We start from the raw sequence: 72089 nt of genomic DNA, 5'->3' as shown, positions 1-72089 counted from the left end.
TTGTGCGGGTTACATTTGACTGTATGATTTTAGTGCATTTTTAATTTAAACATTTTTAAGTTATACAGCCAAGAGCAGTTTGTGGTTTTCTTGTTTACTTTTTTTGGTTGTTTGATTAATATAAAAAAACACTTCAGCAACATCATTTGAGTCTGTTGTTGGGGTATCATTGATTTTAAGATGTACCTGTGTTTGGTCGCTTTACATGTCAATCAGAGAGACCCATCCTATCTAAAGCCTAATACAGTATATATACAATGGAAGAATCCAAACTTCCTTCTTCTGAATGAACAAAGCCTGCATTTATGCTACTTGAGGCATCGTTTAAATTGAGTTCAGTGATGAAAATAAATAATGTCCAAACCACAAACAAGATTAAGCCAATCCTAAATGTTCTTTGATGAGTTTTTCTAGGTAAAGAATTTCAGGAATGTGTGCTAACAGGAAAAATATCACCAAACTAGTACCTTGGCAGAACAAAAACATCAGTGTATTACTTCATAATTCATAGGCAAACTAAAAAAGTATTTTCGCCCAGTGAGTATAAATTAGCTATATGTGGATGATTCCTGGTCAGAATACTGTAAGCTCCAAAGAGGACTGGACTGTATGCCAGTAGTAAAAAGTCTGGCTTTGTCAGACTAGGATGAAAAGACTAAAGGTAAAAGAAGAGATCGATCAACAAACAGATAGAATGGAAAATCACACACTTTCTAGAAACCCAAGCAAGAGGAGCATAAAGCAGTGTTCAGCTATGAGATTCTGGCTTTTGTGCAGAGGTAAGTTCATTGATTCAGCAACAGAGAAAATCTCATCCTATATCATAGCTTGCCAAAAGAGCAGACATCTCTAAGATTGAAGAGCCCCTCACATGAATAACTGTCTCCGTTTACACGGAGGAGGTGTCTGGTGTACTGTATCATGAATGCTAAATGTCTTAAGTGGCAATGACAAACAATGGTTTCACCACATTAGTCCAGATACGTTTAAAAAGGCGTTTTCGTTTTCGAAATGCTCTCTGACTACACTGCCGTTTTCAAGCGCTTTCCAAAAGTTGCTTGTCCACACTAAAATATATGAAAATGCTTAAATCCTCTTACTGCACTTGCAAAAAACGCTGTTCCATGTACGGGCTGAAACATTATTGTCCTCGTGTTTAGTCGCCAGACAACAATTCCAAGTAAATGTTGTGTCGCCTATGAAGGAATGCATTGTGAAGGATGAACAAAGTAATATGTATTATTTAATAATGCTCTCAAAGTGAATAACAGGCACAATAACACAGCTACAATGTGGGCTGCCTTCTTGATTGTTTTGGGTTGAATGGATCACATGACCACAGCCCGAAGACACCATTTTCAAATTGATCCACTTGGGAGAGCATTTTCGAAAAGCTCTGTTATTGCTGTCATGAACGCCGTCTCGGTGTGGACGGAAGGCCAAAACGTAGAGAGAAAGATGCGTTTTCAAGCAAAAACCTATTTGTGTGGACGTGGCCTTAGATTGTGTTAGAAAGGATGGATTGGCAAACAAACAATCTGATTATATAGTAAGAACTACACAGAATGTCAGTCATCATTTTTGAACATTTTATAAATATTGCATTTGACAAACATTTTAACCTGCTCAACTGGCCTTGCATAAACTCACTGTAGCTTGATTATAAATGTGCACGTAAATGTACTGACTGAATCAACCAATGCTGAGACTTTGGGGTGGGGCTATTTGTTTGACCAGTGGAAGAAGTGGGAGTGCTTGCCATTTTGTTTGATGCTGTAGATATTCAGCTTCAAATTGATCTGAGGGCACTTCATTCTGATTGGTAGATCATTATTAGAAGCTTTATAAAATTTGCTTAAATATCTAACAAACACAAAAGGAGCCAGGAATGAACTTCATGCTAGTTTCAGTTTGTTGATTGAAAAAAAGCTTCTGCTGATCCTGTGCATCGAAGTGCCAAAAACTAGCTGACATTGCTGTCTATATGGTATCTTCATATTTTAATACAGTCCTTAGGCTAAAAGAATAATTTCAATCTTTTATGATTACAATACTTTTCCTAGCTTTTTCAGTTCTCTCTCTCTCTCTCTGTGTCTCTCTCAGACTCTGGACTAGCACAGTTCCTTGGGGCTTGTGTTTGTCTGGCATTAAACCAGCCATGCTGAGACTGACCGACAGCTTTTAGATTAGAAAATGAAAGACAGTGAACAAAGCAGATTCCGTTGCCAGGGAACTGCATTAATCATTGCCAGACCAGAATGATTCAAAGGTTTGCTGACCACTTGTTGTTTAGCAGGGTAGTTGTATTTTCTATGGACATAGATGCTGAATGTTTAGTGTTTCAGGCTCTGTTTTAGGATTACAGCTAATAATAACTTCAGTAGCACTCTTTGTTCTGTAATAAATTTACAAAACACCTGGAAATTTATTTTGTATGTCAGGTATGCTCAGCGCTGCACCTGGAGATCTTTTTTGTTTCAAACTAAAACACACCTGAACCAGCTAAAGGTCTTCGGGTTCACATATAAAATACAGGCAGGTGTTTTAGAGAAGGGTTTAGAGGGTTTATTTATATTCTGCATCTATTCTGCAATACATCTTATTATAGTATGTGAATCAGCATTATTTTGTCCCAAATCTTGCTCCATTGAAAATAGTTGTATATGTCAGAGGTGCATGGATGGCATACTAATTTTGGTAAAAAAAAAATAAAAAAATAAAAATAATAATTATTACATAATTTCCACCCAGTAAATATACCAAAACGTCCTTAAAACAAGGTACATTTCACTGGGAACCAAAATTGCAATAGACATTAAGTCTTTTGATTTATGACGTTGAAGAATTCCCGGTTAAAAGGTTGAGTTCTTCCCAGATTCAAATCATGTTGCTGCAATACTTCTGCATGTATAATACTACAATGGTTAACAAAGGAAATCAACAAACTCTGATGAATGAAAGATTAAATGGCTCTTTTGGCAACTGGTCTGCGTATGATCCTTGAAAGAAGGCCATTTCTTTGATTAGAGGAGTTCTGTGCCAATATCTATGGATGGGTTTAGAATCTTAGCTATGACAGACAGGATGATGTTTTTTTTTTTTTTAATTATTAGATTATGAGTTCATATTGAAATCTCTGACTTTGGCATCTTGGCACATCTGAGCAAAGTTTGAGACATTCTGGAAATCTAAAGGAGACACATGCAAGATTACTGGGTCCTTTTTCACAGGGGAAAACTCTGAGAACGAATCATTTTATGAACTAGATCAAAAATCTGGATGTTTTCAATACACGGCATTGAAAACATCCAACTTAAAGGGATAGTTCACCTAAAAATGAAAATTCTCTCAATATTTACTCACCCTCATGCCATTCCTGATGTGTATAACTTTCTTTCTTCTGCAGAACACAAACAAAGATTTTTAGAAGAATATGTCAGCTCTGTAGGTCCTTACAATGCAAGTGAATGGTGGCCAGAACCTTCAAGCTCCAAAAATCACATAAAGGCAGAACAAAGTAATTCATATGACTCAGAAGTGGTATGATAGGTGTGGGTGAGAAACAGATAAATATTTAAGTCCTTTTTTACCATAATTTCTTCCAATTGCCCAGTAGGTGGCAATATATGCACAAAGAATGTGAATCGCCAAAAGCAAACGAATGTGAAAGTGGAGATTTATAGTAAAAGAAGGACTTAAATATTGATCTGTTTCTCACCCACACCTGTCATATCTCTTCTGAAGAAACATATTAAACCAATGAGTCATATGGATTACTTTCATGCTGCCGTTACGTGATTTTTTAAACTTCAAAGTCTGGCCACCATTCACTTGCATTGTAAGGACAACAGAGATTCTTCTAAGAAATCTTTGTTTGTGTTCATCAGAAGAAGTCATACACACCTGGGATGGCATGAGGGTGTGTAAATAATGAGAGAATTTACATTTTTGGGTGAACTATCCCTTTAAAAGCATGAATCGTTCACGAATCGGACATTGTTAATTCTCTCATGAACTTTCATAAACATGCAAAGGAAAACTAGGGTGGATATCAGGTTTTTCAGTAAATAACTACTTACATTTTAGTCTGTTCCTTACACATAGCAATTGTGTGGCTTTAGAATACATTTTAGCTTCATTTTGGAGCTTGACAGCCTCAGTCCACATTTTCAGTATATGGAAAACAGTAACCAAGTCATTTTTCAAAAATTCAGATTTTGTGTTCAATGAAAGGAATTAATTCATATGGTTTTGGAAATACATATGGGTGAGTAAATAATTACAAAATCTTAATTTTTTATTGATTAACCCTTTAATCCAATTACTGTGTCAGTGAAACTATTGATATATCCTGTTTAAAGGAATATTCCTGGTTCAATAGAAGTAAAGCTCAAAATCGACAACATATTTATTACCACAAACATTTATTTTTACTCATCACTCCTTTTCTTTTAAGAAAGCAAAAATCATGGTTACAGTGTGGCACTTACAATGGAAGTGAATGTGGCCAATTTTCGGGCCAATTCATAAATGTTAAAATACACACTGTTTTAAATGTATAGCCACAAGACGTAAACAATATGTGTGTTAACATAATTTTAGTGGGAATACATTTTTTGCTAACCTTTTTCTGTGTAAAGTTATATCAAATTTTACATCTTTGTTGCCATGACGACAACACCATAAACCCTGTAATCCACCTAGAACAGTAGTCTGCAATGCAAACATTACAATTTAAGCAAATTTACAGCTCAAATAATATAGTTATAATACAGTTAAATAAACTAGATTTAACAGAAGAATTACATTTATAAAATTATAAGCTTCACATTTCTGCATTTAAACCATCCAAAAATGTATCCCAATCACTTCCATTGTGCCTCACTGTATCCTCGATTTTGGCCTCTTCTTTTTTTAAGAAAAGAAGGGATGAGTCAATATTTTTTTTTTCTGGTAATCAACTTTATGCAACAACTGCTATCGATTGAGCTTAACTTGTATTAAAACGGGAATATTCCTTTAAGATCTCGTTTGAGATTTTTCTTTCGTATGGGTAATCGGTATTTTAAGCTCACATTGCTCAATATATATTGAAGTTTCTTAAGTAATATTGAAGACTGTGAAGCCCATCACATAAGCAAGGACAGCACTACCCCGCAGTCTTACAGGAGTACAGAACATTTCTTTCTGGCTTTAAGAATGGCTCAGACAACAACCTCCTGATACCCATTAGCCCAGTGTCCAGTAGCATTCCATCATTCTTCGAGTATATCGATCTTACCGTCTCTCCTGTGGCCTCATCTGTGTACCTCATCACCGTACACGCATGTCTGAGAATGACTGCTGCCGTCACTGGTCCTCATGGTACAGCATATAGACAATGTATTTCACCTGTGATTCACGACCACTTGGCTTTTCTATATGTTAAGTGACCGCTGAGGGGAAAACATCTATTCTTTTCCATTATAACCCTGGAAAACACTCACCTGAAAGTGGACAGTAATGTCTAACCTTGAATTTGCTCTTGAAAGTATGTGATGTTCTTGAAATGCTCAAAAAGAACAATTCTGTCATCATTTACTCACTGTCATGTCTTTCGAAACCCTTTTTACTTTATGTCCATGGAACACCAGAGGAGTTATTTATAGAAGAACAGAAGAATGTCCAATGCTGTTATTTTTCATACAATTTAAGTAAAACGTGACCACGGCTGTCTAGCAAAATGTTCTCTTTCTCTTCGCAAAAGTACATCTCTTGAAGTACTTATATTTTAGTCTGTTTCTCACAAAAAGCTATCATATGGTTTCAGAAGACTTGGAATATAGTGCATAATCAAATGGACTTCATTTATGATGGCTTAACTATGATTTTTGTCCTTTTTGGGGCATGTCAAACTCCATTCACATTTATTGTATGAAATTAACGTAAATGCGTAATATTATACAATAACCTTAAACATTTGTCCATCCATCTGCTACTGCTTCGTCTATTTTATCGTTTCTAAAAATAACAAATTTCAAGCAGACTTTGTGGATGAAACAGCACTTGTGACACCTACTTGGGATTCTACCTGCTGTTATACTTCAGGTGTGATGTTTATTGTATGCAAATAGCCTCAAAATGCTGACTGGGAATTTTGAAACTATTTGCCCAATCTTACAGAGTGTATTGGCCTGTCTAATCATATTATGGCCCAAAGCAGATTAACTCAGCTATAACTGTAATGAAATCTGTACATTGAACATAGCAAACAGAAAATACTGGTTGCCAATACACCTTTATTGAGACTGGTGAAATACAGGAGACATACTTATTTCAGCTTCGACTGTAATGAAGCTATGAAACTGGAAATTAATCTCTGCTGCTATTTTCATACAGCAGCTAAAACTGCTAAGCAATTCTGTATATACACTGGAAAAAATGACTAGTATGATTTTGCAAGTTTTTGCACAGTCTTTCTTCTGCAATACTCTTCTGAAGATTTCTAGAAAAATATCCAGGCTCAGCAGGTCCTTAGAATGGGAGTGGATAGTAAATTCGGCCATTCGTCAACGCCTGACTGGAAGCGATCATTTATAGTTAAAAGGTGCTTAAATATAATTCTTTTTTGCACACAAAGTGTTCGATTCACTTTAGAAGACATTAATGTCACTGCTGGAGATAGGATGGATTACTTTGTTGCTGACTATCTGTGCTTTTAAGACCCACAAATATCTAATCACCATCCACTCCCATTCTAAGGACCTGCTGAGCCTGGATCTTTCAAAAGTGTTTTTCAGAAGAAATCATACACATCTCAGACAGCATGGGGGTGAGTAAATTATCTGAGAAAGGGTGAACTATCCCTTTCATTAAATTGTACTTGTTTTATTTACCAGTAAAATTTCCTCATATTAGCAAAGTTTTTCTACTTAAGGATTAATATATAGAAGCTTTTATTTTTTTTACTTACATATTATACATACATGTTTGCATATATACAGTGAAATGTATTTGTTTTCACATAGAGTGCAGGGTCAGCCACAATACAGCACCCCTGGAGCAGATAGGGTCAAAGGCCCAACAGTGGCATCTTGGTGGTGCTGGGGCTTGAACCCCCAACCTTCTGGTCAGTAACCCAGAGCCTCAACCACTGAGCCACCATTTCCTTTGCAAGGGAAGTGGTGGCTTATTGTTTAATGGCCCGGTCAAAAATTACCACCACCAATCTATGATATTCTGGTCTCTAGATATGGCACAGATCCCTCTCTCAATGTAGGTCAATGGGATCGTTTCACTCAATTATTATCATACAACTATTTTTTTATAGCAATATTTTTTCACACTACGCTTATAACGTGTTCCTGTCAAAACTGACAGATTAACTTGTTTTTTGTTTTTGTTGTTTTTTTAACTGTAGTTTACAGTAAAATTCCATGACTTTGTTCACACAGGGCATCTGAACAAACACATTTTTTTTTGATAATTTTCACAACATTTTATTGTTTTATTTCACCTTGTTACACCTGTGGTGTTCCCAGTCTAAAGTGACTGGCCATTGGAAATGAATGGATTAGACTACAAAAAATATTAATACAGAAATATTAAGTGTTCAGGAGCATCCCAATCCTTTAGATGAGCACATTCTGTATGTGGATGTGTGTTTGCACACACAAAGTGCTCAGACATACGTGCGCACACACACACACACCCAACATGTGTTAAGTGCCCTTTTGTGCATCATCTTTCATGAACACCAATTGAGTAATATTTCAAGATCTACTTATCGGTTTATTACTTATTACTGTTTGGGCTCGTTTGAATCTGTAAGTTACCATATGTCATTGTCTATGTTATCTGTATGTTTAAGGATGTAATAAGGAAAAACGTGACAAAAAGACACTCCTGTTTATTATATTTATGTGTGTCAGTGGACATAATACTCACTGCAGTTTGGCCTCTGAGTGAAACAAATTTGCTCATTGCATTTTACTAATCGAGAACAACGAAATATTACACATGGCTATCTCATCTTTTTTCATGTTTCACCAACTCTGATTATAATTGTTGGTATAACAAATTTGCTAATTATGAGAACAAAACAGTTCTAATTTCTCAGTAAATTAAAAAGCATTATTTAAGAATAGCTAGGATCAGATATATGCATTGAACAGTTCAGATTCTAAGCTTTAAAATTACACCTATATTGTTTAGATCACACAACTTCTATTTTAGTAATTATGAAAAGTGTAAATAAATAAATAATAATAAAAAAAATCAAAAAATGTCTCCGTTTGTTTGAGCATCCTACCCACTCATACATAGCAACATTGACTATGACAAATGAAAGATGGGGGATTGGGGATCCCTGTTTCATTATTTGGACAGAGGAAGTCCTTTCAGGGCACCAGACAAAGAGTAAAGATCCCCATCTCCTATAATGACACCACTAGGAGTCCTGATTAAACTGCTCTAGTTTCCACTGTTCCTCAGAGAGCTACACTTGATAAATCGTCTCGGCCCCCTCCCCACACTAGAGAGACAGAGAGTGGGTGAAAGGAGAAAATAGGACATCAGTCAGAAATAAATAATGTTTCATTGAAGTGCACTGCAGAAATGGCCTGGTGGAATGACTTAATGGCTTGTAATTAACAGTCTCCTTTCTGCCTGCCCTAACTCATTTCCTGTAATGTATTTTCAATTTTTCATAACAAGCGGTCAGGATGTTAATGATAAATTCCATATTGTTCGTTGTCTTCGTCTGCGTATTAGTCTTCAGGAGAGTTTCATAAGTGCACTTAGAAGTCTTTAAAGAGCAGTTGAAAAGCAGGTCACCGTCATTTTGTTTCACCCACTCAGTGAATTTTCACCATAGGTTACGGATTACACACTCTTGCGGCTTTAAAGTATGCTACATCTGGTCAGCTGAATGTTTGCTGAGTTGAAACCTTTACAGAATGTACCTCGGAGGTGCTTTTCATTCATTTTTCATTTGACCATCAGTTCTATAACATTCCATGCTGGCTATAAACGTTAAAGGGTCATATCATGCATTTTTTATCACATCGTTTTTTTCCCAGAGGTACACTTATAGTTAGTCAAGGTTTCTTGCACAGTCGTAATTTAGCTTTTTATGACCGTTTTCCATCCCCTCTCTTATTTTTTAAATAAAATGGGCCATTTTTTCCAGCTACACATTTAAAGGGCCATCCCGGATGTTTATGACTTTCTTTCTTCTCTGTAGTACTATACAATGCAAGTGAATGGTGACCAGAAATTTGAAGGTGGAAAAAGCATATACAGGCAGCATAAAAGTAATATATATATATATATATATATATATATATATATATATATATATATATATATATATATATATATATATATATATAAATTCTCCTCCCTGCCCAGTAGGTGGCCATATGCACAAAGAATGCAAATCGCCAAAAACAAAAATAGAAGAAGAATATAAAAGTCACTTGCATTGTATGTTTTTGGAGATCATGATGTCAATGGCTAGATGTACAGTGATAAATGAGGCAGTGAAAAATCTTTTTATACATAAGGTAATGTGATGGGATTAAGATTTGAACAGTGGCTACAGATCAAATTTCAAACAGGTTAAAAGAGTTTTAAACGAGTCTCTGGAGGAGCTTGGCGCTTTGATTGTAGAGACATTGATTTTTTTTCTTTTCAAACCACATGTAGCTCAACTCAAAACACAGAAATACAGTCACTATACTACAGTTTTCATTTATATTTTATAGAAATAGACTATTGGTGATTGCCAAGGTCTCGTCTGTGGTGAAAAACGCTGTGATGGTAACATAGTACAATGATTGCATCCGATGGTTTTTATTTTCCATAATACTGAATAATTACCATATTAATATACTATGGAATTTACATGGTACTCAAAGACCTTTAAAGAATATCATGGTATTACCATGGAACCATGTCCAAATTACCATCGTAATACCATTTTGGTACCATATTTTACTGTATAAGCAATGGTTGCAAAGGAATGACTATTTTACATTAATGTTTGTACATTGGACTAGTGGTGGTGTAGTGGGCTAAAGCACATAACTGGTAACCAGAAGGTTGCTGGTTTAATCCTCACAGCCACCACCATTGTGTCCTTGAGCAAGGCACTTAACTCCAGGTTGCTTCGGGGGGATTGTCCATGTAATAAGTGCTCTGTAAGACGCTTTTGATAAAAGCATCTGCCAAATGCATAAATGTAAATGTTAAAACTGCTGTATGACTCAAACCAAACTCAACTTTTAGTTTTATCAACCATATTATTTAATTAGTTTTACCATCTTAATTTGTGGAAGCTGCAGACAAGCTTAAAAATGCCAGACATGCATCACAGTTGAAGTACACAATGTTTCCTGTGACTAAATGCAATTATGTAGACTTATATTATCTTATGCGGCTGCATATTCATGACACGGGCATATAATTCCTCTTTTAGTTGCATTACAATTTTTCAGCGATCTAATAAACATCAGGACATTTCATTGCATGTCAGAGGGCTCGCAGGTAAGCTGTTTAATGTGCCAGGCTTTTGCAATAGCGCTATTCATCTCAATGAGTTTGTCTGCATGCTGAAGTTGAAAAATAGCTGCCACTATGTTTCAAATGTACGTGTTTCCAGCATTAAGTGGCGGGATACATTTGGAGCTGTTAGTGAAATCATGACATCGTTCATTTGGAGCAAAGTCTTCGTTTTACTCAGTTTTGACTGATGAACTCACTATCTGGCGCATCCTGTGAGTGTTGCGTTTACCTGGTATGACATTTAGCAAGAAAACACATTCCCCTGCACAAAGATTCAGCTATTTACTTTTAATATCACAGCCTTAAAGGGACAGCTCACCCAAAAATTAAAAATCTGTCATTATTTTTTCACCTTTATCTTGTTACAAAAAAAATACAATTAAAATAAAAGTATCATAATAACGGTCCATACGACATGTGCATTATACTCCAAGTCTTCTGAAGCTTTGCGTGATGAGCAGACAGAAATGTAAGTTGTTATTCACTGAATATCTGAACATCTGTCCTTAATGAATCATTATGTATTAATTATGCATATATTATTAATTATTATGCATTAAGTATTATTTTGAGTTGGATCTTTTCATTGAATTGATTGATCCAAATCACAAAACTGTCACAAAAATGAACCATTCTAGAATCAAACTGATTCAATTCTTGAGTTCAGTTCACTGACTCAATTACCTCGTTACAGCGGTTTACTACTCAATAGATGGGAAGATTATCAGTTTATTATACTCCAAGACTTCTGAGGAATAGAAAGAAACTTAAGTTGTTATTCACTGAATATCTGGACATCTGCCCTTAACAAATCATCATGAACAAAGCATTCTTTTGAGTCGGATCTTTTTAGTGAATCATTTGATCAAAATTACAAAACATTTGACAAAACTGTCACAAAAATGAACCGTTCTAGAATTCAGTTCTTGAGTTCAATTCACTGACTCAATGACCTCGTCACAGTGGTTTACTACTCACTAGTTGGGAAGATTATCAGTGAATAACAACTAAAATGTCAGTCTGCTCCTGATGAGTCATATGGACTATTTTGATTATACTTTTATGGTCCCTTTTAATTTTATAGTTTAACAGTCCCAGTCCCCATTCTCTTTCATTATATAGAAAATAGTGGCCAGGATATTCTTCATAAATGTACCTTTTTGTGTTCCACAGAAGACAGATAGTCATATGGTTTTGGAATGACGTGGGAGTGAGTGAATAATGACAGAATTTTGGGTGAACTATCCCTTTAAACATATAAGGAGCCCTTCTGTGACACAGCTTTTTGGGTTTCAGGCAAAGAAAAGAAGAAAAAAAACAGAAAAGCTATTTAGTTCACTCGTTTTGCCCCATCCTTTCTACGAGAGTGCATTTGAGAGCTTGCACCATAAATCACAAGGCCAGAGGGTTTCAAATCCAACCTAATGCAGTTTTGTTTTTTGTCCGAATATTCAGCAAACTCTGAATCCATGTGCGCACAACATGCATCAAGGCTAAATTGTGTGTGGCAAAACTCAGGTCAAATGCAAACTGTGGCAAAGCAAATATATAAATAAACTGAATGTATTTGAAAAAAAAACAATAGATGAAAGAGCGGAACAGAATCTCCTGAAGCCAGACTCACGTTTCTCAGCACAAAAGCCTGTCAGGTAAAAAGGCCACTCATGATGTCAGGCAACTGTGGAGGCCAGAAATCTCCAAGTGAGTGGACCTTGGTGGCATAGTGGTTGGCTATGCCTGCTTGGACATGTGTTCAATGTTGCACTGTAGTTTCCTGATGGAACCTAACTTTGTTTCATTCAGTGATCTGAAATGTTATATTTATGTGGCCTCGCCTTGTGCTATCTCTCAGGTCACAGTTGTCACCCTCCTGTCCAACACAGCAGACTGGCCTTCTATCAGCCAGGCAACAGCCCTGACAGCTGATAAGCCCACAATTAAATAATCATGGCTAGAAAGGAAGGCAAAATGCACTTCTGTATCTCTACCAAAAGGAACTGCATGTTCTGTATGGGTATGTGATTTGTATAAATTGAGAGATTCCAGAAGACTTCACTCAAATGGATTTTTGATGTTTAGTAAATGCTTTCTTGTGGTTTGAATGTCATATATCCTCATACACTGTAAAAAGATAGAAATGGTTCACTCAACTTAGCTTAAGCTAGTTGTCTTTTTGCTTTGACTCAGTCAAGTTACATTAACAAAAAAAGATCAATTTTTTTCAACTTTCACTAGATGATCATTGACAAAACTTTTTATTTTTAGTCAACTAGATTTAACAGGTTTTGTTCATATAACTTTAATATTGTGACAAACAAGGCTATCCAGGATGCATTGCACAATCTAAAGTTTTAATGTTAAAACAGCAGATCTTCATGATCACCAGCAAAGTCTAGACATCCTGTAGTTTGAACAGGAGGCAGAGAGTTTTCAATACAAAGCTCAGTAATGGTGACACTCAAAAAACACCATTAAATAAAATATAAGCTATTTACATCACCACACAACTGTTAACTAACAGTAATAACAAAAACAGCACAAATAAACACCACATATTGCAAAAAAATAAGTCGATAACCTCATTATTTATTGAGTTGAAATGGCAAATATGATTGTTAATCTAACTTAAGTACAAGTTAATATAATCAAAACTCAGGGTCTGGGTAGCAAGTTTGAATCCAAGAGTGACTCCAGCCAGGCTTCCTAAGCAACCAACTGGCCCGCTTGCTAGGGTGGGTAGAGTCACGTTGGGTTAACCTCCTCGTGTTCCTTTTAATGTGGTTTTTGCTCTCTGTGGGGCACGTGGTGAGTTGTGCTTGGATGCCGCGGAGAATAGCGTGATGCCTCCACATGCACTATGTCTCCGCGGTAACGCACTGAACAAGCCACGTTATAAAATGACGGTCTTAGGAGCGGAGGCAATTGAGATTCGTCCTCCGCCACCCAGATTGAGTCACTACGCCACCATGAGGACTTGGAGCACAGTGGGAATTGGGCATTCGGAGGAGAAAATGGGGAGAAAATACAAATAATAATAATAATAATAATAAAATTGTTAAAATAAAATAAAAAAATTATATATATAAATATATATATATAAAATCAAAACTTAAGTTGGCATGAAATTTAAGTTGTTAACTCAAAAAAGCTAGTTGATACAACTAAACCCTAAAATCTATTTTTAAAGTGTACAATACATGATGATTTTGATTTCTAATTGCCTCATACATACACTCACCTAAAGGATTATTAGGAACACCATACTAATACTGTGTTTGACCCCCTTTCGCCTTCAGAACTGCCTTAATTCTATGTGGCGTTGATTCAACAAGGTGCTGAAAGCATTCTTTCGAAATGTTGGCCCATATTGATAGGATAGCATCTTGCAGTTGATGGAGATTTGTGGGATGCACATCCAGGGCACTGAAGCTCCTGTTCCACCACATCCCAAAGATGCTCTATTGGGTTGAGATCTGGTGACTGTGGGGGCCATTTTAGTACAGTGAACTCATTGTCATGTTCAAGAAACCAATTTGAAATGATTCGAGCTTTGTGACATTGTGCATTATCCTGCTGGAAGTAGCCATCAGAGGATGGGTACATGGTGGCCATAAAGGGATGGACATGGTCAGAAACAATGCTCAGGTAGGCCGTGGTATTTAAACGATGCCCAATTGGCACTAAGGGGCCTAAAGTGTGCCAAGAAAACATCCCCCACACCATTACACCACCACCACCAGCCTGCACAGTGGTAACAAGGCATGATGGATCCATGTTCTCATTCTGTTTACGCCAAATTCTGACTCTACCATCTGAATGTCTCAACAGAAATCGAGACTCATCAGACCAGGCAACATTTTTCCAGTCTTCAACTGTCCAATTTTGGTGAGCTCTTGCAAATTGTAGCCTCTTTTTCCTATTTGTAGTGGAGATGAGTGGTACCCGGTGGGGTCTTCTGCTGTTGTAGCCCATCCGCCTCAAGGTTGTGCGTGTTGTGGCTTCACAAATGCTTTGCTGCATACCTCGGTTGTAACGAGTGGTTATTTCAGGCAAAGTTGCTCTTCTATCAGCTTGAATCAGTCGGCCCATTCTCCTCTGACCTCTAGCATCAACAAGGCATTTTCAGCCCACAGGACTGCCGCATACTGGATGTTTTTCCTTTTCACACCATTCTTTGTAAACGCCTAGAAATGGTTGTGTGTGAAAATCCCAGTAACTGAGCAGATTGTGAAATACTCAGACTGGCCCGTCTGGCACCAACAACCATACCACGCTCAAAATTGCTTAAATCACCTTTCTTTCCCATTCTGACAATCAGTTTGGAGTTCAGGAGATTGTCTTGACCAGGACCACACCCCTAAATGCATTGAAGCAACTGCCATGTGACTGGTTGATTAGATAATTGCATTAATGAGAAATTGAACAGGTGTTCCTAATAATCCTTTAGGTGAGTGTATATGCATACAGTATGCGGCGCAATATATTGGCACTTAATCCACTTTAAAGTGTATGAATGTCGTTGCATTAGATAACAACATTTTAACAGTGTAGTTTCTAACATTTAAAACCCCCCAAAAAAGCTTATTGTTGTGAAATGCTTGAAAAGTGTGCTTGCCCCATCTTCCTTTAAAGGGGTAGTTCACCCAAAATTGAAAATTCTCTCATCATTTACTCACCATCATGCCATCCAGATGTTTATAACTTTCTTCACAGAACATAAATTAAGATTTTTAGAAGAATTTCTCAGCTCTGTGGGTCCATATAATGCAAAAATCTTTGAAGCTCCAATGGCACATAAAGGCAGCATAAAAGTAATCCATAAGACTCCAGTGGTTAAATCCATGCCTTCTAAACTGATATGATTAGTGTGGCTGAGAAACAGGTTCATATTTTAAGTATTGATGACTTAATATTGATCTGTTTCTCACCCACATCTATCATATTACTTCTGAAAATTTGGATTTAACCACTGGAGTCTTATGGATTACATTTGTGCTGCCTTTATGTGATTTTTGCAGCTTAAAAATGTTGGTACCCATTCGCTTGCATTGTGAGGACATATAGAGCTGTAAGATACTTGTTTGTGTACAGCAACAAAAAAAAACAAACAAAAAAAGGTACGCTGGGTCACTGAGGAAGCGTGCCTGAATACTAACCTACACCTGATCATTCAGTAATACACAACAGGTATAATTAATCAATTTTCTCACTCAAATTACATTACAGCCATAGCAAACAGATAAGGCTGACCTAATTTCAACAAAGCCAGATCCCACGAGAGCTGCAGTTGTAAGACTATTGTTCGCTCGTGCTAAACCAGACAATGTGAGAGTCTGCTCCACAAAAAAGCAGTTTTCTCTTTGAAACTCTGTTTGTGCAAAACTATGGCTGAATGTGTCATATGATAGACCTTAAAAGGCCTCTCTGACGCGTTTCAGCTGTAGATCTCACAACTGAGATGTCTCTTTATGTAATCCATAAAGACTGTACCCTCACGTTTATAACCACTGGATGAAGGACACTCCCTTAAAGCTGAAGGACATCTCCCTAGTTGTGACATTTGAGAGTCCCTTTATTGGGACATTCGCTACTGATGCCGTGCTGATAAGGCCTCAGCAGACCTATCGGGTGTAGTTTAATCTGTCCAGATTTCAGCCACTCCTCAATAACGTTCACACCTTCCTGAAAGAATAAACTAAATACAACCATGCAAGATGTAAACGTCAACACAGAGGGAGTGGACAGACTTTACACTGGTAATAAAACTAGTGTATAATTCATTAGATATCCATGTCTGTGGAAAATAGATATGGCGTGTTGACACACTCATAAGCATTTTAGGATTTATTTTCTTGCCACTGTCGCTTTTGGCTTGCTCACTGCTGTCTCTGCAAAGCTGGTTTGAAAAAATGCGTATTAGGTTAAATCAAAATCAATGTGTATGTGCAATTTCTAAACCGCAAAAAGATGCTATAGTTTTGTGATGTTTAATTTGCCATTTTGATTGGTGCTCATATTTTGCATATTAAAGAGATCTCACCAATCAGAATGCAGCGTGCAAAATGTACCAATTATAGAACAGAAAAGACATTGAGAAGATGAATAAAGAATAAGAAATAACCAATGCTGTCCTCTATCATTCATGCAAACACAATGCCCTCTGTTTTACTGTTTTGAACATTGAAAAGCATTTTTGAATGTAAAATGTGTCTAATAGGTTTTCCTAAAAATGTATGTACACATATGTGGACAGCAGGACTAAGTTGTGAAGTTTTAAATAATACCAAGCTATAGAAAGGTTGTTAATAAAAGTTGTTTATTATGTTTCCAGGAGTGTTAGTTATTCATGTTTTTGAGATGTTACAGACATTACAGCTGATTTTATGTAAAGCTGCTTTGAACAAGGTGCAGAATCAGGAAAAGCACAAATAAAAAACTATACAAATAAAAATTATTTGACTTAATTTGAATTTTACGTTACAATGTTTTGTTTTTTCTACTTTGGCAACAAAATGTCAGTGTTCTCAAACAAACAAGTGCTAACCAGTGCTGAAGCATTTCACCAATCAGAAATTAGCATAATTAATTCTGATACAAGTAATGGGCAGCATCGTCCGATCAATGCCAACCATATTAAAATAAAATCATACATTATAAATTCTGAATCTAAGTACTGTTACCATTGTCCCATGTCTGCCAAATATGTTGAGTGGTTCAAACATCATCTGCAGCTTGTGATTGAATGCACTTGGCTTCATAGGAAAGCTATATGATGCTCTCTTGCTCCCTATTTAGTGAATTACTTAACCTCCAGTATGCTGTCTATCTGCACTGGTCTCAGAACAGTTTGAAATGCACCTTATTTTCATCCTAACTAACCCCACATACAGTGAAACCACGATAAGCGGCATTTGTATTCTCACTGTGAAACTGAACATTTCGAATTTCGAATGAATACCTTGTGATATTGTACACATTAGTTTACGTTGTGTTTAGCACTATGGCGCTTCGCGTAAATCACTCAAATTTCACAAATGGCATAACGGATGAAACTACAGAATCTAATCTTATGACTCAAACAGGTTTTAAAGTAAAAACTTAATTAGGTTTCTTACCAGATGTAGTTTTGTTGACATTTCTCCCAAAGACAAATTCCGCTGTGATCAGCGCCATGTTGCTTTGTCACATGACTCCGTATGTCGAAAGTTGAACCCTTTATTGAGTCTCCTGAACTGAGATCAGTCAATTTCAATTAATTTAATTGATGCATTGCGTGTAGCGAAGACAAAATACAATGTCCATGCATGCATATGCGGTTTCGCACAAGTACATATCATTGTAATAGAGCATACGAGATCGCTTTAATAATTCTTTTTGTGATTTTTGGAGCCCACGTCCATATGCACTGGAATATTCATTAAAATTATAAAACTGTAATTTGATGGAAGAAAGAAAGAAAGTCATATTGGTTTGGAACAACATAAGGGTCAGTAAATTATGAACTTTTAATTGAACATGCTTTTAACATGTCTCCTCTCGCAGCACTTAAAGAAAAGTATGAAGTCTGTTTCGATTACAATCAGCATGTGACACATTAATGATCTCTTTTTAATACTGAACAGATTATTCTCACAAGTAACTTCATGTTAAACAGTTGGTAATTTGTTGCTATGGAGAATATTCCTTCAGCTTTCCGTTGGTCTGATTTTACAGAAAAGTAGCAATATGGCACATTTAAGTATGTAAAAATATCATCTTTACATACAGAAGGTCTACCAGTCCTTGGGGGACAGATGCGCTCTTTCAAAACTGCAGTGTGAACATTAGTGCATATATAATTAAATCTGGAAAACATCAAAGTAAGATCCTAACATTATTAATAGAAGAAAGTATCAACAATATTCATATACAAGTTGGCAGGTTTCCAGGCTGTTTCAAGTTCAATTAGGGGAGTGTTGGAATAACACTTTGGTCTAATACTTGAGGCACCTTCCATAAAAGCCAAATATAGTTCTATCGATCCATTGCCGGAACCTGGAGACGGAGGTATAGACGCCTGGATACTGGGCATCAGCACAGCCGTTGCCCCAGGAGACGATACCGTAGACGCGACCCTCACATACCAGCGGTCCTCCAGAATCCCCCTAAAGAAAAATATAAGGACAGTAATGCAAAGATTTCGGGCAGGGTGGTCAGATGGTTTGGGAGAGCATTGACAAAGGCCATGTAGATAAAGCCACTGTATTTAACAGGACACAACTAGTTATGTGAATCATAAGGAATTTAGCGGTTCTGGTTTCATAATGGTTCCACTAACAGTTCCATTAAAGATACTTTTAGTACATTTAAAGTGATATAAAGTATATACAAATAAGAAATACATATTAGGTTAAATTAACTGACTCCAGCAGTCTGTTACCAAATAATGGGATGATTTCTTACTTCAATAGAACATATTCTTGCAAAAGGTGTGTACACTGATGTATTAAGGTACATTTTTAAGATATTGTTAATTCATAGATTTTTTTTATGATGTACCACTAACTACAACAAAACTCATAATGTGTATCTTTAACTATATATACAGTATCAACAACCATTTATTATTTACTTTGAATTAAGTCTCACAAAAAGGAGTGCTGGCCATATTTATCGGCCAATTATTGACCAAATTAAAACCATCAGCATATTGTTATAAGCATGAAAATGCTGATATGAAAAACCGATGGATGATTTATAATTAATTATATACTCTGTGAATTTAAATGCTCAATCCAGAATTAATAATAACCACAATATGTTAAGGGGTTGGCACATAAAGCATGAAACATTAATAAACCAGTAAATCAGTGATATAAGTTAGTGCCATGTTACTGTGTTCCACTGGTTGTTTTTGCCCTAGATTTCATCATAGGTTTAGATTTATAAATCATTGGTGTGGCAGAGCGGAGGCGGGGCCGGGTCGTGATGCTACGCACCCGGTCCCTTATTAGGCTAATCAAGCCTCTGAGGTTTAAAGGTCGACTGCAGGGTGTCGTGCGGGAGAGACAGATCGTTTACGGACATGTCCGTCATGTGTGTGTTTATGTTGTCTTTTAAGTTTACCATTAAACTATTATTTATATCGTCAAGCCGGTTCTCGCTTCCTCCTTTCCATTGAATACCTTTACAATAGGTTTCCTAGAACATCAGCAAAGCAGAGGTCGGGAAAACTCAGTCCACAGGAAGTAACAATTTTCTCACCTTACATGCATCTTTTCCTCCTGCGCTGTATCCAGCACAGATCATATTCTCAGTGATGGTGCCGTTAAAAGACTCAGTGCTGTTACACACGGCAGTGGACACTATTGGTAGCTTGACAGTCTGTAGAGTTTGAGGGATTCCCCCAGTTGGAGTGGTGAAGCCCCAGCCAGACACCCGGCAGACACGGCCCATGGACACCACTGAGTCCTGACGGGGCAATGAAGCCAAAGACACGTAGCTGTTCAGATAGACTTGAGTCTGCAGCTACAGGGGATAAAAAAGAGAAATATCAATACGGAGATATTACATCATGTTAGAATTAATCAAACATGAAAATTAATTATAGTCCCATAAAACAGTAGTTCTCCGCAAGTTTCAGAGTCCAGATTTTACAGTGGCGACCCAAAATAGTACCAACATTGAAAAAAGTCCTTACAATCAAACGTTAAAATGTATTATTATTATTATTATTATTTATTTTTTTATTGTATTTGTTAAGCTCACAAACATAGGAAAGTTAAAAGAAATTCCCTAAAATGAAACATTCAAATAAATTATTATATATTTATTTAATTAAGCTCACAAATAATAATATGAAAACTGTTTTAATATATTTATTACTATACATTAAATTTCAAAACAAAATAATTTACATTTGCTATCGTATTTACAGTATAGACCTTATTTACAGCAGCACCGTCTTTGACTTTTGATGGGAATGATAATGAGGCTGTGAGGGATAGACTTATCATCCCTTCAGTGGGTTGAACAGTTGTTTAAAGTGTTTTTGGATCATTCTGCTAATGAAACATTGAAAACTGATGTTAATTATGCTAGCCTCAGTCACCATTTACTTTCATTACATCTTGCTTCCATACTATGAAAAGTAAATGGTGATTAAGACTACTCCTTTTGTCATACGGGTTTGGAGCAACATAAGTGTAAGGAAATGATGACAGAATTTTCATATTTTGGTGAACAACTGAATCACTTCACTGAAAGTTAAGCATTATATAATATAACAGTATTTGTTAATGTTATTAATGAACGTTTATGTATACTGTTAATATTCTTTCTTAATTAATCAGTCAAACTGTTTTAAATCAATCTAAACGATTAGATTAGCATTAAAAAAATTCCTCATTGAGTTGTGCAGTGTTGAGAGGTATTACCGAGAAGCACTTCAGTCCCTGCATGTAATATGACTTGACGTCGGAGTCATTGTGTTCATTTGTTATGCATGACGAGAGTCGATGACTCATGTCTAATGCCCGCTTCAGTGAATCGCTCAATATAACACAGTAACATTGATTCCTGCCTCACCTTAATGAGCATGATGTCTGCGTTGTTGGTGGCTTTGTTGTACTGTGGATGAGGAATTAAGAGCAGAGGTCTGCAGAACTGTTCCGTGCCCTCGTATACACCCACAGAGTAATCTCCAGCCACAATTCTCATGTTTGCCGCCCTAAAGACAACACAAAACTTTGGATTTACAGCTAAATGAATCTTGAAGTTCAAGTCAACTCAGAACATCTAAAATACTTTATATAAATTTCGTGAGATGTAATATGCAAATCTAATATTTACAGTATAACATATCTTTAGCCACTTTTCAGGAGACTGAATATGCCAACCAATAACAGACCACAGTGCTGATTTTTAACCTTGTGTGACTCCGCGAACACATGCGCGGTCTTTGTGTTTTGGCTTTGCTATACTGTATGCAATTCATAATTTAAATTAATTTAAACTGACTGATCTCAGTTCAGGATACTCTGTCCTGTCAGTAAAGGGTTAAACTTTTGATGCATGTGACAAAACAACATGGTGCCGATCACAGCAGAGTTTGTCTTTAAGAGAAACGCCAACAAAACTACATCTGTTAAGAAACCGAATTACAGTTTTGCATTGAAACTGTTTGAGACAAACGATTCAGAGTCTCTAGTTTCATCCGACATATTTGAGCGAATTATCACAAAACGCCATTCTGCTAAGCAAAATGTACACTGATGTTTACTTCATGCATCAGTGCATTATTCCCATAGAAATCCTATATTCAGCTGTGCATGATCAAAAATCTTACTTATCAGATGTTTTACATGGAGTTAGGATGAAAATAAGGTGCATTTTGAACTGTTCTGAGACCAGTACAGACAGACAGCACACTGGAGGTTAAGTCATTCACTAAATAGGGAGCAAGGGAGCATCCTATAGCTTTCTTATGCAGCTAAGTGCATTCACTCCTAAATTCTATCAAAGGTTCAGTTTCAGGCTGCAGAGGATGTTTTGAACACTCAGCATGGGTGGCAGACATGGGACAATGGTAATCAGTACTTAGATTCAGAATTTATAATGTATGATTTTATTTTTACATGGTTGGCAGTGATTGGATGAAGCTGGCTATTACTTTGAATCAGAATTTCAAAAAAATATTTTCTGATATAATGTCTGTTACGTCACGAAAACATGAATTACCAACACATCTGGAAACATAATAAACAATTTGATAGCTTTGTATTATTTAAAATTTCACAACTTTGTCCCGATGTCCATATAATTTATGTGCACATACTGTATATTTTTGGGGAAACTATTTGCTCTAGAAAGGTTTTTGAATTAATTTATTTGTTTGCATGTTTATTAGGTGCTACTAATTAAAAATCAAAAAGCTAAAAGGAAAATGCACATAGCTGTCAAGCTCAGGTCTCAAGTCTCAGGCTGATTTTTTGTAAATATTGCTGCACATTGAAAAATGTACAAGCAGACAAAGGTTATTACAGTAGTATATATCTGTGATCTATCTGGATAAAAATGATATATATTTTCGATTGATACTTTAGGCTCTGGCCATGTGCATTATCCAGTAATTGTCATCTTACCCTATATTGCAGTGTGCTGCGGTCAGCACCCAGTATTTGTTAATTAAAGTCCCGCCACAGAAGTGCTGTCCTGCAGCGCTCTGTATCGACACAATATACTTGATGGAGTAAGGCGCAGGGATATATCCACCTACGACACGGCCCTGTATCAGTTCCTGACCTGTAAAAAAAAACAAAAAACAATAGAAACATTGCGTAACAGAGATTGTATTTATTGACAGAGGCTTGGTGTCACATATACTCTAATTAATATATGTCGAAGTAGTTTTTGTTGTTGTTGAAAATCAATTTCTGCATAGACATCTACCTTATTGTCTTGGGTAAAAAATAAAAGCTAATGAACATTTTCACTATTATTGCCCAGGAAAAAACACACAGTTCATTTAAAACAGGTTGACCTTTTGTGACAACTTGACACTATAGCAAGGCATGTTGTCTGACTATATGGGGAAACCTGCCATTAACCATGGTAATATAGACTTTTCAGCAAAATATAAACAGTAAACAATTATGAAACAGCAAAGTTTACATATATCAAACCATTGGTTTGGGCAACAATTATTGTAGTTAATCAATTGTATAATATTTTGTGTGACAACTTGCCCCGAATGTTTCATGCTTTATGTTATTTATTTATATTACAACATAATATGGTTGACTTTTGCCTGAATGCATGCCAGTGTTCACTTGTTAAGCTAAAAATGTTTCATTGAGGAATTTAACAAAACAAAATTATAAATTATTTAACAATTTTTTGAACTAAAGGTGTTTAAAAAACAATATAAAAAGCACCTCTGCTAAAGAAAACTAATATTTATGCAATTGCACCTTTGACATAAAACCTTATAGTTAACAAGATAAAGCCATTGTGACAACTAGCCCCGTCTCCCCTATTTGTCAAAATGTTCTTTTCCCATCAGAATTGTTTTGAAACGTGTCACATTTGAAACACACGTGCACGTGAATGACACTAAATCTAAACTTTTGTGTCTTTAAAACACAAGAGAGTGCAGCATAACATGACATTTCTTATGTTAGCTAAATGTATCTCACAATGAGTCAATACTGAACATTGCATAGTCAACAATATGTGTTTATTCTGAGATTTTCCCATCTAAATGTGTCCGTGGAAGACTATATTTCCTACAATGTGCGTCATGAATAGAATCTGAAAGAAACCTTCAAAAGAAGTTAGTGGCTGGAAAGGCATCTAGGGTATATCTGTTTCCCTTGGGCGTATTGATCTCCTTGTAACAATTAGGCAGTTGTACGTGCTGTGGGTAAAGTTATTCTCTATAATATTAGTGTCCATTGACCGTGAAATTAATATGCACTGGGTTGAACCTATTTTGTAGCATTGATTGAATGACCTTAGACTACATGAGATTTAGGAGAAGTGTGAACTTTATCAGATTGCTTTATGAACTTCTCAACGTGAGGAAATCGGAGACAAAACGTTGACTTCCCCACACATGTAGTATGTGTCCATTATTCACTGTACTGTATTGTAAGATAACGTCCATCAGTAAACAATGCTGAATTTCAACGTTTAGAGATTACATAACTGACTGTTGGCGGAAACGTCAAAAGTCAGTATTAAAAATGAAGGTTCTTCAATGGTTTATTGCAGCATCTTTTGTTCTTCTGGTCTTTTACAAGATTTTTACTTCAGATCAGTGTATTGGTTTATTTACAGTGTATTGGTTTAACCCTTTAATGCATACCTAATCCCAGCCCCTTTACCTTTTTAGAGTTGTGCCCAGGGCTGAACTGGTATTCTGGCATACCAGGCATTTTCCCGGTGGGTCGAAGCACTTTGGGACCGATCAGGGGCGGGCTGGCCATCAGGAATATGCCTGGCCGTGAAATTTGCAGAATGGGCCGCGATAAGCTAAAATGAGCCGCAGCGTTATTTAAGCCCACACCTCTTTAGTATTCCTCAACCTTTATAATAGTGTAACAAAAAAGGCAAAATTGCAAAAAAATATGTTTGCTATCACAGGATATATATTTCTTGTATTATATTCATACAAATGACTACTATATCACATACATTTTCTGTGCAACAATGGTGCATTATCAGTATTCCATATGCGTGTAAATATACATATTTTGCATGCTATTTCTTACTCAACGTGGCGCTGATGTTTCAGTGATTGATTTAATTACATTTGACATTGCTATTAGATGAAGAAACAACGTGGAAGTAAATTATAGCAAGTTTAACACATGAACAATATGATATGGTTTTTGTCATATGGGTGTACTACTGAAATTATGTAAGTTGTGAATCTATTTAGACTCAAAAATGTGTGAAAAAATACATGTGTAGCTTAGGTCTCGCTTATACTGTATGTTGTTTATGTGTACCTTATGTGGAGATTGTGTGTTGCTCAATATGTATTTAACAGCCAGTGTGGAAGTAATGAATCCTGTTCTATATTTGTTGCATCATCTCTTTGATATGTGAAAAATTAAACATCAAGATGAATACAAATATATTCTAAACTATTATTTTCTAAAAAAAATTGAAAACGTGATACTATCTGGGCATTTTGTAGATCCATCTGTGATAGATATATGTGCTGGGTCTCTAAAGACCCAAGTATGTAATCATGTTTGGTGAAACACCCATGCATTTAAGGGTTAATAAATCATTTGAATGAATAATTATTTGACTTTTGATTGCAGACTTTAGTGTCTTGGAAAACCTGAGCACAGTTATAGACAACGTTGAGATCTCTTCTGCAACTCCAGAGGAGTTACATTTGAGGTTAATGGGGTCTTTTTGTTTTTAGAAATCAGCAACAGTTTCTATTTGCTCTTAATTTAATATCATAGCTGTCTAGAAGAAACAATGGATATATATATATATATTTTATTATATATATATAATAAAATCTAATTTGTGATTTTTCTTTTCTATAGGTTGACATTGAGCATTAAGAGTCTAAAACGGACTCAAATATGCCGTCAGATATTTATATCATTAGATCAGCCTAAAAGAATTTGCCCTTGCATCTGTTCATTTTGACCATCTTATTTTGTGTAATCTTATTTTAAATTAACAAATTTAAGCATGCATTTTCACTGAATTGCAAAATAAGTTATTTAAAAATTACATGAAGAATTTTTTGAAGAAAAACCACACCAAAAAAATCACCTTAACTTTGCTAAATGTCTAAGACTCCTCTACACAAATAACTCAATACTGCTGTACCTTGTAAATGCACCAAGGATATTTTTTCAGATTGAAGTTTATATCTTTACTTACAGCTCACCACGAGGAGCTCCAGAAGAACACACAGCAGAAGATCAAGCAAATGCATCATGAGAGAGACAGACACACACACACACAGATCCACAGATGCCAGATGAGACTGAGATGAACTTTGCTTCAGGTACTCTGATTCCTCACCTGGAGAAGGATCACTTCAGCATTCTCAGGTTTCCAAGATCCTATTTCCGTCTCAATTGTCACAATGTCATCTGAAAACAAGAACAATATATCATTGAAACAAGACTTGCTTAACCCCACCTTTGACCTTTAGTTTCAGACATGATTTAGGATTAGTACAATTGTCTATAATAACTATATATAAAAACACTATTAGCAAACACACATGATCTCTCTTTATTATTACTATTTTCCACTTTGTAGAATAATAGTAAAGTCATCAAAGCTCTAATATAACACTTATATAATAAGTATGCGACTTATAGACCAAAACTGTTACACAAATCAAATGCGCCGTTCATTTTAGCTTCTTCAAAGTAGCCACCCTTTGTCTAGATCACAGCTCTGCACACTCCGGATATTCTCTCAGCTTTTTAAACTGTATTGAAGAAGTTCACATGTATGCTGGACACCTGCTGGCTGCTTTTCCAACACTATTCGGCCCAACTCATCAGTTTAAGAAAGTTCAATAAAATCGTGTGTGTTCCGACTATCGCAAACTTCATCTTCAACTATCCCGATATCGATTCTTAAAATCCCAAGATCGATATTTTACAGTTTTGGTTGGGTTGATTATTATATCTGTTAAAAGAATAGCAATCAACTGCATTGTTTGGGCCCTGATTTAAATTTTTTAATTATTATTTTCATAATTTATAATTCATAAGAGTTTTACAAGAATTTACAGCATTATCTGAGGGAGAATTGCTATCATATGTGAGCTTTTGTAAGATTACAACTAAAATATGCCCAAATGAATCACAGTCGACTCAAATTGTATCAAAATCGAAATTAATTGAGAGCTTGTGAATTGGAATTTAATCAAATCGGGAAATCCACATCGATACCCAGCAATAATACTTTATGATTTAAATGTCTTTACATGTTGAGGTCCCCTTGGATGTTTGCTGAGGCCCCCTAGTGGAAGAGTGTCTGTCTGCATCCTGCAAGACTACTACAAGACACGCCCCCCTAAAAGGCACACCCACTACAAGTTATGGCCCCCCGCATTGTAAGTGCCTTACCATAACCTGGATTTTTGCCTTTTTTTCAATTTTCTACCCTTTTTTCGCTCCAATTTGCCCAATTCCCTATGCATTCTAAGTCCTTGTGGTGGTGTAGTGACTTGCCTCGACTCCTGTCAGAGATGCTAAAAACAGCTAAATGTGGTTAAAGACTTCTAGCAATTATTTACATGGAAAACAATAGAAAAACAGTATGGGGCAGAAGCATGGGCAGACTGGGAAGATACATTTTCCCTGGATTTTACATAGAAACCAGCCCAAAAGTTGTTGGGTGGTGGGGAGTGGGGTTGTGCAGCCCTCTTCAGCCAATCACGGCCTGCTCGGTACAATGCTGCATCAGTTTCGCCCGTTCGGCACTGGTCGTTGTTGTTTTGAATTGTGTTCCCCGTCTGAAACTGTTTCACCCTAGCCCCGATAGGGTATGGGGTTATTGTTAGGGTATGTATGGAAGTGTAGGTTAGGGTTAGTGTAGGTAGGGTACGGTAGGGTTAGGCTTAGATTTGTGCATGGGGGAACACATTCTGACAGTGGAGAAGTTACTGTCAGATACTGTTCCCCATACAGATCTGCTAGGGGGAAAAAGATCCCAACTGAGAAACAGAGTTTGACACAACACCGGCCCACCGGCCCACCGGAACTTTTCCACCGGGAAAAGTTCCGGTTCTCTCTTCCACCCCTGGGCAGTAGTGTATTCTAGGGCATACGCAGACATACGCCGTATGCCCACCTATCTTTCTTAGGATTTTGCAAATGCCCACCTGAAATAATTTATGATGCGTATGGCCACCAGAACAAAGAGTAGTCTTTTGATCTGGATCTTTTACAATCTACTAATGTAATGCCACAGCGCTTTTGAGTGAATTGTGTATATATTAAAGTGTACCGAGATTCTCTCTAAATGCTCATGGAGCAGTGGGAGTGCAACTGATGGCACTAGCAAGAGAGACAGTACAAATAATCTGATCCACTAATCAGACAATCATTTCAGACATGATTGGATATTTGCTAACCAATCATAATTTCCGTTTTAGTAAGGGGAAGGACATTTCCAGCGTCTGATGCACAACACATTTCCATTGTAAATGTATTTCCCTGCTAAAGGTAAATATATATATATATATATATATATATATATATATATATATACATTTAAATGTAAATTATCTTTGTGAACATTTTTGAAAATACTGCATGTTGTTCTCAAAGTTGCCTCTAAAGGTAGCCTTTTCAAATGCAATTCCGAACTCAGCCTTTGTTTCAGTTAAATGTAGGCAAAAATCCACTTCATCAAGAGCTCCGTTTATTTCCTGTGTTCAGTATCCGATGCTGTTTAACTGTGTGAGAAACCGCTCCAAATGATTCAGTGAGAGAGTGTTTTGAACAAATCTGACAGAACCGTGAATGATTCAGACTGTTCTGCAAGCCTATTTGGCCAATTCACTGAAAAGAACTTAGTTAAAAGAATGATTCATTCATGAATCGTGCATTGCTAGCTCATATCACACGGCCAACCGAAAAACGGGACACATGTAATTATAGCTGAAATATTCTGAGAGAAAATGTTTGTCAGAGTCAGGTCAGTCAGAGTGCTCATGGTACACAAAGTGCATAGCTGCAGGCACCACTGGATCTGTGAATTGTGGTTTGCCCCACTTCAGTTGTGGTTATCATTAAAAATTGAAGGTGTGGTATAATGGCTTTATCCTGCTGTTCTCTTGATCTTTCTAACCAAAGTTTGCTAATGATCTCCTTTGAAACTGACACAACAAATTCTGTGTATCTCTTTTTTTCTCCTATGTTCTCTCTCGCCTCGGTCTCTTTTCTCCATGGCTGGTCTCCCGAGTGCAGACCAAATAAAAAAATTCTGCTTGACTTGCTCTTTTTTCCCATGGTGTGATCACAACAGAGCAATTAGCCCCTTCCACAGTATCCTCTTCATCACTGTGATATGATGTCCCGTTGTATGGGATCTACTGCTCAGAACCCTTTGGAGAACCTTTTGAAGTTTAATAAAGGGTCAAGGGACAACTAATCCTTATTTTCACATTCATTCATACAGTATGTAGTCTCCCAAATAGAACGTTTCATTCTTAAAGTTGTCATAGTAGTTAGGGAAACAGTGATGTCACAGTGCTAGGATGTGTCACATTCTGCAATGCTCTTTGATAACCAGGTTAGTGCTGTTGCTAAAGAAAGCTTCTTCCACCTAAGGTCCATTTCTAAATTAAAACCGTTTATTTCACGGAAAGATCTGGAAACCTTTAGTCATGCCTTTGTTACTTCTTGGCTAGATTACTGTAATTCCTTGTATGTGGGCCTGCCTCAGTCCTCCCTTGCATGTCTGCAGATGGTTCAAAATGCAGCGGCAATATTTTTAACTGTTTCAAGAAAAAGAGACCACATCACCCCTGTGCAGGCAACTTTGCACTGGTTTCCACTTAGTTTTTGCTTTTGCTTTTTGTTTTAAAGGCCTTGCATGGCATTTCCCCACAATATATTTGTGATCTTCTTCATCCACATTCAGCTCTGAGATCTCTCAGGTCATATAACCAATTATTTCTCTCCATTCCACGTTCCCCAAGGCTAATTTGTACTCTTTAGCATTTGAGATTGCCTGAGATGTTAACACATTTGTTTCTTTTAGTACTTATTTGTGTTATTATTATTGTTGCTATTATTCTAGCATTATGTTAGAATTGTACATGTTGTTTGAGTTTTTATTAACGTACAGCACTCAACATCAGTTGTTTATAAAAATGCTTTATAAATAAATTTATGTAACTAATTAACTAACAAGTAAGCTCTGGTTAGCTTTATTCTAACACTGTAAAATAAGTTTCCATTTGTTAACATTAGTTCATGCAATAGGTATCACAAACTAATAATATATCTTTACAGCATTTATTAATCTTGTTTATTTTAGTTTATAAAATACAATTGTTCATTGTTAGTTCATAGTGCATTAACTAATGTTAATGTTAACAACTTATATATTATATATTATATTTGATCTATACATACAGTATATTCAGTATATATTTGAACTGAATTGCAGTTTATTGAATTGCAAGTTAACTTAATTGTCAAAACAGTTTCATCACTGATTCCCTCTTCTGATTCCTCACATTTTCCTAGATCAACCATATCAGACACTTTGAAGGACAGGCTTGTTATGGATTCTGTTATTGGACACTGGGAGACACACCTCAGAGACAGCCTAAATTTCCCTCCACATTTAGTGACACTAGGACAATGGCCCCGATGCCTATAATGGCAAATGTTTCACAAGAGATTCTAAAAGCAGTTCTGTGAGTGGTCAACCATTGTTCTTACAGAGGCTGTACCAACACCTGCAGTTAGAGTGGGAGTGAGTCATGAGATATGAAAGACAATAACAAGTATATTTTTCAAGCAAAACTTTTCAAATCCATTATCAATGCGATAAACAATCCCTGTGTTTACTCTGCTATAGGACACCTGTGTGAACGCAGGGGTAACTTACTTCAAACATCCACTAAAAATCACCTTTACACCAATTTATGAAAAGTGATTGCAAAAATGGTCAAGTACATTTTGAGAAAAGCTGTAATATAATTTGAGACCGGGGTTGGCTGGCTGTTACGATGAGCAGGACAGCAGACGAGGGGTGAGGATCTAAATGCAGGGTTAGCTTTATCGGACAACTAAAACAGACAAAACCAAAACAAAGGAAATACCCTCAATGGGGAAACACAACAAAAACACGGAAAACATACAAAGGTAAACTGGCAGGGTAAACATAAATGAACACGGAAACAAGCATCCAAATACATCGACAATCGACAGGGGAATGAAGAAACAGCAGGGTTTAAATACACAGGAGACATGATGATGACAAAACGAGACACAGGTGAGAACACTGATGCAATGATGGCAGTGATGAGATCAGGGAATTGTGGGAAGTGTAGTTTTTAGACAGACAAGTGAAACACGGGGCAGACAACAAGGAAAACATGACATGGAATGTGATCAGTGACGAGTGACACAGAAAACACAGGGCAGACAACAAGAGAATCGTGACATAACCCACCCTCAAAGGAGCAGCTTCCAGACGCTCCTCAGAAACAAAAAGAAAAAGGGAATACTCAAAAAAAAAAAATCGTCCAAGGAGTGAGGGGGGGAAGCAAACAGACAGACCAAGGGACCACAAGGGCAAACAGACAGACCAAGGGAGAACAAGGGCAAACAGACAGACCAAGGGAGTACAAGGGGCAAACAGACAGACCAAGGGAGCACAGGGGGCAAACAGACACACCAAAGGGGCACAAGACAGGCAGTCCAAGGGGACACAGAGAGCAGACAGGCAGTCCAAGGGGGTACAGGGGGCAGACAGGCAGTCCAAGGAGGCACGGGGGCAGACAGGCTGTACAAGGGGGTACAGGGGGCAGACAGGCAGTCCAAGGAGGCACAGGGGGCAGACAGGCAGTCCAAGGAGGCACAGGGGGACTGGATCAGGTGGTCTGGGAGCTGGCCACAGAGCAAAGACAGTTTCAGGAAGCCTGGGAGGAAGCCTCAGGACCACAGCCATGGGGGACTCCTGGGAGCGCTGGCTCTTGGACGGTCATGGCTACTGGCGCTGGCTCTGGGACGGTCGAGGCTACAGGCGCTGGCTCACTGACGTCGGAGGCTACAGGCGCTGGCTCACTGACGTCGGAGGCTACAGGCGCTGGCTCACTGACGTCGGAGGCTACAGGCGCTGGCTCACTGACGTCGGAGGCTACAGGCGCTGGCTCACTGACATCGGAGGCTACAGGCATTGGCTGGTTGGCCGTGGTTGGCGGAGTCTGGAGAGCAGAGGCCTTTCTTCTCCTCCTCCGGGCGGATGAAGTTGGCAGCGCTGGTTCGTTGACCACGTCAGGCGTGGGGGTTGGCTCACTCACCGTGGCTGGCGAGGAAAGCCCAGAGGAGGGAGCCGGGATCAGGAGAGGTGGCTCCCCGGCAGGGAACTCCTCCACGATGAGTCCCACATACTCCCGCCAGGTGCAGTCTCCGGTCTCCGGCAGTTCCCACCACAGGTGTTTGGGTACACCGAACCGGTACGCCACCTTCAAGGTATGGACATCCCAGCCGGTGCAACTGGCCACGCTGGCAAAGAAGTGGGAGAATTCCCGGACAGACAAGTCCGCCTGTGACAGCTCCATGATGAACCCTGCTAGATCCATTGATGGTCGATTGTTCTGTTACGATGAGCAGGACAGCAGACGAGGGGCAAGGATCTAAATGCAGGGTTAGCTTTATTGGACAACTAAAATAGACAAAACCAAAACAAAGGAAATACCCTCAATGGGGAAACACAACAAAAACACGGAAAACATACAAAGGTAAACTGGCAGGGTAAACATAAACGAACACGGAAACAAGCATCCAAATACATCGACAATCGACAGGGGGATGAAGAAACAGCAGGGTTTAAATACACAGGAGACATGATGATGACAAAACGAGACACAGGTGAGAACAATGATGCAATGATGACAGTGATGAGATCAGGGAATTGTGGGAAGTGTAGTTTTTAGACAGACAAGTGAAACACGGGGCAGACAACAAGGAAAACGTGACATGGAATGTGATCAGTGACGAGTGACACAGAAAACACGGGGCAGACAACAAGAGAATCGTGACACTGGCACATTTTTATTCTTTGCTGAATATCTCTGGTGGAACTCCTCACCAGTGCTCTTTTGTTTTCTCTCTGCAGCCTGCTGTTTATGCTGAGGAGATCACAAAGGTAGCATTCGTTATCACTCTGCTGACTGGACGTGCTCGAGAGTGGGGAGCTGCAATGTGGGAAGCAAAGGCTCCATGCTGTGCCTACTTTGAAGCTTTCAAGCAGGAAATGATCAGGGTGTTTGATCACTCTGTGCATGGCCGGGAGGCATATCCTCAGTTACCATCTCTGTGCCAGGGTGAATGGTCAGTGGCAGACTTTTCTGTGGAATTCCGCACTCTGGCAGCCACCAGCGAATGGAACGCAGCTGCCTTATCTTCTATCTTACTGCATGGGCTCACAGAGGAGGTTAAAGATGAACTTTACTTCCATGACCTCTCTCCCAGTTCGACGACTTAGTAGCCCTCACTATTCGAGTGGATAACTGCCTTGCTCTTCGTCATCAAACTTGTGGTTCTTCTGCCCATTGGATGTGGAGGGAGATAACCGCTATGTCTTCTGTTCAGCCACCTTCTGATTCTTCACCTGATATTGAGCCTATGCAGGTGGGCAGAATCTGTCTCGCCCAAGTAGAGACAGCACTGGATCCCCAAGGGGTTATGCCTTTACTGCAGCGAGCCAGGACGTTTTGCTACCACCGGTTCTTTAAAAGACATGGCTTGCCCATAGTCCGGGGATACTGATGAGTGCAACCCCTCTTACCCTTGCCCCTGGAGCCAGCACTCTCCTCTCTGCTGTCTTGTGGTCATCAGTGCTTCGTCCTCATTGACTCTGGGACAGAGGGTATTTTCATCTATGCCTCTCTGGCTGACAAGTGGGGGCTTGAAGTTAAAAGGCTCTCCACTCTCCTGACTGCCAGAGCCCTCATGGCCAATCCATCGCAGAGGTTTCAGAAGTTACGTCTCCGGTGAGCCTTCTCATCTTGGGAAAACACCAGGAAGAGTTGGTGCACCAGGATCTGTTGAACTCTACCTATACTCAGGTGGTACTTGGCCACCCCTGGCTGTCCCTGCATAACCCTCTGCTGAATTGGAAACACTCTTAGGGGGCTTCTGGTTGGAAGGCGGCGGTACCTTTTCTGGTCTGGACCAACCACAGGAACCTGGAGTATATTCAGGGCTTGTTCCCACTGCAGCCTCAGATTTCTGTTCTTGGTTGACAGAATTGGAACCCAACATGGTCTTCTGCTTTTGTAGCCCATCCGCCTCGAGGTGTTGTCCATCCGCCTCAACGTGTTGTGCATTTTGAGATGTTATTCTGCTCACTACAACAGAACATAGTGGTTATCTGAGTTACCGTAGCCTTTCTGTCAGTTCGAAGCAGTCTGGCAATTCTCTGTTGACATCTCTCATCAACAAGGCAATTCTGTCTGCAGAACTGCCGCTCACTGTATGTTTTTATTTTTACATCATTCTAGAATAAACTCTACAGACGTTTGTGCATGGAAATCCCAGGAGATCAGCAGTTACAGAAATACTCAAAATTCAGTGTCAACTGTCCAATATCTCAGTGATGCTGATGAAGGTTGTTGCTGAATTCGAGGATCTTTCTGTAATACGTTGATTGATTATGGTGATGGAAAGTGGAGTTGGTCACAACAGTGACAGATGTTGAGAAACAGATCGATTATATGGAGTCTTCGGAAAGGGAATTTTCTGCTAATCCACCCGTGTCCAAAACAGACTTGGAATGAATTTTGGAAAAACTGGAATATTTCAAAAATATGAGCCAAAGGAATAACATACGGATTGTTGGAATTCCTGAGCATGAAGAAGGCAGAGATATGGTGAAATTCCTTGACGAGCTCATCCCGAGTCTGCTTGACATAACATGGCCATAAACTGAAAATTGAGCGGGCTCACATAATCCCGGCTCGCAGATCTGCTGAGGGAGACAGGCCCTGATCAATCCTGGCCAAATTTAGGAGATCATCCGATAAAGATTGCGTGTTGTGCCAGGCGAGGAGCAAAGGAAAGCTTTTTTGGAAGAATCATAATATTTTCTTGTTCCCATACTTTGCGTATTCAAGAAGAGGGAAAGGCGATCGGTTGTAAGGAATGTAAGAAACTCTTGCATCAACTCTTGCATCGCTTTTGCATTGATGTTTCCAGACAGACTGAGAATAGAAATGAAGGACGGCAGCAAAGTATTTACATGTCCCAAACAGGCTCTCTCCTTCATAAATACATTGGAACAAGTAAGCTATTTGATGTTTCTTATATTAGTGGACTGACTTGCTGTTCAGTAACTCGATTGTGTGAGGAAGCTGGGCACCATTTTTGTTTCTTTTTCTGTTGGCTCCACCTAGTGGCTGGAGTTTGTTTTGTGGCATGACACTTCTCCTTCAAGCAACTTTTGCATTAACGGAAGATAATTTTTACATTGAAGTTCCTGGCCAGATTGAGAATGGACACTATGGTGTCATACTGTGTATTATCTCAATCGCTTTGGCTCAATTCTTTAATGCTAATTGTTTTTTTTTTTTAAACCATAAGTTCAAATCTCCAAACAATTATTTTCTTGTTCACAGCAGATTTGAATTTATTATTCATTTAAGCAAATTGCATGTGTTTTGGCACATGTGTGCAAAAGAGTAAGTTCAATCATCAACAATTTGCACAATAACTAAAGGCACACAGCTTGCTGGTCAAAACTAATGAGTTGATTCCCAGTGAAATTGTAACTCTACACAACTTCTAAACATTATATCATCGTGTGAGCCATCACATACAAAATGATCCATACATGTATATTCCATAAATATATATTATATGGAATGTTTGTGATATCTGCTAAATCTTTGGCCAGACTAACAGGAGTGATAGGATGTCCACCAAGAAGATGGGAACTTGTAGTGTTACGGACTGTGAGGAGGTACAATTTAGTGTTTTTTACAGAACTGCCTCAGGTTTTTCATTGTTGCTGTTTTTTTTGTTTTTTGTTTTTTGCATGGATGTCATTTTGTGGCAATTTTCTGTTCACTATATATGACTTTACGTGTAAGAAATGTTCTTAGATTTTGATCTGCTAGTTTACACATAGCTGTTGTATTGTTGACACATGAGATAAGTCTCAGTGTAATATGACTCAAAGGTCTTTAGCACAAAATAATGTGTAGTTTTTTATATTTTCATGCTCTGTTTTGAAAACAATGAGTAAAAGTATATTGACATTGCATACAATCGGTGTGTTAAAAACAGATGCAAACAATTTCCAAGTAAAATTGTGAAAAATATAGATTCAGATTCAAAGGATAGTATAACACCAAGGAAGAAAAAGGGTTTACGGTTGTTCTCTTATGAGATGCATTGGCTCGCCACTCATTAATCCTACTTCACACTGTCTCTGTATTATATGCTTTCCCTTTTCAACAGAAGAAAGACTTTTATCCACTTTTCAAATATCAGCCATTGCAAACTGAACCCACTGTCAGACTAAACCTCTTTATTAACACTTCACTATAGTAAAGTCATTTGTTGTCTTTAAAAGGTTTATCGTCCGTGTAACTTAAACCCTTCTAAACACTTTAAAGTGACAATACCAGCTGTGCTTGTATTTAACGCTGTCCTTGTGTTGACGGGCAGGGTGTTGTTCAGAGATGTCCAACAATAAGTGATAATAAAGGGAACTTTTGCATCAGATATACATGACACTAAGGGACCTTTGCTTTGTTAAGTACTAGGTCAGCTTCTGTTATACTATTGGATAACCCTACCATTTGTTGACTCACAGACAACAGCAGGTCCATCAAAGTAATGGACATGGATATTGTTTCATTATAAAAGCTCTTAGGAACGTTCTAAAATCAGCATTTTGAGGCTTGGGAGGTGAGGAATTATCACTGGTAAGTTTTTTTCTTCTTATTACTTTTCCATTTAAAAGAGGCCTATTAGAACATAATGTAAGAGAATAAAAATAATACAATATGCATTATATTCCATACAGTCAACAAAATTAATGACAGCTTGTTGTGATCATATATTTGCGCTGCACACTTGAACTGGTGTCAGGTTGATATTATTCAGATTTGACAGATGTAAGCAGCCATAAAGACTTCACACTTTCATTATTCATATTGTCAGTGATCAGAGACTTTTTATGTGTTAGATTATTTGCTTATACACTTGACATGCTCATTCTCTTGGTACAGGCACTGAAATAATGGCCCGGTTATTGTGGGAAACCGTTTTTCTCTTTCTGACTGTAACTATCAGGGGTAAGCACTTAGTTCTAGGTAATACTACCATGGAAATAATGGGTAAAGTCCTGCGCACCTTTGCAGCTTGCAAATGTTTATTAAACAGCAAAGCTTCTGTCAAGGCCATTAAATTTCTGACACAAATATATTTTTCTGGCATTCAAAAATTTTATAAATATTACAATATATTTAAAATATGTTATATCACATCATATTGTATTACATTATAATACGGTACCCTCTGCATGCCACTGTATTACACACAAATTAAAATATATAGACCTGTTGAGTTTCCACATAAGATATATTTAGCAACAGGTTAACATTTGTAAAACTGTACATTTATTACTGTGTATGTCACACAGTTATTCTTGAAATCATAATCAAGTTAAACCCATCTTACCAAAAATGGAATGGTATATGGGACACTAATGCAACACATTTTCTTGCTGGATTTTATCAGCCTGCTTTACCAAAACTCATTTTAACATCAAACGAATGAATAGTCATCTAAAATGATGGATTAAGGCTATACAAATATACGTATATAGAGTATATATAATATGTACTCTTTATTTAAATGTCAGTTGTTCTTTTTATTGATTAGACACATTCCCACAAAGGATCATTGGGGGTCAAGAGGTCGTGCCCTACTCCATTAAGTACCAGGTATCTCTTCAGTATGACAGGAAGCATTTCTGTGGAGGAACTCTCATTCAACCACAATGGGTGGTGTCTGCTGCCCACTGCTGGCGACCGTAAGTACCGACTCCTTTCATCGCCATAGATCAAGCTTTAAAACGAAACTGAATTTGAATAAGGTTTTTTACTTTGAAAATATTTTTTTGATTTGGTTATGCACTGTTCAACAGGGCCAGTGTGATTCAGGCAGTGTTGAGTGAGCATAGCCTTGCTGTAGAAGAGAAATTCGAGCAAGTATTAAACGTGTCCAGAATCTACACGCATTATGCATACAACCCAAGGACTTTTAACAATGACATTATGCTAATTAAGGTAAGGTATATGGACAAATCTCACGTCTTCGTGACAGACCCATACAGGCCGAAAGCATTCGCGTTCTTGCGTTTACAAAAGCTAGATAGCCCGACTGTCCTGTTCTGTACGCATTTTCAGCGCATGTGCCTGCCGTCTAAAAAAATCACAAAGCAGTCGTACTGTAGTGCGCATGCGTCGAACGCATTCCTATTCGCTCCTGGTCTAGGGAGTATACTTTGAAAGTCAACACAGTCGACCGAGCGCTATTTGATATGTATTGTGCAAAAAACAAAGTATACCTGGGCCATAAAGGTCAAAGTATTCGTGTTCGGTTCGTTCGTGGTCAAAAGAGAATAATTTGAAAGGAGAGCACTTGATTGTGTGCAAAATGATTTGCCAGGCACCAAAAAAATTCTTAGTGAATTGACTGAAATCTTAGAAAGCTTTTAGAAAAGTGTAGACAAATCTGAATATATTTGTTATTAACTTTGAGTAAATTCCTTTTAGGTTCAGCATTTAAGAAACATTAAATTCCTCTATTCATTATTTGCTACTCGAAATGTAGCTACTAGACAAAATATACACCAATATTCTTAGTGGTGAAATGTGTAATTGTGTGCGGTCACATATACCTGTGCACTGCGAAACGGGCAAAATACAGTCATCTCAATGGTAAACTGCGCTATCTTTAATTTTGGACAAAGAGGGTGAAGAATTCTGTCTGACCAATGGAAGATAGGCAGCGGGGAAGTATGTGTTTTGGAAACCTCTTTGGTAACAGACACTACTAGAGCTTGTTAAGGCAATGTGTTATACTTACCAGTGTAAGTATAGGAGACTTGAGTCTGGGCTCTTTTGACCTGGGCTGGTAAGCAACCACCTAGCAACCACTCAAAATACTCTAGCAACAGCATAGCAATGCCCTGGCTTCCACCCGCAACACCATAGCATTGTAGCGATGGGTTTCGCATTAGAAAGCACATTTTAGAAAAAGCTGATTGTAAATGTTATTTCTACAGTTCTGTGTGGTGTCGCTAGTAGTATATAAATTATTCACCACACATTCCTTATTTTCCCCAGCTGAATGTTCCAGTCCAGCTTAACGGATATGTTCAGCCGGCACCCCTTCCAAATGCAGACACTTCTACCCTCGCAGGAGGAACCAGCTGCACCGTGAGCGGATGGGGAGTGACACGAATATACAGCTCCTATCTGTCACCAGTTTTGCGTGCCGTGGATGTGGACATCATCCCCAACTGCCAGTACTTCTACAACTATAGAGTCAATGACAACATGATCTGTGCTGGCTCTCGCTTCGGAGGAAAAGACTCCTGCCAGGTAATCAGTGGCCAAACAAAGGCTTGTTAAAGTTGAAGTGTGTAATTTCTGCAACTTGAGTTTTACCAAACGGAATCACAAACATATAGAAGCCATGCGTTACAGTTGTTCTTCTGCCTTATTTTCTCGAGATCATGATTAGAAAACAAGCCATAACTGGGAATGAGGGCGTAGTCAACCGTCAACAATGGAGGGAGATGTTAGATGTACTTCGATATGGCACAGCTTTTCAGGGCGTTATGTTTGGAACTTAAGTGTTTTAGTTAAAATACTAGGTTTGATATCAATTTTAACTTCTTGTTTTTTATTAAATGCAAACGTGTTACAGACAGTTAAAGAAAGGGAAAACAATTGCAAAGTTTTTACAGCTTTAGAGATAACAGGAATCTCTAGATAAGACTTTTTATGTAAATGCAAAAGGGTAAAGCAAAAAAAAGCTTAGAACTCAAAAGATTTTCATTGATATGTTATATGAAAAACTTATCTTATGCAATATATAGTGAGCTCAATATCCTATAAGACTGTACAACAGAAGTTTCCTTCTTTGATTTTTGCAATTACATTTGTATGGAGCCCCTTAAAGGACATGGAGGTAACAGGAGGGAAACCATGGTTTTACTATATTTATACTGTAGTAAACATGCGGTTACTATTATTTTACTACAAATACTTTCGTTAAACTTCAGTAAATCTACTGTAGTTAAACTATGGTTAATTTTCATTAAGCAGTTGAACAGAAGTATTTGTGGTAAAACAATAGTAACCACTAAATTATGATTTGAATTACCATAGTTTTGGTTTTCTTGTATTATTATTATGGCTTCACAGTGAATATCATGGTTAAAATATTTTTTACTGTAGTAAAACCATGGTTAATTTTTTGCGAGGGAACCCAAAATAATTGTGAGGGAATGCAAAACATTTTGTGAGGGAATGCAAACTATTGTTGAAAAAATCACTTCCTGTCATCTAAATGTTTTCCATGTGTTTGTTGACGGGAGTGGTGCAGAAATGACACGCTTCAGCATTAAAGGAACATTCTGGGTTCAATAACAGTTAAGCTCAATCGACAGCATTTGTGGCATAATGTTGATTATTACAAAAAATGTATTTAGTTCTTTAAAAAAATAAAAATAATAATAATTGGGGTTACAGTGAGGCACTTACAATGGAAGTGAATGGGGCCAATTTTTGGAGGGTTTAAAGGCAGAAATTTGAAGCTTATAATTTTATAAAAGCACTAGCAGTAATTCTTCTGTTTAAACATGTATTTTTTGAGCTGTAAAGATCTTGAAATCATAATTTTTTACAGTCGTTTTAGGGTTTTTTGACAATACACTTCACAGCAGTGAAGTTGTAAAATTGGCTAACTTTACACAGAAAAGGTTAGTTAGCATTTTATCACACTAAAATCATGTTAACACACATATTGTACATGTCTTTTTGCTGTACTTTTGAAATAGTAAGTATTTTATTATCATTGATTAAAGTAATCATAGCTGACTGTGAATACTACATTTCTGGCATCTGAAACTGAAAACTATTGATTTTATATGATGATGCATCCAAGCCACTAGGTGTCAGTGTACGTCATAGATGACACAAATACAAAAGTTAATAAGTGCACCTTTCATTTTTGTGGTAATCAATATAATGCCACAAATGCTGTCGATTGAGCTTAACTTGTATTAAACTCGTAATATTCCTGTAAAGATTATGGTATGGCTTCAATGTTTTGAAGCCCAAGAGACTGTGCTGATGGTCTGTCTGCATGTGTTGCTCTCTCACAGGGAGATTCAGGTGGGCCTCTTATTTGTGATGGTAATTTAGAAGGCATTGTGTCGTGGGGGATCAGCTGTGCCCAGGCGTACTATCCTGGTGTCTACACAAAAGTGAGGAACTTCAACCGCTGGATCGACTGGATCATTAACAATGACACTTAAAATACACATTCGCCAGAATGACCATTAAATCTGAATAAAGAAAAGGATGTATTTACCAATGAATCCCACTTACTATCCCCAAGAACTGATTACGTCCATTCTCATTATATTAACCAGAATCACAAAAATCCTATTTTGGACTCATCCAAAAAGCATTAGGTCAACGATAAAATTATAATTGGCCCTATTTTGTTTCTTAATGCACAGTCCTGGTCTTAGTGTGTACGTTTCATCTGTGCATGTTATTTCAAGGAAAACAAAATTGTTTTCATAATCTTGATTAATCATAAATCAAATGTAAAAACTTGCTCTGCTTCTGAAATTATTTTCCTTTTCGGCTGATGTCACGGATCCCTCTTACTTTTCAACCCCTGCTGTCCAACCACCTGGCTTCGTTCTGGTTACGCCCACTTTTCATGATCCAATCAATTCATGCTAAAATCAGGTCCCGCTCAACAATTTTTCTAGTTTAACATTCTGTTTCACTCAAAATAGCTTCCAACAATCAGTAGAAGACATAATAAAATGCATGTATGTTTTAAGCGCATATTCATTTTATTTGTCATTACTAATTCATATTGATGCATATACATCTTTGGAATGTTTTTTTTATTTTTATGGAAATAATTTTCTAAATGCTGGCCATATGCTGCAGTATCCAAAGACCTAAATTGTATCACAGCATTAAAGAAGATGGACCATGTCAATGCGATTGATGGAAATGCATAAAGTTTACAACAAGCTGTTACTTGAAGTGTTTTTATTGACTCTGAACTCTGAACTAAGCAAACACAGCAATCTTTACTTTAACCTTCATGTTAGAAATCCATGCATTCCCATGAAATATTTTCTAATGTTTTCCAAATGTTTTATTCATTAATTTGAGTGAGCTTTAATGATTGACAAAGCCTGGTTATACACTACTCAGTGCTATTTACCCCAAGTATCATTCCAAGTAACATTAACATTATGTGAGCTCTATGCATTATGTGAGCTCTATGCATTATGTGAGCTCTATGCATTATCTGAGCGCTATGCATTATTTCCTTCATTATTGTTGATGTGCTGAGGTCACACATTTATCATCAAAAAGTTGACACTGTTTCATTGAATATCTCTTCACAATAATCATTACTCCACAGGAAGTGTCATATTGCCATTGCATCACTGATGCCCTCCTCTTTCACTCTAACTCACAAAAACACACACACATTAACTTGTGACTTGAAGCCATGTCGTGCCTAGCAGTTGAAACAGAGTCTCTAGTCAGCTGCATTATGAACCCACAAGCACTTATTCAGAAATCTCAGGAGGCCAAAACTCTGGCATTCTGTCCATACAGCAAATTCAGAGTGGGAGCAGCTGTTGAAACAAGCGATGGAACCATCTTTACAGGTGAGGACATTCTTGAACTACTCTTAACTGTTACTGGAAAAAGAAACTGGAAAATGTTTGATATTTACAAGCACAGTATTAACCATTGCTGAAGTACTGTAATGTCATATTGCGCTTATTACACAGCTATTTCATATATGAAGTTGACTCCATCTGAAGCTATTTTAAACTGAATTTTGCAAATATTATCATGCATTCAAAATGTATGGCTTCCTATTGTGAGACCACATGGAATATACTTTTAAAATGCTTATAGCATGTCACACTGCAGGTCTATTTACTGTAAAATTAACTAGTGAAAGTGAAAACATTTTTTTTTTTAAATAACAAAAACAACTTGAAAAAACTGTTAATACATCTAAAATACTTCTAAAATGCAAATACACTTTTGTCTTATACAATGATAAATAGATACAAATCATTCATATTACATGCAAACGTGCCAGGGGCAAACCAAACAAATCATATTTATACAGACTATAAAAGTACAAAAATATAATAAAAGAAACACAATTAATTGGAGATAACAAGAATGTCCAGATAAGATTTTTAGGTTAATCCCAAATAAAAAACGGGGGCTTAGAACTCAAAACTAACATTTGACATGAAAAACGTTGCTAACGAAATTAATTGGTTCCCCATCTGAACTCTACACGAGCTCAAAAATCTTTTTTTTTTTTGTTTGCATTATGCAAAAATAATTATTGCATTTTTGCATGATTTATTTTTTTTGCATTATGATTTATGAGCCATTATAATCCAGTACCTAACTCTATAATTTTACAATATAAATATTCAGATGAAGTGCTTTTTCTTGGTGGTTATAATATGTGATAATGCAAAATTAGATTAAAAATGTATTAATTTGTTAGCTACATAGTCCTTGTGTACAAAGTTCTGTATATTCAACCACAGCTTTCAGCTAGTGTGATTCATTCATAAATTCAGTCACTGTATTGTGAATTCACTGTGAGTCAACAATGACAAACTGTACATTTGGAAATAGTAGAATTTTTGGAAATACTGTTGTGGCTTACGGACAACAAAAAACACAAAATTGCAAAATAATTTTTGTAATACACAATTAATGAATAGGCTAATTGGGAAACTGAACATCCATATTTATTAATCTTGCACATTTAAAAACATTTTTGTCATGGTTCATCCGTTGATGTACTCTTAACAGGTTGTAACATAGAGAATGCATGCTACAGTCTTGGCATGTGCGCTGAGAGGACTGCTATCTGCAAAGCTGTGTCTGAGGGACACACTGTCTTCAAAGCCATCGCAATTGCCAGGTATTTTGATAATTTGCTTAAGATAAATATTCATATGAAGTTAATACTGTAAAATAAAATTCCTCTACAATCTCTTTTGTGCAGTGACCTTGAGGATCGGTTTATTTCTCCATGTGGTGCTTGTAGGCAGGTCATGAGAGAAGTTAGTTCTTTTAACATTACAGTAAATATTCATTATTACGATTATAGTGTATTAAACAAATATAGTCACACTGTCAGGATATAGTCATTTTGTCTGACAGGACCATGCACCCTATACTCCCATGTCTGTCTTGTGCTTCGTTGTCGGTTTTTGTGTTCAGGTTGGGCTGAGGTTCGGTCACTTCAGTCTGAGATTTCGGGTTTGGGTGTGGCCGATCTCTCGCACAGGTGTCCTGTCTTGTTTTTGTCGTCTATTGCGTGCATCGGGTGTTGTTTGGTTGTCATGGGTGTATATTGACTCACTGTATAGCCTACTCAGGTTTTGTTTAGTGTGAGAATGCGTGGCATTGCTTTGTTTGGCTTTGCTACACATCCTCTCGTCTTGTTTGACGGTTGGCCTGGACGTATATTGCCTTATTGTCTTCTTAGTGATGTACGCCCATGCCATTCGGGTGTTTTGTTTTGTTGTCTTGTGAGAGCGCAACGCGAGGCGCACCCGTGTTTGCGAAAAACAGACATAAACCATTGACGCGAGTGCATGCTGCCAAGATGACATAAGCGCCATGCACCCACATCAATAAAAGACAGACATGGAGCATGAGTGTCCGGATCCCGACACTGACCGAAACCGCGCGCTCACACAAAGACAGACAACAAAACACAAGACAGACATGCGACGATAATGCCACAGTCCTATCAGACAAAAACCCAGAGTGACAACACAGTGACACATACATGTAAGATGACAGCATGTTAATATCATCTACCCTTCCTTTGCAGTTTGGCTTAAACTGGGATGTTTACCTGTCAAAGACTGATGGGTCCTTCAAACGGCTGACTGTGGAAATGTTACTTCCATATTCGTTTGACCCTGATGACCTGAGGGGAAAGGGAATTCATTAAACCTGTGGCAATTAGAAGCTGTAAAGATGAGATTATAGGCCATATTACAACCTCAGTGTGAGCTGGATAGATATATAGATAGATCATTGCATAAGATAATATAATATTAAAACAAGTGGTATTTATTTTCAGGAAATATATCACTAAAATCATTTTGGGTTCAATTGTTTAAGAGTCTTCAAAAAAAATCACTCAGATAAGTTAGGTTTGAGAAAAGGCCTGGCAAAATTTCTATGCTGATGCCAGTTGGTTTGATATTTTGATATCTAATGCAATGGATACTTTAAGTGTAGCTTATATGTCCAAATAATGTACGTTTTGGAGGCACTGTAGATAGATTAATTGTGTACAATTAGCTTTAAACATGCCGTCACAATAACATCCTTCTGTTTACTGTGGCTTTATTTTCAAGAGAAAAATATGAAAATGTTGACTCATAAATTATAATAATCCTGTTCTGAGTTGTTGTGTGATCATTCATTTGGTGCCTACAGCAGTGCTGGGGAGTAACTAACTAAATATAGTTATTTATTTAACTATATTTAGTTGAATGACTATACATTTAGAATCAGAATCAGCTTTATTGCCAAGTATGCTTACACATACAAGGAATTTGTCTTGGTGACAGGAGCTTCCAGCGCACAAACAAGACAGAGATAATAATATGATTTTTAATAAAAAGTGAATAGAAAATAAAGTATAAATAGAAATGCACCATAGGACTAATATATAGGCTATATGTACAATATGCAAATCTTTTATATAGGGAATGTAATGGCAGAAAATGTATGGTATGTTGGATAAATATAAAAACACGAAGTTGTATATTGCACATAATTATTGCTCAATGGGGCAGTTTTAACAGTTCATGAGATGGATAGCCTGAGGGGAAAAAACTGTTCCTGTGCCTGACGGTTCTGATGCTCAGTGCTCTGTAGCGTTGGCCAGAAGGCAACAGTTCATAGAGGTAATGGGCTGGATGAGTGGGGTCCAGAGTGATTTTTACAGCCTTTTCCTCAATCTGGAAGTGTACAGTTCTTGAAGGGAGGGCAGGGGGCAACCAATAATCCACTCAGCAGTCCAAACTGTCCTTTGTAGTCGTCTGATGTCCATTTTCATTGCTGAACCAAACCAGACAGTTACTGAAGTGCAGAGGACAGAATCAATGACTGCCTGGTGGAACTGTATCAGCAGCACCTTTGTTACATTGTATTGTGTGAATCAGTGAATCTATTCTTTGGAATGTTCATCTAAATGAACCAATTAAAATAAAAAATTAAATTATATTTGTCATTAGGAACTCTTTAGTTTAAATACTTAATTGATACTGTTTGCCACTATATTTCTTCTCAGTTATATAAAATAAGGGGTTTCTAGTTCTCTTACGAGAGGTTCTCTCGTATTGCGTAAGCTAGCTTATGCTACGGGAAAGATTCATCTTTTCTGAGATATTGAAGCCAAAAAATTATCCTTAATTTTGTATCCATTGTCAACGCAGTCGCGGCAGCTGCAGCCCTTGAGCGGGCTAGCTAGCGAGCTCATAGGTTGCTCTGCGGCAACTGCTGCAGCCTATAGACGAGCTTGGGCTGAACTCGCGATCCAATGAGAGGCGTCCGCGCACTCACTGCATCAAAGCCCGCCAAAATGGGCGTGACTAGAGTGCATATAAGCGTAGTTCAGTAGGCTGGAACCCTGATTTTCATCTCTTCAGCGAAGCTCTTCGCATCTCTGAACAAGAAGCCGCGTCGCCGTTCGAGGGGCATCAAGCAAGCGTGGACAGCGTCGAAGAAGCCAGCCGTCTTCGCCACCTTCAGCCGTCCTGCGAGCTACGCCATCCGGCGACGTATCCTTTTAAAGCAAGCTAGTTCTTAAGAACTTCACAAAAGAGTACGAGCGTCTTTTTAAAGATGCCTCGCTCCACTTGCGCCTCATGCGCGCCCCTCTCAGCACCGGAGACCGCCACATCATCTGCGCCTCTGCCTGGGACTGGGGCATGCAGAGCTCGCCCTCGCTGAAGGCGGATGCGATCTCTGCGAGGAGCTGCCGATGTGGACCCTGCGGGCTCGACTCGAGCGCTCAGGACCGAAGCCGCCGTGCCGCCTTCTATTCAGCCGCGCAGAAAAAGCGCCGCTCTCAAAGGCTGCCGGAACCAGTGGTAGAAGCGATTGCCTCGCCGGAGCCCATCCCTCGAGCATCGCCTTCACCCTCCCCGCCCACCGGGACGCGCAGTTGCCGCCGGCGGCTGCTCTGCTGCCATCTCGACGGACGAAGCGTGTTCCATCATGGCTTCGGACAATGAGGAGTGGTCAGGCTCACACGCCTCCTCCTCGGCCCAGGAATCCAGCAGGACCCGCGCCGAGTCGAGGGGAACTAACACGCCTCCTCACACAGGCCGTCGACCGCCTCGGGCTCAGTGGTCACCGCCCCTGAGCAGGCACCCAACGGACTCGATGGCTGCTTTCTTCAGAGCCGCCGCCCAGCAGCACCGCTACCGGGCCGCTCCCTTCCTGCCGAACTCCACGCCGAGCTTTCCAAATCTTTGAGCAGCGCCTTTCTCGGCCAGTGTCCGATCCCACGTCTCCACCTCTCTTGCTTCGGTGGACGGCGCCACCGAGGAGGGCTACGCTTCCATCCCTCCGGTCGAGGATGCGGTAGCAGCACACCTTTGCCCGCCCTCCGCGAGATGGCGGTCTAAACCAGTGCTCCCGTCTAAGGCCTGCAGAACAACTTCATTTACCCCAATCGGGAAGTAACTCACAGAACAGCCTGTCTCTGCGAGCAGTCATGCATAAACACACTAAGCGCGCTCACACATTCTGTTCAGCTCGCTGTGTACGGCAATCAGGGCGATTTGGCCATTCACCCTCTAACATTACGCTTCAAAGCGTGGGAAGATATTCCAGGGATATCCGAATGGGTGTTAAGCACAATAAAACAGGGCTATTTGCTACAGTTCGATCGCCGCCCTCCTCGCCTCAGAGCGTGCTCGAAACTACTGTGAACACGGAAGCAGCATGCATGCTTCGCTCAGAAATAGCAAACCTTCTGTGCAAAAGGGCCATAGAGAGAGTGCCGCCTCTGAGCGAAGTCGGGTTTTACAGCCGCTATTTTCTTGTCCCCAAGAAAGACGGCGGCCTCAGACCAATATTAGATCTCAGGGTTTTGAACAAAGCGCTTGCAAAAAGACCGCTCAAAATGCTTACAACCAGCAAACTCCTCACGCGATGTGCGCCAGGGGACTGGTTTATTTCTCTCGATCTGAAAGATGCATACTTTCAGATTCAGATAAATCCCCGCCACAGGCCATTCTTGAGATTCGCCTCGACGGCCAGGTTTATCAATACACCGCCCTTCCGCTCGCCTGTCCTTAGCACCCTGCACTTTCACGGCGCATGGATGCTGGCGCCGCACTCCCCGCGGAGTCAGGGTTTGCGAATTCTGAACTATTTGGACGATTGGCTGATTTTGGCACAATCACATACGGAGCTCCTGTCTCACAGGACAGTTCTCCTCAGTCATCTGAACAGTTTGGGCCTTGCAGTCAATTGGACCAAGAGCTCACTACAGCCCAGTCAGGCAATTTCCTTCCTTGGAATAGAACTAGACTCAGTGGCAATGACGGCTCGCTTATCTACACAGCCAGCCGTGTTCAGCTGACTAGCCGCGTCCTTTCAGATGAACAGCCTCACACCTCTGAAAAAATTTCAGAGAGTGCTAGGTTACATGGCCTCAGCCGCAGCAGTACTTCAGCTGGGTTTACTGCGCATGCTCGCTTCAGCATTGGCTAAACACCCGCGCCTCGCCGGGCTTGGGCCACAGGCCGCCAGCCGATCAGAGTGACTCAGACCTGTATCTCAGCTCTGCAGCCCTGACAGTGGCCGAATGGTACCAGCGGGAGTGACGATGGGAGCTGTATCTCGCCGAAAAGTCATTTCGACAGACGCGCCCAACACGGGTTGGGGCCGGTCTCGCGAGGGCTCTCCGGTTTTTGGCCTATGGTCAGTTCAGGAAAAGCTCCTTCACATAAATTGTCTGGAAATGATAGCGGTCGAGCACGCCGCGGCGCTTCCTCCCGGTCATTCAGGGTCACCACGCCCTGGTCCGCTCGACAACAGATCTGTGGTATCCTATCTAAACCGCCAGGGCGGTGTCAGATCCAGGAACCTCTTCCATCTGACCTAAACGCATACTGAGTTGGTCCCAGTGCCACCTGCGCCGCTGAGGGCGACGCGACGTGCCAGGCCACCTGAACGACGGCCCAGACAGACTGTCCAGAGACAATATTCCCCAGGGAATGGTCCCTGCACGCCAAACAGTCCAGACGCTATGGCGCATATTCGCAGAGCAGAGATAGACCTCTTTAAGGCCAGAAGAGAACTCTCACTGCCCAATATTTTTCTCGAAAGCTGAGGACGCACTGGCCCAGGACTGGCCCAACCGCCTGCTTTACGCCTTCCCTCCCGCCTCGCTATTGCCACAGGTAATGCAGAGGATCAGGGAACGCGCCACTCGGTGCTCCTCATAGCCCCGCTGGGAGAATCAAACATGGTTCCCGGAGCTTATGCAGCTGTCACTGACAGCCCCGTGGCCCATCCCAGTGAGAGCAGATCTCCTCTCGCAAGCTCAGCGCACGATCTGGCATCCCCACCCAGAGCGCTGGGCGCTACACGCGGGTGATCAACGACTACCCGCCGCTTTGCCAGAAGGAGTAATAAACACCATCATACACGCTTAGAGCCCCTCCACGAGAAGACTCTATGCGCCAAAATGGTCTGTGTTTTCAAAATGGTGCACCGACAGAGACCTGGACTCACGGACATGTGGGTATCGCCGCTGCTCGTGATTTTACAAGAGCTGCTGGATAAGGGCAGATCCCCATCCACGCCAAAGTGATGCGTGGCGGCCGCCGCGGCGCTCGCTGAACCCCTGCACGGCCAGTCACAGGGTAAAAACGAGCTGGTCATCCGCTTCCTCAGGGGAGCTAGAAGGATGAACCCTCCGCGTCCCCCATCGGTTCCTATCTGGGATCTTTCTATAGTTCTCGAAGCTATGAAAGCCCCTCCTTCGAACCGCTTCAATCCGTGGATGTGAAACACCTCTCACTTAAAACCGTTTTTCTAACTGCCCTATCATCAGTTAAACGGGTGGGAGATCTTCACGCGCTGTCTGTTAGCGCTGCGTGTCTTGAGTTTGGACCAAGTGACTCCAAGGTCATTTTAAAGCCTAGACACGGCTATGTCCCCAAGGTGATCGGTACTCTTTCAGAGCACAGATCATTTCCTTGTCGGCGCTTACCAGCATCTGATAGCGAACGCAACGCCAATCTCCTTTGCCCAGTCAGAGCACTGAGATTGTATACTGCGCGCCCGCGATCTTTCAGACGCTCTGAGCAGCTTTTCGCTTCGCTTGAGGGCGCACCAAAGGTCTCGCCACCAAACAGACACTGTCCAGATGGATAGTGGATGCTATTGCTGCCGCAGCACGGCCAAAAGACCTACCATGCCCGCTAGGCATTAGGGCTCACTCCACTAGAGGCATGGCCTCCTCGCGGGCATGGTCCAGCTGGATTTCCATTCACGACATATGTGTGGCAGCTGGCTGGGCTTCCCTCCACCTTTGTCAGATTTTACAATCTGGAAGTACCCGCCTGCAGGCTAAACTACTAGTGGTTTATCACGCTACAGCTCCCTGGTGAGCTGCATTAATGGGACACATTCCACACAGACCGGCACCGCCGCTCTGTCTATGTGCTTATGTACTACACACACACTGGCCCGCGACTCTTGCCGGCCAAATATTAATTCCCCACTCACAAGGGCTCCCCGGTCCCCCTTAATTCCCTGGGGCTCATGCAGTGGATGCTTGAGCACGACGGCGCTGACAAAGGGTTCCCGTGAAGCGTAGTTAGCTTACGTAATACGAGAGAACCTCTCAGAAGAGAACGAATCGGTTACTAACGTAACCTCGGTCTCTCTAGATGAGGGAACGAGTATTGGCGTAATCGGCCGTGTTCACGCCACGTAGCGCATTTTTCGCTTCATTCAATGAAAACCAGGGTTCCAGCCTACTAACTACGCTTATATGCACTCTAGTCACGCCCATTTTGGCGGGCTTTGATGCAGTGAGCGCTGACGCTTCCTCATTGGATGCGAGTTCGCCTAAGCTCGCTCTATAGGCTGCAGCAGTTGCCGCAGAGCAACCTATGAGCTCGCTAGCTAGCCCGGCCAAGGTCTGCAGCCGCCGCGACTGCGCTGACAATGGATACAAAATTAAGGATAATTTTTTGGCTTCATTATCTCAGAAAAGATTAATCTTTCCCGTAGCGTAAGCTAGCTTACGCAATACTCGTTCCCTCATCTAGAGAGAACCGAGGTTACGTTAGTAACCGATTCGTTTTATCAGTTTAGCCCATTTGGACCCTTCATCCATTACAATGGACATCACATGTCAGCCCTTTTTTTTTTCCACTTCTGGAGCATTTCACCTAGTTTAAAGCCTGCAGTCCATGAGATTGGACGTTTGTCATCCAATCAAATCGCAGTAAAGCTCTGCATGTGGTAATTAAAAAAACAAACAAACAAACACTATATTGAAGAGAAGCATGGCAGCAATTCTGTCCAAACACAGAAGTAAGCAACATTTTCTATGGTTTTATTTACATTTTTTTATATGTTTGCCAGTATTTCATAGTTTGTCTGTAAAATAGAAGGATTTAACTTATTAAAGTTAAAAATCATTTGTAGAATTGCAATTGTTAAATCAGGATTTTGTCAAATGTGTCTGTCCATTAGAATGTACAGTGGGTTCAAACACCTGTTTCTGAAAGCACATGTCCAATAATGCTGATTGAAATTTCTTATATAAAAAAACAATCTATATCACAGTACTAATACATTTTTGAACATTTTTTAACTATTTAATAGGCAGAATATACAGTTCTTGAAGTGCTTGAACATATAGCTGATGGAAATATCTGAGATGTTGACTTTATGTGGAGTGATGAGGAAGATGAAGATGGAAATGCAGATGATGCTAGATCTCCAACAAATTGAAAATTAGGGATAGTTAGTTAGTTAAGACATTAATATTTTTTATAGGTTTTATATTAAATAAATTACAATATAAAACTTGTATGGAGTTGTTTGTAAGGGACAGTTTTTGGTAATAATTTCAGGGGAGGACAGAGATGAGCCACTACCAGTACCAGTAGTAGGGGAAGAAATTGAGATTGAGGCAGAGGAAAGTCAGAATCAAGAAGACAGAGAAGATTATGAGCATGAGGCGGATGTAGAACAAGTACTTGGTGATGATCCTTTTACAAACATCACACAAAAGAGTGATATTCAGTGGCGTCGTCACAGCCGCTTTACCCCAGTAGAAACAACGTGGGGAAAGCATGTGCGGACTACAGACAAATGGCGCTTTTCCATTACCAGTACCAGCTCGCCTCGGCTTGCCTCGCCTCGACTCGGCTCGCTTTTCGCTCCGTTTTCCATTGCAGACAGTACCGCCACAAATAATACCCGGTCGTCATAGCGACACCGCAGGAAACTGCCGTGACGTAATCTTATACGCGACACACATCCGCTACCCACACACACAGGACAATGGAGGAAATCGAGTGTATGCTGTTTTTGATCCTCGGGATGTGGCTGTTTCTCACAGCAAGAAGACAAACGTTGTTTCATGAGAGGCTGAGGGCAGCAAAACGAAACACTGCTGAAAAAAACAGGAGAGTTTGGGAATTACTACAGAGTTCAGACTACGAGATCTAATCCGGTTGTTCAAAGCCGACGCTAAGAGGTTAAGTTATGCTAACATAGCTAACGTTTGCATATGTGTAAATACTATACTATATGCAAAGTATTTAATCAACTTTGAATACTACACTGGACGGCTGACAGTAGAACAGCAGATCTACAACAAGAAAATATGTCGAGACACGGGTAGTGGTTGAAAACGCTTTTGGTAGACTGAAGGGAAGGTGGCGCTGCCTCATGAAAAGAAATGACTGTGATGTTACAATTGTGAAATCTATGATTCTTACTTGCTGTGCTTTGCATAACCTTTGTGAGAGTCACGGAGAGGACTATGACAATGACTGGGATGCACCTGCAGCAGCAGAGCCTGTGGTGGCAGTGGCACAGGGTGTTGAGGAGGAGGGCAGAGATGTACGAGAGGGACTGATGCGTTATTTTAATTGCTAAATAAATACATTATCATTAAATATGTTGTCTCTGCTGTTTTTCATTAAAGGTTATCACAGTATACAATCTGAAAATACTTGTTCAAACCCTTGTAAAAAAGCAAACCATCAAAAAAAGACACTGTTTGTAATAAGTTTCAAAAAGGTTTTATTTAAACACGCATACAAATAGAAAAAATATAATATTAATATAAATTCACACATCCAACTATATACATATGTTACATGTAGTGCAAACATTTAATTAAAATAAACAAAGGGGTTTCAGTCCAGGGGCGGTGGAACAGCATCCCGCCGGTTCAGTGCCTGGACAAGCTGGCTCAGGGTTCCCAGAAAGGCCTGGTTGAAGGACGACATTGCAGCAATCTCCTCTCTCCTTAAAGCCGCTTCGAAGTTCTCGGGCATGTGCTGCATCATCGAGTGCCATCTGTAAATGGCGCTCCCGCTGTGCCATAATAATAGTTTTGTAGGCTATATCTGCGCAAACTATTTAAAAATGGCGGAGTTATTCTGGATACTCCGCCTGGCGCGCAATGATGACGCAGTGAATAGTGACGATTCTCTCTGACCAATCAGCAGTCGGCATTGTTTTTACGTCACATTTTAGTATCGCCTCAGCCCGCTCAGAACCTCGCCGAGGTGGTACGAAAAAAGTACCCAAAGCAGGTACAGGTACAACTTTTACACAGTGGAAAACCAAACAAAGTCGAGTCGAGTTGAGCCGAGGCGAACTGGTACTGTGTAGTGGAAAAGCGCCAAAAGAGTGGAGACTCTGGTCCACCTGAGGGTGGAGAAGTGATCGAGGATCATGCGACGGTGTATCGGAGAACCGGCGAGTAGGTTTTTTTTTTCATCTCTCTCTCTCTCTCTCTCTCTCTCTCTCACTGCCGCTCTGCATTGGCCTCGTCCCTCTCGTTTAAATTTTACAGTGTTTTTTGGAGGGGTACTACACTGTTACAGGAAGTACGCCTCCATTTTAATTATTTCTGTTGCCCTCCCCTTTTCCCCTCCACCAAACCAAAACCAACCGAAAAGGGAGTCCTTCCATGAGTGCACAGATAGTAGGCTAAGTATTACAGCATTCAAGGCCAGACTAAGACTGATTGAAAATAAGGCATGTTTTTAAGACAATTTATATTATTTGAGTTTTTATGTATTTCCCTTTATTCTCAATAGTCATTCTCATTACTGGAATAAATTTAAATAATATACTATTATTCTTTTTCACTTAACTTTGATGAGAATGAAAAAATCTATGAAAAATAATGTCACAGTGCAAAAAAAAATCTTTAGCATTCCCAAAAACAGGCTTAGATTTTCTTAATGTGAAGTATAAATTCTTATTTTATCCTTTTGATGTTAGGGTGAAATGTGCCCTTGAAGTGTTCTTTACACTGTTCGTTTTACATTCAGCTTTATGCATTTGGCAGACGCTTTTATCCAAAGTGACTTACAGAGCCCTTATTACAGGGACAAATCCCCGGAGCAACCTGGAGTTAAGCGCCTTGCTAAAGGACACAATGGTGGTGGCTGTGAGGATCGAACCAGCGACCTTCTGATTACAAGTTGTGTGCTTTAGCCTACTACACCACCACCACTGGTCGTCAGATTCACCTATATAGAAACTAAAAAAAAAACATTCGGTACAAGAACTCTGGCTGAGATGATAACCCTTATTTGACACATTTAAGTACTAATTATTTCTCCAGTGCCCCAGTGCACGGGTTGCCGCTAACATGCTTCATATCAGCCGATGGGGCAAGTGTGTTCATTAGATAAAATGATCGACTGGCTGCTGTGTCAGTCTGCAGTGGTACTTCTGAAGGGTCGTGGATCCATTGGGAGCTTGGTGGAAGCTGAACTTCAGTGATCCTTCCTCACCAACATAGACCTGGAAGAGCTCCGTTCTGCAGTGTAGTTTCCTCATATGTGGAAAAGCTCAGTGGCAGTCTCTGCTTATGCACAATACTGAACTAGTGTGTGTTTTCTGTAGAATCAAGCACAGCTGATTACCAGGTGAATAATTTTACCAAGCTGTTCCTTTGATTTCTTAATATAGACATTGAAAGCACTTTAATTTCAGTGAAATTATGTATTTGCACTTTTTCACCATAAATAAGAATGACACTTTACCACATCATTTAAACTTATCAATATAATAAGTATATTAATAGGAGCAATAAAACAATCCAAACTAGTTGATATAGAACTCATGTTACAAAACAATGAATAGCCTGTTAACATTTAAAAGCCTTTGCATAATGTAATGCATTATTATACACAGTATATCACCATGCAGGATCATCAAGGTTATGGAGCATGTCAGAATGCATGTTTAAATAAATAATAATTCTGGAATAAAAATTAATTATCCAATAAACAAAAGATAAACATGAAACACAGTTAGTAACCCATTTTACTTTGGTAATTGAACATATTTCCAATTGAATCCCGATATTCAAGAAATGTATTTGATTATGATAAATGTTTGGAGGGAAGGTGTTGGAAAGTAAGAGGTATTTTCAATGGAGAAAAAAAAAAAGTAATTTCAGAGGCAGAGCAAGTTATTTCATTTCGATACCAACTTACATTAAAAAAGTACATAGGATGAATTTTGATTTCATATGGATATATATATATGTGTGTGTGTGTGTGTGTGTGTGTGTGTGTGTGTGTGTGTGTGTGTGTGTGTGTCTGGGCCTGTGTGCAAGGAATCACTCTGAGAGCAGGTGGACGGTCACTCAACGTTTCTCTTTTATTGGACCAGCATGGGACAAACAACCAAAGGCAGGTAAAATACAGTGGCTCAATGTTGCTCAGTCAACATCAGTGAGACATATGAGGCTCTGCTCCTTATCACACAACTTTACATTTTGAAAGTGATTATATAATGGTTAGAAATACACAAATAAAATAAGCATTAAAAAATAAAATACAAAAATGTGCATCTTTCATTTCCTCATTACTATTAAAGCAATATAAAGTGCATCTGGAAAGTATTCACAGCGCTTCACTTTTTCCACATTTTGTTATGTTACAGCCATTCCAAAATGGATTAAATTTTACAAACAATACCCCATAATGATAACGTGAAAGAAGTTTTTTGAAATCTTTGCAAATTTATTCAAATTAAAGAGACTTTTAGGAAAATAATGAATTTAATCAATTTTGGAATATGGCCGTATCAACAAAATGTGGAAAAAGTGAAGCGCTGTGAATACTTTCCGGATGCACCGTAGAAACACATTCTAATACAAGGCATCATAACACAGTGAAAGAACATTTTATATGTAATGTTTGTATAAAAGGAATATAGAAGAGGAAAATACAACCTCGATTAAATTTGGAATTTCTATCACAGAACATGTATATAACTTCATAAAAACACATTCCTGGGACAAACAACCAAAGGCTGGTAACATATGGTGGCTCAATGTTGCTCAGTCATCTTTAAAATGAAATAAACAGACTTTCAGTTAACAAGCAAGCTAAATACACACATTCACAGTCTCAGTTTACTTTCTGCAAATATTACACGTTTGACCCGACAGTCTGACAGGATCAGAATGATAACAGATGAATCAGATACATTCTTGAGTGACTGACTTATACATCCAACTTGTGTCTGCAGATGAACATGATTCATTTTTATAACAGAGCAATCTTCAGAGCAACTTACCAACAGTGAGAGATATGAGGCTCTAACAACCAATGGTGAGATGTCCCAATCTTAGCAAGAATTTAACAGTAATTTGGAACACTGATTTATATACAAATAAATTATGCAATTAATTGCAATACCCCCATATCCATGAGAAATCCAAGCTTGCAGTACCACCTGTTTACAGAGGGCAGTAAGTGAATCTTCAGCTGTATGCCAACGCCAGCAGTTTATACAGTGAAGAAAACACTTCAGTAGGCAGACTAATAAACATGCGTTACTTTCTTGCGTTCAAAACACTTGATGGAAATTTGATCTAAGGGATCTCAAGATGTGTTCTAAGTATTAAACTATATTTAACTTGACACAGTGACCTAAAAATTATATGTTTATGACACAATGCACCCGAGACGCTACACAAGCATGTCTGACGCAGGTGAACATTGACGGGTCCTTAAACAAGCCCTCATAATAAACCTTGAACTGAAATGGATTGGTGTGAACTGTATGCCAATGATTGGCTTATGTCCAATAATATGGTAGTAAACAATACATTGTATTCTAAGGCCGCTTTTTGTATTGACTTATCAATGATGAACTCTTCTGCCACAAGAATGTAATGCTTTTTAATTATCTGAATATTTTATATATATATATATATATATATATATATATATATATATATATATATATATATATATATATATATATATATATATTTAAAGATAACTGTATAATTATTTCATCACTATATATTGAATTATTGTTATTTGAGGGGCTTTCTCAGCTATGATTTGTATATGTGATTAAATGTTATTGAGTAATTAAAGTGGGACACCTTGTAATTAATTCGATTAAACATTTGTATCATTGTAAATATAATGTTGCAATATTATAATATTGATATTAGTGGAATGAAATACATTACCCGAAAGACACAGGGATGGGGTGGGAATAAGGAGCACCCCAGGCTTCTATGTACACTGCATACTACATACTCCATTCTAAGTATGAGTAGTGAGGCAGTGTCACTTTGAGTCCAGCCCCTTCTTACGCCACCGGTTAAAGTTCACTTTCCATATCTAAACTAATGCGGTCAGATTAAACTTTTCCTTAAGCATATTTGTGAAACGTTGATTACACTACAACGGACCTTTAAGCGCAATTATTTGTTGCATTGCATTTAACGCCAGTTTCTGCGTGAGTTGTTACATGCGAGAGCTGCAACATGTTTTCTTTGATCAAAATCGCAAATAAAACTCGAGCTGTTTTTGGTGGGTCGCATGTTTGGAAAACATGTGCTTCTCCAAGAGTGATATGCTGTGAATATGTTGACATTGATCAGACAAATGGTACAGCTGTAAGGCGAATGTCCGGGAAAGCTTTGAATGTCCCACCGAGCGCAGAGTTTGTGGCGAGAGTGAGCGGCATTGCGACTATGTGTAAATTACCGTTTCAGAAAACAGCGGACGGTCTGGACGCGGCTTTTGTCGGAGTTCCTATTGACACGGGCACATCCAACCGCCCAGGTGCAAGGTAATGCTTTCACATATACAGATAGGACACAGGAGTTTTTCTAAAATTATGCACAAGTTATAGCCCTACTTCAATACATTTACGTGTGTTTGACATATTCTGCATTTTTAAATATACAAAAAATATGTATTTGTTTTATATGTAATCATAATTATATAATAATATAAAAAAATATATAAAATAATTTAGAATAATAGAAAAATGTCTTAAGGTAAATATTGTAAAAAAAAAAAAATGGCAAAAACAAACAGCTTTCTCAAGAAACTCCTCATTCAAACATTGTTTTGAGGAATGAAGGCTATACAATACTTGATTTTGCCAAAAAGATTTCATACAAAGGTGTACAAAGACAACGGACAACTGTCTCTAACAAGGACAGACAGAGACGTGGAAGTCCAGATGCACAACTAAACAAGAGGATAAGTACATCAGAGTCTCTAGTTTGAGAAATAGACGCCTCGCATGTCCTCCGCTGACAGCTTCATTGAATTCTACCTGCTCAACACCAGTTTCATGTACAACAGTGAAGAGAAGACTCAGGAGGACTTATGGGAAGAATTGCAAAGAGAAAGCCACTTTTGAAACAGAAAAACAAAAAGAAAAGGTTCGAGTGGGTAAAGAAACACAGACATTGGTCAACAGATAATTGGAAAAGAGTGTTATGGATCTTAACCCCATTGAGCTTTTGTGGGCTCAGCTAGAAGGTGCGTGAGAAGTGCCCATCTATGGCAAGTGCTACAGGAAGTGTGGGGTGAAATGTCACCGGAGTATCTGGACAAACTGACAGCTAGAATGACAAGAATCTCCAAAGCTGTCATTGCTGCACATGGAGGAATTTCTTATGAAAACTCTTTGAAGTAGTTTAAGAACATGGTAATTTTTCATGTTATGAATGTCCTGACTATTGTGATCAGTTGAATGCCACTTTGGTGAATAAAAAGTACCAATTTCCATATATAATATACACATATGAAGCTAATGCATTATCCTATGAGGCACACGTCTAAAATTCTGCATATGTTATAGTTTGGAATTTTTTTATTATTATTATTATTATTTTTATTTGATTGTTTAGGGTTTTTCTGACAGCCTCCAGATATCCAGCAAAAAATAATAGCCTACTATTAATAATAATAATAATAATAGTAATAAAAGGTTTATGGCAATTATTATTGTTGGTGTCATTTAGAGAACAATAAACATTAATTTAGTTAAAAAAATATCAACACATTATATGAAGGTAATGCATTCACCTAAGATACAGAGGTCTTAAATTATACAGAAGTTATGTCAATAATTGTACATTTGTGTATAAATATATATATATATATATATATATATATATATATATATATATATATATATATATATATATATATATTTATCTTTTGTGAAATAATAGGGCATAGGCATTGTTTAGGGTTTCTCATTCTGACATATCTGTAATGTACCCATCAAAAATAATAATAATAATAACAAAATCTTTATGGCAATTAAATATTTTTAATAAATTAAATATAATTTACAGCATAAGATACATTTTATAAATATTTGATTAACATATCTGAATAATAATAATAATTCACACATAATAATACAATAAAGCAATACATTTTATTATCATGACAAGATATTACTGTTATATCACATTGGCCACACCTGCAAACATTTTGGAAAAAAAGAAAAGCCCAAAATGTCCTCTTAAAAGAATATACAAATGGATTTCTGGGCTTCAGCACAATAATTACATAAACTCAAATGCAATTCCTGACATCAGTGCTTGTGAAATGCACAATTATAATTGATTGAGATCAGTGGGATAGTTGGATAACATTTACCCCTTCTTCTCTCAATAGGTTTGGTCCTCGTCACATCAGGGCAGAATCCTCTATGTTGAGGGCATATAACAGCTGGACGAGAGCAGCACCATACGAGTCACTGAAGGTGGCAGATATTGGTGACATTAACGTCAACCTCTTTGATCTGAAAGACACCTGCAAAAGAATCCGAGAGGGTTACCGGGAAATTGTAGCCACCGGCTGCATTCCACTTACATTGGGTGGGATGCAGGTTTTAGTTCTATAGCAAGAATTTCTTTTCAGTTCACCAAGCAGAAAACCATTTGTAGATGGGATGGAGTTCAAACTTAATCTGAAATTGTCTTTGATTTCCAGGAGGTGATCATACGATTGCATACCCAATTCTTCAAGCAGTGGCTGAGAGGTTTGTACTTACACAAGAGAACTCCCTCCTGCTTTATATCCTCATAGACAGCTAATTTTATCTGCAGGACTAACCTCAACTTAGTCTGAATTAATTGCTATATCTGCTGTTCAGACATGGACCAGTGGGCCTGATACACGTGGATGCACATGCAGACACTAGTGACATGATACTGGGTGAGAAGATTGGTCATGGGACCCCTTTCAGGCGCTGTGTGGATGAGGGACTGCTGGACTGCAAGAGGGTCGTCCAGATCGGGCTACGGGGGCCGGGTTATTCACCAGATAATTATGAGTGGAGCCGAGCACAGGTATTAAAAACTCCATGTCATATAATGGTGAGGTGTGTAATTTTCTGTATCATTGCAAAACCAAATAAAAATGCAAAATAGTTATATATATAAAGTTTGTCAAGACAAAATATGATGTTGTCCTTGTCCTATGGTCTTGTCTTAAAGTAGTTATAAAAGTTTGAACTGATGGTTATACAGAAATTAGCAAAACAAACAACCACTTTCTAGCAGTCAGACACACTGTCACATAGTCAGACGGATGGATAGATCATCACTATGCTATCATACTTTGATGCTCTGTGCTGGAAACAAAATCTAATTAATTAACTACTAGCTTGACTAACACAACTTAGTTGTGTCTTTTAAAGCATAAAAGCTGGACTTTACAATGCATTTATGCAATATAAATGCAGCATTTTTTAGGAACATAATAGTCCAAGAAAAGTTCCCGACATGGTCTTCTGCTGTTGTAGCCCATCTGCCTCAAGGTTCGACATGTTGTGCATTCTGAGATGCTACAATTGCACAGAGGGGTTACCTGAGTTAGCGTAGCCTTTCGGTCAGCTCAAACCAGTCTGGCCATTCTCCGTTGACCTCTCTCATCAACAAGGCGTTTCGTCCAGTAGATCTGCCGCTCACTAGATGTTTTTTGCTTTTGGCACCATTCTGAGAATCTCTGGAGATGTTGTGTATGAAAATCCCAGAAAATCAGCAGTTAGAGAAATACTTAAACACATTGTAAGGCAGCTTTACAGTGCATACAATCAGGCATATAAGGGCCAAGAGCTTCAGTTAATGTTCACATCAACCATCAGAATGGGGAAAAAAATTGATCCCAGTGATTTGGAGCGTGGCATGATTGTTGGTGCCAGATGGCCTTGTTTGAGTATTTCTGTAACTGCTGATCTCCTGGAATTTACTCCGAATGGGGTGCCAAAAACAAAAAACATCCAGTGAACACCAGTTCTGTGGCTGGAAACCTTGTTGATGAGAAAGGTCAAAAACCCAGAGAAAAAGTTTAAGTCATAAACATTCTTGTTTCCGCTTGAACTTCATAAAACGTTAAATTGTATATAACTCAGCCTTAAAGCTGAAGTATGTTTTTCTGCACCAACAAACACCAAACGCCCCTGTTGTCATTGGTCAAACAAAGAGATTGTCCCATACCCAACTCAGGCAATTTGTTGAGTAACATTGTTAGGGCTGGTCGCTCAAAACATAAAATTTTCATAGCGTAACAGAAACAGTGTTTACAGTAAAAAAAAAAAAAAAACTTGTGAATGGCTTGCTAATACAGTAGTTGTCTGCATATTAAGCTTGGATAGAAGAAAGTATTTGAACACAGAAAAGTTATATACTTCAGCTCAATGAATTAGACACTGCCCCTCTTTAGAAAAACCCCCTCCAAAGACATCCGAGACACCGAACAGTATAGCAGCAATACATCTTCTCATGGTTGTCAAACACAACAGTAGTAAAATAGCGTCTTCAGTTGAGAAATGTTATGAATCTAAATATGACATTAAATTTGAATGATCCGCTTAAACAACTTCACTATAAGAACTCACAAAATGATTGACAGGCAAAAAGCACACCAAAGTCTTCTGATTGGTTGATGAAAGAATGTGCCCGCGGTCACATTTTTGTTTGCTGCATATACAGTCTAATGCTATCATCCATGTGAGATATCTCAGGACAATTATTTCAGTGATTTCTTTCAGGCTGAAGGAACGTTGTCTGTTACTTTTCCATAAAAAAATGCATACAGCACGTTTAAGTCAGAACAGTCTGAAGGTCTGTGTCAAGTTTGGTGAGTGTAGCTTGCTCTAGAGCGAGTTACAGTTGATCATTTTAGTCTTGGTTTAGGGACAATGGAAGAACCCAAACCATGTCTGTAGAATAACCAACATGTGCAAAAATATAATGTTTTAAAAACGCCACAGTGTTTACTTTCTTCAGGAAGTCAAAATAGGAATGGCGTACTAATAGCTGCCTCTGCACACTAAATTGGGTTAAAAAAAGTAATTGAATCACCAAAATTACACACTTCACTATAAAAGTATCTTTAAACCTCTGTGCAAATATTACTGTCTGTATGCTCATGTAAAATACAACATGAAGTCTGACTTTCAAAAGTAGTTTGACAAAATTGCTGTATTTTCGTGCCAATGTGCACTTAGGGTTTCCGTGTAGTGGAGGCTCCGAATGCTGGCACAAATCCCTTGTTCCACTCATGGAGGAGGTTCGGGCACAGATAGGTACTGGACCGGTCTACCTCAGCTTTGACATAGACAGTCTGGATCCTGCATTCGCTCCAGGCACCGGAACACCTGAGATTGCAGGGCTCACTCCCATTCAGGTACAATTTCCTCTACGGGTTAGTCAGGAATGCTCACCCTGCTCGTGGAGATCCACTTTCCTTTCAAATTTAGCTTAAAACTCGAACTAAACACCCTTGAACTTGCTAAGCAATATCTTTCTGTTCTCTTGATGACAAGCATACTTCTGAATATGCAGACATACTTTTCATGAAATTGTGGAATAGAAATGTGGATAGAAATTGGGATGCAGCCAAGATCTCCAAAATCAAGTTTGAACACCCTTCGACTTTGCACCTAAAGTATAATATTAACCTTTGATTGTTATAAAGAGTTGGTTTATAAGCATAAAAGCATAGGTGTGCCTTATTTGAGTGATTAGAAAAGACTCTGTTTTGCTTAAAGATGGGTTTTTACATTTGCTTTCAGGGTCTGGAGATCATTCGAGGTTGTCGGGGTCTTAATCTTGTAGGCTGTGATTTAGTAGAAGTTGCTCCACCTTATGACACCACAGGTACAGTATTAATAGTTATGTACATTGCCATTTATAGTAGAAAAACATGCTTAATGCAGAATATTTGGTTTCTCATACCTTTTTAAACTAATTCTGAGTGTTGTTGTCTACAGGGAACACTGCTTTGACTGGGGCCAACCTCCTTTTTGAGATGTTGTGTGTGCTTCCAAAAGTTAAATATTATTGAGAGCTTCTTTTTGGATAAGCTTGTTTGGTGAAACTCCTGAGACTAAAAATATTTCAAAATAATTTGAACTGTGAATGTATAATACATGTGCATGAGCATACTGATTGATGTACTTTGGTTTTATAGTAAATATATCAGATTATAGTATAATAATCAGTATTAAGATCAAAGTATTATCAGCAAAACCTTGCCTTTTATATGGAATAGCAAAATGGTGCCATATTTTCCTAATGGCTGATTAAAATAATAAGAAAATCTGATGTCAAAACCTTGATGTTTCTGAATAACGGTGGGAGAAATGCTACTAGTATAGCACAGTGGAACAATCCCACATAATTAATAGTATTGTGTAATGAATGTTCATTGAACACCATATGAATAAAGCAATATTATAACATAAACCCAATCAATCATCACTAAAAATGTGTCAATAATGGAAGACTTCAAATAGGTGTCGATTGTACTCCTGTTTGCATCTGTGATAGCCAACATGACGAAACATCTCACATGAATGACTATATAACGTTGGAATGCATAGAAACAAAACTTCAGATTAGTTGCTGTTAGGTATGTCAATTGATAACATTTTCTAATCAAATTAATTACATAGTGTCCCGATTTAATTAATCGCGATTAATCGCATACACAAATATTTGCTGAGAAAGCCCCTCATATAACAATAACTCAATATATGATGAATTAACATATTTATAGCAATATATAATTATACATAGTTATCTTTAAATATATATATAAAAAAAAAATATATATATATATACAAATATTCAGATAATTAAAATGCATTAAATTCTTGTAGCAGAAGAGTTAATCATTAATAAGTCAATACAAAAGCGGCTTTAGAATACAATGTATTGTTTACTACCATATTATTGATCATAAGACAATCATTGGCAAACAGTTAACAGCAATCCATGTCACAAGTGAATTTATCAATCTGTTGGAGATTTATTATGAGGGCTTGTTTAAAGGGGTCATGACATGGGTTTTTTTTATTGTATTATTATGTTCCCTTAGGTGCAATTATAGTATTAATATATTTTTTTTTAAGAAAAACTTTTAAAATCTAGTGATTTATGACCTTTTCCCACCCTGTTTCTCATCCTCTGATTCAAACAGTCTGTTTTGGGGCGTTTTCCATTTAAGACTTCAGTGTTAACGCCCACTGTTATGATTGGCTAACGTCAGTGCCTATGTATCAATTATTGACGCCCCAGCCAGAACAATATGCAAGTAAACTAAGTAAAAACACTGTGATTATTCATAATGAATGAAATTGCGCTTTAAAAAGTAGTTTAAAGTTTAAAATAGATTACTTACAGTTTGCGTCGTCGTTGTTCCCAGAATAGTCGGCACGGACTTATCTTTGAGCAACAGTTTTCTGGCAAAGCCAGCATCATATTGAGATTTGTTCTCAAAACAGTCATCCTTAAAATGTACAGAACAAACGCTTAAGTTAACACTGCCGTGACTGGGACGTCCGCAAAAAATAAACTGCATCCATTTTTCCCTGGCGTCTGGATCTTTCGGCAGCTTATTCAGAGGTTTTGTTTGACCACAGCCAGGAACAGCACATCTGTGTGGCATCGTAATTTTCCTGTGCACAAGTAGTCTCTGTCAGAGCTTGCTGTCCATCGACTGAACACTTGTGAGGCATGCGGCGATACTGAAATGGCGTAGTCTTGCGCTTAAAGCGTAGTTATCTTGTGCTGGAGGCGGTCATATGCAAACGCTGGTACGTCACTTCTAACCGTCACGTCACTTCTAACCATGAATCCAGAACGAGCTGTATTTTGAGCTTGATTAAATAAATGATTCGTTTAGAATGGGGAGGACGTCTTAAAATATTAAACTTGCAGGACGTTTTAATGATACAAAGACCTCTTATATACCAAAAGATCAAGGCAAATTTGGTTTCTCATGTCATGACCCCTTTAAGGACCCGTCAATGTACACCTGCATCAGACATGCTTGTGTAGCGTCTCGGGTGTGTTGCGTCATAAACATAAAATGTTTAGGTCACTGTGTCAAGTTAAATATAGTTTAATACTCAATCTTTAAACACATCTTGAGATCCCTTAGATCGCATTTGCGCTCCTTCGAGTGATTTGAACGTGACGCATGATTGTGTTGTTCTGCCTACTGGAGTATTTTCTTCACTGTATAAACTGTGCGTTGCTTATACAGCTGAAATTTCACTTACTGCCCTCTGGAGTAAACATGTGGTACTGCAAAATTGCATTTCTCAGGAATCTTCCTTATTATGGTCAGTGGGCATGCGATTAATTGCCTAAATTTTTTTAACGCGTTATTTTTGTTAAAATGAATCGCACTCAATTAAATCGGCAGCCCTAGTTGCTGTATATAAGTTATTCTCTATGTACTACCAAGAAAGTGTCTAGCATGCCACAGTATGTCGACTCCAATGATAAAATGCAAATTAGTCATCAGTACTGTAAGAACTCTGGTACTATTTGTTGAGAATTCTAATCTTTAGGTGAACTCCCCTTTTAATAAAATAAAATATTTTAATTTATTTTCAGCGTTTTGCAAACGCATTTGATATTTTTACACATCAGTTGGTACTATGTAACTATTTACACCTTGTGACTAACACACAGGAAGGGCCGGTTCCGATTCTACAGGTATCGCTGTGAAGTTGTGCTTGTGTAACAGTTTTTACTTCGTCGGGTATGGGTGTCAAGAAATTTGACAGTGGTACACAACAACAGAATGAAGTGACTAAATAAAATCTAATTACAGATGCTTTATATCAGGGTTTCTCAACCACTGGGTCGTGACCCAATTTTGATGGGTCGTGAGATCTTTTCTTTCATGAGTACAAATGACCAATTAGAAGGATAGAACTGTACATTTGCAATGTTTGGGGCAACAGTGACCTTTATTGTCAAATTGTGTTAATATCTCAAGGTATCCGTAAATGACCACAAGTAAGAGGCTGCATATCTCTGATGATAATTATTAGCTGTCCAATCAAATAATCCATCAAAGTTACAAATCGTTCAATAAAATAATATGAGACGCCTTCACGCAAATGCTAATTAGTGATATGCGTTAATTCACCACAAAACACTAAAGAGGGTGAACAAATCTTTATGACTACAGTTATGAGCAGTATCTAACATAGTATCTCAGGTGTGTGTGTGTGATGTTGAACAAGTTGACAGTGACAGCAGAACTGGTCATATCTGTTTTCTTTATTGCAATTAATGTGGGAGAAAGTGGCTTTGAAAAATTTAAACCAAACTATCAGAAAATAGGCTTAATAATTTAGGCTTTTATATAGGCTTGTATGATATTATATTATAAAATAAAAATTCTTAATATAAAAAATTATATATTTATATATACCACAGTTAGTTCTGGTCCTCGAATCTGATTGGACGGGAGATGTTCCATGAGCACTGATGGTGTGACACCATCAGCACTCAGACCTTCACTGTGTGTATCACTCGCTTGTGTTCCTGCTGTTCTAAACCAAAGTGTATCTGTCAGGAGTTACTGGCTTTATTTTTTAAATGACATATGTTAGCCAGCAGGTGGTAGCAAAAGATCATTTTTGTGTGTAATATGAGCCAGTTGGTGACGTAAAGTAATCCGTTAGTCATTGTTTACATAGAACAGCGCTCTTTGATCGCTCCTATTACCACTACAGTACCAAAGCTAGGACATTGTTTTAAACGGCAAACTTCAGGATTAAGGCTCATGCTGAGAGACACAACAGACTGATTTATTACAGAACTCATGTGCTTACCTTTTATCAGAGGGAGGGGACATGTTCAGTTCACTTGATTTTGTAGTGGCCACGACATATGAACTCATGGAAACGTGATAATATGCCGTGGCCACAACATATGAATTTGTGGGAATGTCATATTAACTCGTGTGAACATGATAAGTCGTGGCCACGATATCATTTTGTCGAGGTAACGACATCCTTATGTCGTGGCCTCGAGATATTATGTTGAGGGAACTACATCCGTACATGAATGGGTTTTCTTTTTTATATACAAATTTATTAGCTCTATAAATCAATTAAACTATTTAACCATTTGATATTATGAAATCACAACAAATACAAAATATTCTTAAAAATATTCCTTTCATGACACAAGGCTCTGTTTGTGGAATTTACATTCTATATGTTTTCAAATAAATATAGTGTGTAAATGTTTGTAATAATCTAATTCCATTGAACTTAATGGCCGTGTGACCTGGAGACATGAAACCAACTGTAAATCCACGCACCTTACAATCTAACTGATCCCACAAAAGCTCAATGGGATTAAGATCTATAACACTCTTTTCCAATTATCTGTTGTCCAATGTCTGTGTTTCTTTGCCCAATCAAACCTTTTCTTTTTGATTTTCTGTTTCAAAAGTGGCTTTTTCTTTGCAGTTCTTCCCATAAGAGGAATTTTTTACCTAATATTGACCTTAAGACATGCCAGTCTATTGCATAATGTGGCAACTCAAAAACAAAGACAATGTTAAGCTTAATTTATTGAACCAAATAGCTTTCAACTGTGTTTCAACTGTGTTTGAATATTTAGCATGTTTACTCAAGGATAAGGTGTTGGAGTGATGGCTGCTGGAAATGGGGTCTGTTTAGGTTTGATAAAAAAATGACTTTTTGCAAATAGTGATGGTGCTGTTTTTTACATCAGTAATGTCCTGACTATACTTGTGCTTAGTTAAAGGCCACTTTGGTGAATTAAAGTAACAATTTCCTTCCATAAGAGCAAAATCTGTACATTATTCCAAACGTTTGGCTGCCAGTGTGTGTGTGTGTGTGTGTGTGTGTGTGTGTGTGTGTGTAAAGTGCCATCCTCACCATTCTTTGGCCAGGCATTTATGCACTTTTTTGATTTCCGCTTGGCTTGCACATCTGGTGACACCAATAACCTTATAGCTGCCATGGTTGGTAATGTTAATGGTTTACAACAAAATCTAATATTTAGCAAATAACGTTGCAAATGAAATAACGAGTCATGCAATATGCTGGAATTTTATTGTCAGGGAAACATGAAAGACAGTTTTGAGCCTACTTCAGAAAAAGCGATATAACATACAATTACCACATTTGAGAGATGAGGTTTCTAATACATCTGCAAAGAGAGTGACGGGACAATTTGCTGTTTTCTCTCTTTTAACTGTCGTAATCCATCGCTCTCAATTTTTTCATCATTTAGAAAGTTGTAGGAACATAATTGCTAATGGCATATATCTTTTGATGTTTTTAGCAAATAGGTAAGCAAAAATTATAATTGGTGTGGTCTCCCATTCCTGCAGTACCACACTGCCATGTTCATTTATATATTTATCTGTGGGGGTAAAAGTACTTTTATTAGATTTTCAAACTGCACAGAAGCAAAAACAAAAACTCCCACTAACAACGTATACTACAGTAACAAAGTAAACAAAACTTTTTTAACTATTCTTCCTATGGGAAGTCATTAATGAATGAATGTGTGTACATGAAGCATCAATCTTTTCCCACTTCTGTAAATAATCCTGGTTATAATTTGTGTGACAATCAATTGTTTTTTTCTTTCTTCCTTAACAGACAGAATAACATGATTTATGATGCATAAACTGTAGCTCAACTTCAATGATATTACATCTGCCTTGTGACATGCATACACAATTGTGTGTCATTTATTTCAACTATTTGAACTTTTCTGCTTTTGTTTTAAAATGCATCATTCGATTATCCTGTTCTGCAAATGTAAATGATCAGACTAGCTGACATTTCGGACCAACGTACAAAAACAGCATTTTAGTATCTAATGTAGGATTGTTTGTATAATAGTATGCAGTATTATATTTCTGTCAAGGGTTATTATCTCTTTGTCAATATTCAGCAACAACCTACTCTGTTATTAGTTATTTTTCTCACTCACTTTATCTGAATTTGATTAGAGGTGAGCCATCTGTCATGGGACAGATATAGTCTAAGAGACCTGATTCCACTCATAACTCAGTTTTGTTTAATTTCATATGCTGCCCAAGTTTATATCTGATTGACTTGCAGCCTTTAACAGCAAAGATATTATCTGGTGGAATGAAAGACATGTCTTTGGCCACTTTGTCAGCCAGATCAAAGTCTTCAGTCATGTTCAGGTTGGCCATTTCAGCCAGGACACACTGGCGCACATGCTTCAATTCCAGAGGCAAGAAAGCAATAAAGTGATCCACCAGATGCTGACCTAAGAGACTGGACTGCCAAAATCCATCTGCAGAACAGACATTATATTAAATCACATCATAGTATAATGTTTTATAATACATAATTTTATATTTAGGCATGTTTGTCTGTGCGTGAAACTGGAGTGGGTAAACTTGACTGTGTCAGAAACTAAAATTTCCATTAAGGGGCAATATTTGCCTCCTGGATTTCATTTTCAGGGGCATTTTTATCTTTAAGAAGACATATGTTTTCTAATCAGATAAAAATATATTTTGTGCCATCCTTTTAAGCAAAATAATTAAATCTGAATAATCAGATCAATAAAAATTATATATTTAATGCAATAATATGTTTACCTATGTCTAGAACAGAATATTAAGATATAGGATGTAACAAATAAAACACAGATTGATTATCCCACATTATGATTTCCAGAGCACTTTGTAATTTCTGTCCCTGGAAGTAGATTACGTTGGTTTCAGTATGGGAATGGGCACCATATGGTACATTAATGTAATAAAATAGCAATTCCTAAGAAAATTAAAATGCAATACACAGTGCTAATGAATGTTTTAGTACATACTGTCCTTTTCATTCAAGATGTTTTGATAGATTTGAGCCTCCAGTTCCTGGCCATTTATCTCTACTCTCTCTTTGCCTTCTTTCCAGAAATCTAGTGTCATGTTGATAATCAGATTCGCAGGTGCATGACTATATGGAAACATGGTTTATCATGAACAGGGTCAGTTTTTCAAGAGAGTAGGTCATTCATTACTGTTCTGTTTTTTACAGCAAACTGAGAAAGGACTGGTAATTAAATACAATTGATTGAATTGAATGTCCAGACACACTGGCTATGTTTGGAATAGCATACCTCCATACTCACCTTACTTTTTCTGCAGTATCGAACATCTACTGTGTACAGAATGCAAATTGTCTGTAAGCATGGAAAACTCAATGACCATGATTTGCAAATAATGTGCAGAATGCAAATCAGACCTGTATCCTAAAATGCAATGCATCAACTTGACCTATTTCCAGGCTGATTAATAAATAAGTATTATTATCAACTATGATTTATAATATATTTAACATCTTATTTGATCAGGCTGCCAAAAGGTAAGACAATTTTACGTTAAATGAAATGCAAAATAACCACATTTATTTTCGGGGTGATAACTGGATACCACTCGCAGAATTAATAATGAAATACCACAACAACAGTGTTGGGTGTAATCTAATTACAAAGTAATTTGTTATTTCTAATCGAATTACTTTGTAAAGTGCAAACCTATTGTAACGCATACAATTTTGGATTCTTGTAATCAGTACATTCCTTGGGCTACACATTTCTAAAATAATATTATTTATGTAATCTTGTAAAAATGGATGGATTTGCCCCTTGAAGGTCTCTGCTTTGTTCTGTCTCTTCTGAGCACTGAAGTAAAGCAATCTCTACTACAACCTCTAATTTAGATTAAGGCTCTAGTTACTTTCTGATCATTCTTTTATTTTTAACTTTTAAGTTATTGATTACTCTCTTATATTTATTTACCTTTTGATCAGTTTCTAATGAGATTCAAACTGATAGTCTATAAGTGGCTTCCTCCTCTATAAAGATGCTTCTTTTCCTCCTGTATTAAAGCTTCAGTTATGATATAAATGAATCTTAAAATGGTATTCTCCTGCTCGGTTCCTTAAAATATACTCAAGTAGAAGTATAACATTTTTAAACTACTTAAAGTAAAATTCTTGGGGAAAAAGTAGTTAATTACAGTAATTTGAGTATTTGTAATGGCGGTAAGAATTGACACCTGTGGGAAAATATCACTTACAGCTGTTTGTGTTTTCTAGT

The 72089-nt window shown here is 38.3% G+C and overlaps 5 protein-coding genes across 5 annotated transcripts in view; 3 read left to right on the top strand and 2 right to left on the bottom strand.

Moving 5' to 3' along the window:
* Positions 1-18518: 18518 nt before the first annotated feature.
* On the bottom strand, positions 18519-25996 carry zmp:0000001088 (trypsin). Its single transcript, XM_052092074.1, has 5 exons — positions 25942-25996; positions 22668-22827; positions 21112-21253; positions 19789-20052; positions 18519-18689 (listed from the first exon to the last, which is right to left on the bottom strand). The coding sequence occupies exons 1-5, from the start codon at positions 25994-25996 to the stop codon at positions 18519-18521; spliced, it is 792 nt and encodes a 263-aa protein (XP_051948034.1).
* Positions 25997-36581: 10585 nt separating this feature from the next.
* LOC127619165 (trypsin I-P1) lies at positions 36582-42065 on the top strand. The gene is made up of 6 exons (XM_052091949.1): positions 36582-36700; positions 37007-37072; positions 37662-37812; positions 37927-38068; positions 39131-39388; positions 41179-42065. Exons 2-6 carry the CDS (start codon positions 37018-37020, stop codon positions 41329-41331), a joined length of 759 nt encoding a protein of 252 aa, XP_051947909.1. The 5' UTR covers positions 36582-36700; positions 37007-37017; the 3' UTR covers positions 41332-42065.
* A 468-nt stretch (positions 42066-42533) lies between these two features.
* On the top strand, positions 42534-45592 carry cdaa (cytidine deaminase a). Its single transcript, XM_052091972.1, has 4 exons — positions 42534-42726; positions 43913-44024; positions 44109-44166; positions 44946-45592. The coding sequence occupies exons 1-4, from the start codon at positions 42564-42566 to the stop codon at positions 45066-45068; spliced, it is 456 nt and encodes a 151-aa protein (XP_051947932.1). The 5' UTR covers positions 42534-42563; the 3' UTR covers positions 45069-45592.
* Positions 45593-58002: 12410 nt separating this feature from the next.
* On the top strand, positions 58003-64406 carry agmat (agmatine ureohydrolase (agmatinase)). The gene is given in 8 exon segments (XM_052091865.1): positions 58003-58471; positions 60328-60530; positions 60646-60694; positions 60809-61004; positions 63167-63185; positions 63188-63345; positions 63734-63818; positions 63932-64406. Coding segments are annotated over 8 exon segments (1092 nt in total). The 5' UTR covers positions 58003-58163; the 3' UTR covers positions 64006-64406.
* Positions 64407-69051: 4645 nt separating this feature from the next.
* Positions 69052-72089, bottom strand: part of LOC127619090 (torsin-1A-like) — a 9303-nt gene continuing 6265 nt past the window's right edge. Inside the window, exons 4-5 of the mRNA XM_052091842.1 lie at positions 70818-70945; positions 69052-70280 (exon numbers count right to left, since the gene is read on the bottom strand). Of these exons, the coding sequence (XP_051947802.1) occupies positions 70018-70280; positions 70818-70945 (391 nt within the window). The 3' untranslated portion in view covers positions 69052-70017. The remainder of the gene's footprint in view (positions 70281-70817; positions 70946-72089) is intronic.

The sequence above is a fragment of the Xyrauchen texanus genome, chromosome 25 (assembly GCF_025860055.1).
Source record: "Xyrauchen texanus isolate HMW12.3.18 chromosome 25, RBS_HiC_50CHRs, whole genome shotgun sequence".
NCBI classification, from domain to species: domain Eukaryota; kingdom Metazoa; phylum Chordata; class Actinopteri; order Cypriniformes; family Catostomidae; genus Xyrauchen; species Xyrauchen texanus.
The sequence above is the reverse complement of the archived record's forward strand: the minus strand, read 5'-3'. Positions and strand labels throughout refer to the sequence as shown.

What these genes read in the sequence shown, in the direction of transcription:
- cdaa (XM_052091972.1), top strand. Translation starts at nt 42,564, where the DNA reads ATGTCGTGCCTAGCAGTTGAAACAGAGTCTCTAGTCAGCTGCATTATG. An exon ending in CGATGGAACCATCTTTACAG is followed by an intron (nt 42,727 to 43,912) that starts GTGAGGACATTC and finishes TACTCTTAACAG; the next exon opens with GTTGTAACATAGAGAATGCA. An exon ending in AAAGCCATCGCAATTGCCAG is followed by an intron (nt 44,025 to 44,108) that starts GTATTTTGATAA and finishes TCTTTTGTGCAG; the next exon opens with TGACCTTGAGGATCGGTTTA.
- LOC127619165 (XM_052091949.1), top strand. Translation starts at nt 37,018, where the DNA reads ATGGCCCGGTTATTGTGGGAAACCGTTTTTCTCTTTCTGACTGTAACT. An exon ending in TCTGACTGTAACTATCAGGG is followed by an intron (nt 37,073 to 37,661) that starts GTAAGCACTTAG and finishes TTTATTGATTAG; the next exon opens with ACACATTCCCACAAAGGATC. An exon ending in GAGGAAAAGACTCCTGCCAG is followed by an intron (nt 39,389 to 41,178) that starts GTAATCAGTGGC and finishes GCTCTCTCACAG; the next exon opens with GGAGATTCAGGTGGGCCTCT.
- zmp:0000001088 (XM_052092074.1), bottom strand. Translation starts at nt 25,996, where the DNA reads ATGCATTTGCTTGATCTTCTGCTGTGTGTTCTTCTGGAGCTCCTCGTG. An exon ending in CAGACATCATGCTCATTAAG is followed by an intron (nt 20,053 to 21,111) that starts GTGAGGCAGGAA and finishes TATCCCCTGTAG; the next exon opens with CTGCAGACTCAAGTCTATCT. An exon ending in GAGGAAAAGATGCATGTAAG is followed by an intron (nt 18,690 to 19,788) that starts GTGAGAAAATTG and finishes ATTTTTCTTTAG; the next exon opens with GGGGATTCTGGAGGACCGCT.